This window comes from Phaenicophaeus curvirostris, unplaced genomic scaffold (genome assembly GCF_032191515.1).
Source record: "Phaenicophaeus curvirostris isolate KB17595 unplaced genomic scaffold, BPBGC_Pcur_1.0 scaffold_228, whole genome shotgun sequence".
Lineage (NCBI taxonomy): Eukaryota > Metazoa > Chordata > Aves > Cuculiformes > Cuculidae > Phaenicophaeus > Phaenicophaeus curvirostris.
In genome coordinates, this window is record NW_027206843.1 from 144,901 (window position 1) to 213,406 (window position 68,506).

At 54.7% G+C, this 68,506-nt stretch overlaps 1 long non-coding RNA gene across 1 annotated transcript; it reads left to right on the forward strand.

Annotated features, from left to right (window-relative positions):
- The first annotated feature begins 31,537 nt into the window (after positions 1–31,537).
- Positions 31,538–32,912, forward strand: LOC138734792 (uncharacterized). Its single transcript, XR_011339635.1, has 2 exons — positions 31,538–31,630; positions 32,676–32,912. It is a non-coding gene; the product is annotated as an uncharacterized lncRNA (long non-coding RNA).
- Positions 32,913–68,506: the final 35,594 nt, after the last annotated feature.

Sequence of the window (68,506 nt, forward strand, 5' to 3'; positions counted from 1 at the left end):
CGACTCTCTTTGCCCTTGTCCGCCAATCTTTGCCCTTGTCCCTTATTCTCCGCACTTGTCCGCCCCTCTTTGCCCTTGTCCGCCCCTCTTTGCCCTTGTCCGCAACTCTTTGCCCTTGTCCGCAACTCTTTGCCCTTGTCCGCCCCTCTTTGCCCTTGTCCGCCTCTCTTGGCCCTTGTCCGCCCCTCTTGGCCCTTGTCCGCCCCTCTTTGCCCTTGTCCGCCCCTCTTTGCCCTTGTCCGCCCCTCTTTGCCCTTGTCCGCCCCTCTTTGCCCTTGTCCGCCCCTCTTTGCCCTTGTCCGCCCCTCTTTGCCCTTGTCCGCCCCTCTTTGCCCTTGTCCGCCCCTCTTTGCCCTTGTCCGCCCCTCTTTGCCCTTGTCTGCCCCTCTTGGCCCTTGTCCGCCCCTCTTTGCACTTCTCCGCCCCTCTTGGCCCTTGTCCGCCCCTCTTGGCCCTTGTCCGCCCCTCTTGGCCCTTGTCCGCCCCTCTTTGCACTTGTTCCGTATTCTCCGCACTTGTCTGCCCCTCTTTGAACTTGTCTGCCCCTCTTTGACCTTGTGTGCCCCTCTTTGACCTTGTGTGCCCCTCTTTGACCTTGTGTGCCCCTCTTTGCATTTGTGCGCCCCTCTTTGCATTTGTGCGCCCCTCTTTGCCCTTGTCCTGTATTGTCCGCACTTGTCCACCCCTTTTTTCATTTGTCTGCCCCTCTTTGCCCTTGTCCGCAACTCTTTGCCCTTGTCTGCCCCTCTATGCACTTGTCCGACCCTCTTTGCCCTTGTCCCATATTCTCCACCATTCTCGAACCTCTTTGCCCTTGTCCCGTATTCTCCGAACTTGTCCAGCTCTCTTTGCTTTTGGCCAACCCTCTTTGCCCTTGTCCCGTATTCTCCGCACTTGTCCGACCCTCTTTGCCCCTGTCCGCCCCTCTTTGCCCTTGTCCGCACCTCTTTGCAATTGTCCACCCCTCTTTGCCCTTGTCCCGTATTCTCCGCATTTGTTTGCCCCTCTTTGCCATTGTCCGCTCCTCTTTGCAATTCTCCGCCCTTCTTTCCCCTTGTCCGACCCTCTTTTCCCTTCTCCTCCACTCTTTTCCCTTGTTTCGTAATCCCGCAATTGTCCGCCCAAATTTGCCCTTGTCCCCCCCTCTGTGCCCTTCTCCGCCCCTCTTTTCCCTTGTCCGCCCCTCTTTGCACTTGTCCCGTATTCTCCGCATTTCTCCGACCCTCTTTGCCCCTGTCCGACCCTCTTTGCTCTTGTCCAACACTCTTTGTCCTTGTCCGCTTTTCTCCGCATTTGTCCGCCCTCTTTGCCCTTGTCCGCACCTCTTTGCCCTTGTCCCATATTCTCCGCAATTCTCGGCCCATCTATGCCCTTGTCTGCCCCTCTTTGTAATTATCCGTAACTCTTTTCACTTGTCCCATATTCTCCGCACTTGTCCGCCCCTCTTTCCGCTTGTCCGCCCCTCTTTGCTCTTTTCCCGCATTCTCCGGAATTGTTCGCCCCTCTTTGCCCTTGTCCGCCCCTCTTTGCCGTAGTCCGACCCTCTTTACAATTGTCCGCCCCTCTTTGCAATTGTCCGCCCCTCTTTGCCCTTGTCCCTTATTCTCTGCACTTGTCCGCCCCTCTTTGCCTTGTCCGCCCCTCTTTGCCCTTGTCCCGTATTCTCCGCACTTGTCCGCCCCTCTTTGCCCTTGTCTGCTCCACTTTGAAATTTTCCGCCCCTCTTTGCCCTTGTCCCCTATTCTCCGCATTTGTCCGCTCCTCTTTGCCCTTGTCCATCCCTCTTTGCACTTGTCCACCCCTCTTTGTCCTTGTCCCGTATTCTCCGCCCTTGTCCGCCCCTCTTTGCCCTTGTCCGTCCCTCTTTGCACTTGTCCACCCCTCTTTGTCCTTGTCCCGTATTCTCGGCACTTGTCCGCCCCTCTTTGCCTTTGTCCGCCCCTCTTTGCCCTTGTCCGCCCCTCTTTGCCCTTGTCCGCCCCTCTTTGCCCTTGTTCCGAATTCTCCGCCCTTCTCCGCCCCTCTTTGCCCTTGTCCACCCCTCTTTTCTCTTGTCCGCGACTCTTTGTCCTTGACGCCCCTCTTTGCCCTTGTCTGCCCCTCTTTGCCTTTGTCCGCCCCTCTTTGCCCTTGTCCCGTTTTCTCCGCAATTCTTCGCGACTCGTTGCCCTTGTCCGCCCCTCTTTGCCCTTGTCCGCCCCTGTTTGCCCTTGTCCGCCCCTCTTTGCTCTTGTCCGCCACTCTTTGTCCTTATCCAGCCCTCGTTGCCCTTGTCCGCACCTCTTTGCCTTTCTCCCGTATTCTCCGCACTTCTCCTGCCCTCTTTGCCCTTGTCCGCCCCTCTTTGCCCTTGTCCGACTCTCTTTGCCCTCGTCCGCCACTCTTTGCCCTTGTCCCTTATTCTCCGCACTTGTCCGCCCCTCTTTGCCCTTGTCCGCCCCTCTTTGCCCTTGTCCGCCCCTCTTTGCCCTTGTCCGCCCCTCTTTGCCCTTGTCCGCCCCTCTTTGCCCTTGTCCGCCCCTCTTTGCCCTTGTCCGCCCCTCTTTGCCCTTGTCCGCCCCTCTTTGCCCTTGTCCGCCCCTCTTTGCCCTTGTCCGCCCCTCTTGGCCCTTGTCCGCCCCTCTTGGCCCTTGTCCGCCCCTCTTGGCCCTTGTCCGCCCCTCTTTGCCCTTGTCCGCCCCTCTTTGCACTTGTTCCGTATTCTCCGCACTTGTCTGCCCCTCTTTGCCCTTGTCTGCCCCTCTTTGAACTTGTCTGCCCGTCTTTGACCTTGTGTGCCCCTCTTTGACCTTGTGTGCCCCTCTTTGACCTTGTGTGCCCCTCTTTGACCTTGTCCGCCCCTCTTTGCACTTGTGCGCCCCTCTTTGCCCTTGTCCTGTATTGTCCGCACTTGTCCACCCCTTTTTGCATTTGTCTGCCCCTCTTTGCCCTTGTCCGCAAGTCTTTGCCCTTGTCTGCCCCTCTATGCACTTGTCCGAACCTCTTTGCCCTTGTCACATATTCTCCACCATTCTCGAACCTCTTTGCCCTTGTCCCGTATTCTCCGCAGTTGTCCGCACCTCTTTGTCCTTGTCCCGTATTCTCTGCACTTGTCCGCCCCTCTTTGCCCTTGTCCGCCCCTCTTTGCCCTTTTCCGCCCCTCTTTGCCCTTGTCCGCCCCTCTTTGCCCTTCTCCACAACTCTTTGCTCTTGTTCCGTATTCTCCGCACTTATCCGCCCCTCTTAGCCATTGTCTCATATTCTCCGCACTTGTCCGCCCCTCTTTGCCCTTGTCCGCCCCTCTTTGCCCTTGTCCGCCTCTCTTTCCCTTGTTCCGTATTCTCCGCACTTGTCCGTCCCTCTTTGCATTTGTCCGCCCCCCTTTGCCCTTGTGCGCCCCTCTTTGCCCTTTTCCCGTATTCACCGCACTTGTCCACCCCTCTTTGGACTTTTCCGACCCTCTTTCCACTTGTCCCATATTCTCCGCACTTGTCCGCCCCTCTTTGCCATTGTCCCGTATTCTCAGCCCTTGTCCGCCCCTCTTTGCCCTTGTCCGCCCCTCTTTGCTCTTGTCCGCCCCTCTTTGCCCCTGTCCGTCCCTCTTTGCTCTTGTCCCGTATTCTCCGCACTTGTCCGCACCTCTTTGCCCTTGTCCGCCCCTCTATTTCCTTTTCCCGTATTCTCCGCACTTATCCGCCCCTCTTAGCCATTGTCCCCTATTCTCTCCCCTTGTCCGCCCCTCTTTGCTCTTGTCCGCCCCTCTTTGCTCTTGTCCGCCCCTCTTTGCCCTTGTCCGTCCCTCTTTGCCCTTGTCCGTCCCTCTTTGCCCTTGTCCGTCCCTCTTTGCCCTTGTCCGTCCCTCTTTGCCCTTGTCCGCCCCTCTTTGACCTTGTCCGCCCCTCTTTGCCCTTGTCCGCAACTCTTTGCCCTTGTCCGCAACTCTTTGCCCTTGTCCGCAACTCTTTGCCCTTGTCCGGTATTCCCCGCACTTGTCCGCCCCTCTTTGCCCTTGTCCGCCCATCTTTGCACTTGTGCGCACCTCTTTGCCCTTTTCCCGTGTTCTCCGCACTTGTCCGACCGTCTTTCCCCTTGTGAGCCCCTCTTTGCCCTTGTCCCTTATTCTCCGCAATTGTTTGCCCCTCTTTGCACTTCTCTGCCATCTTTGCATTTGTCCGCTCTTCTTTGATCTTGTCCGCCCCTCTTTGCCATTGTCCCGTATTCTCCGCATTTCTCCTCCCCGCTTTGCCCTTGTCCGACCCTCTTTGCCCTTGTCCGCCCCTCTTGGCACTTGTCCGCCCCTCATTACCGTTGTCCGCCCCTCTTTGCCTTTGTCTGTCCCTCTATGCACTTGTCCGACCCTCTTTGCCCTGTTCCCGTTTTCTCCGCCATTCTCAGCACGTCTTTGCCCTTGTCCCGTATTCTCCGCCCTTGTAAGCCCCTCTTTGCCCGTGCCCCTTATTCTCCGCCCTTGTCAGCACCTCTTTACACTTGTCTGCCCATCTTTGGCCTTCTCCCGTATTCTTCGCATTTGTAAGCCCCTCTTTGCACTTGTCAGCATCACTTTGCTCTTTTTCCGTATTCTCCGCACTTCTCCGCCCCTCTTTGCCCTTGTCCGGTATTCTCCGCACTTGTCCGCCCCTCTTTGCTCTTGTCCGCCCCTCTTTACCCTTGTCCCCCCATCTTTGAGCTTGTCCACTCCTCTTTCACTTGTCCGCCCGTCTTTGCTCTTGTCCGGTATTCTCCGTACTTGTCCGCCCCTCTTTGCCCTTCTCTGCCCCTCTTTGCGCTTGTCCGCCCCTCTTTGCCTTTGTCCGCCCCGCTTTGCCCTTGTCCCGTTATCTCCGCACTTGTCCACCCCTTTTGCAACTGTCCGCGCCTCTTTGCCCTTGTCCCCGATTCTCCGCCCTTGTCCACCCCTCTTTCCCTCTTGTCCGCCCCTCTTTGCCCTTGTCCGCCCCTCTTTGCCCTTGTCCCGTATACTCCGCAATTGTCCGCCCCTCTTTTCTCCTGTCCGCACCTCTTAGCTCTTCTCCACCCCTCTTTGCTCTTGTCCGCCCCTCTTTGCCCTTGTCCCACATTCTCCGCACTTGTCTGACCCTCCTTGCCCTTGTCCGCCCATCTTTGCATTTGTCCGCCCATCTTTGCATTTGTCCGCCCCTCTTTGCCCTTGTCCGCCCCTCTTTGCTGTTGTCCGCCCCTCTATGCTTTTGTCTGCCCCTCTTTACCATTGTCCCTTATTCTGCGAACCTGTCCGTCCCTCTTTGCCCTTGTCCGCCCCTCTTTGAACTTGTCCGACCCCTTTGCCGTTGTCCCTTATTCTCCGCTCTTGTCCGCCTCTCTTTTCCCTTGTCCGTCCCTCTTTGCTATTGTAAGCCCCTGTTTGTCCTTGTCCACCCCTCTTTGCCCTTGTCGACCCATCTTTGCCCTTGTCCGCGCCTCTTTGCCCTTGTCGACCCATCTTGCCTTGTCCCGTATTCTCCGCAGTTCTCCGTTCCTCTTTGCCATTTTCCGCCCCTCTTTGCACTTGTCCGCACCTCTTTGTACTTTTCCGCCTCTCTTTGTCCTTGTCCCGTATTCTCCGCACTTGTCCGCCCCTCCTGGCCCTTGTCCGCCCCTCCTGGCCCTTGTCCGCCCCTCCTGGCCCTTGTCCGCCCCTCCTGGCCCTTCTCCGCCCCTCTTGGCCCTTGTCCGCCCCTCTTGGCCCTTGTCCGCCCCTCTTGGCCCTTGTCCGACCCTCTTGGCCCTTGTCCGACCCTCTTTGCCCTGGTTTGCCCCTCTTTGCCCTTGTCCCGTATTCTCCGCACTTGTCCACCCCTCTTTGCCCTTGTCCGCCCCTTCTTTGCCCTTTTCCACCCCTCTTTGCCCTTGTCCGCCCCTCTTTGCACTTTTCCGCCCCTTTATCCCCTTGTCCCATATTCTCCACACTATTCTGCCCCGCTTTGCTCTTGTCTGCCCCTCTGTGCCCTTGTCTGCCCCTCTGTGCCCTTGTCTGCCCCTCTGTGCCCTTTTCCGCCCCTCTTTGCCCTTGTACGCCCCTCTTTGCCATTGTCCCGTATTCTCCGCACTAGTCCGCCTCTCTTTGCCCTTGTCCGCCCCTCATTGCCCTTGTCCACACCATCTTTGTCCTTGTCCCGTTTTCTCCGCACTTGTCAGCCCCTCTTTGCCCTTTTCCTCCCCTCTTTGCAGTTGTCCGCCCCTCTTTGCCCTTGTCCCGTATTATCCGCACTTGTCCGCCCCTCTTTGCCCTTGTCCACCCCTCTTTGCCCTTGTCCCATATTCTCCGCACTTGTCCGCCCCTCTTAGCGCTTGTCCGCCCCTCTTTGCACTTGTCCGCCCCTCCTTGCCCTTGTCCGCCCGTCTTTGCATTTGTCCACCCCTCTTTGTCCTTGTCCGCCCCTCTTTGTCCTTGTCCGCCCCTCTTTCCCTTCTCCGCCCGTCTTTCCCCTTGTCCGCCCCTCTTTGACCTTGTCCGCCCCTCTTTGCCCTTGTCCGCCCCTCTTTGCATTTGTCCGCCCCTCTTTGCCCTTGTCCGCCCCTCTTTGTCCTTGTCCGCCCCTCTTTGTCCTTGTCCGCCCCTCTTTGTCCTTGTCCGCCCCTCTTTCTCCTTGTCCGCCCCTCTTTGTCCTTGTCCGCCCCTCTTTCCCTTCTCCGCCCCTCTTTGCCCTTGTCCGCCCCTCTTTGCCCTTGTCCGCCCCTCTTTGCCCTTGTCCGCCCCTCTTTGCCCTTGTCCGCCCCTCTTTGCCCTTGTCCGCCCCTCTTTGCCCTTGTCCGCCCCTCTTTGCCCTTGTCCGCCCCACTTTGCCCTTGTCCCGTATTCTCCGCCGTTGTCCGCCCCTCTTTGCTCTAGTCTGTCCCTCTTTGCCCTTGTCCGCCCCTCTTTGCCCTTGTCCTCCCCTCTTTGCATTTGTACGCCACTCTTTGCCATTGTCTCGTATTCTCCGCACTTCTCCGTCCCTCTTTGCCCTTGTCCGCCCCTCTTTGCCATTGTCCCATATTTTCCGCACTTCTCCGCCCCTCCTTGCCTTGTCATGTATTGTCCGCACTTGTCCGCTTCTCTTTGCCATTGTCCGCCCCTCTTTGCCTTTGTCCGAACCTCTTTGCCCTTGTCCGACCCTCTTTTCCCTTGTCTTCCCCTCTTTGCCCTTGTCCCGTGTTCTCCGGACTTGTCCGCCCCCCTTTGCACTTGTCCACCCCTCTTTGCCCTTGTCCGACCCTCTTTGCACTTGTCTTCCCCTCTTTGCCCTTATCCCGTATTCACCGCACTTGTCCGCCACTCTTTGCCCTTGTCCGCCCCTGTTTGCCCTTGTCCCGTATTCTCCGCACTTGTCCACCCCTCTTTGCCCTTTTCAGCCCCTCTTTGCCCTTGTCCGCCCATCTTTGCCCTTGTCCACCAATCTTGGCCCTTATCCAACCCTCTTTGCCCTTGTCCGGCCCTCTTTGCCCTTGTCCGCCCCTCTTTGCCCTTGTCTGCCCCACTTTGCTCATTTCCGCCCCTCTTTGCCCTTGTCCGCCCCTCTTTGCCCTTGTCCGCCCCTCTTTGCCCTTGTCCGCCCCTCTTTGCCCTTGTCCGACCCTCTTTGCCCTTGTCCGACCCTCTTCGCCCTTGTCCGACCCTCTTCGCCCTTGTCTGACCCTCTTTGGCCTTGTCCGCACCTCTTTACACTTGTCCGCTCCTCTTTGCCCTTGTCCGACCATCTTTGAACTTCTCCGCCCCTCTTTGCCCTTGTCCGCCCCTCTTTGCCCTTGTCCGCCCCTCTTTGCCCTTGTCCGCCCCTCTTTGCCCTTGTCCGCCCCTCTTTGCCCTTGTCCGCCCCTCTTTGCCCTTGTCCGCCCGTCTTTGCCCTTGTCCGCCCGTCTTTGCCCTTGTCCCGTATTCTCCACAATTCTCCGCCCCTCTTTGCCCTTTTCCCATTTTCTAAGCACCTGTCCGCCCTTCATTGCCCTTGTCGGCCCCTCTTTGATCTTGTCCGACCCTCTTTTCCTTTTGTCCGACCCTCTTGCCCTTGTCCGACCCTCTTTGAACTTATCTGCACCTCTTTGCCCTTCTCCGCCCCTCTTTGCACTTTTCCTCCCCTCTTTACCTTCTCCACCCCTTTTTGCCCTTGTCCGCCCCTCTTTGCCCTTCTCCGCCCCTCCTTGCCCTTGTCCTAACCTCTTTGCCCTTGTCCGACCCTCTTTGCACTTCTCCCGTATTTTCGGCACTTCTCCGCCCCTCTTTGCTCTTGTCCGCCCCTCTTTGCCCTGGTCCGCACCTTTTTGCCCTTGTCTGCCCCTCTTTGCCCTTGTCCGACCCTTTTTGCCCTTGTCCGATCCTCTTTGCCCTTGTCCCGTATTCTCTGCACTTCTCAGCCCCTCATTTCCCTTCTCCAGACTTCTTTGCCTTTGTCCGCCCCTCTTTGCCCTTGTCCGCCCGTCATTGTCCTTGTCCACCCATCTTTTCCCTTGTCCGCCACTTTTTGAATTGTCCGCCACTCTTTGCTCTTGTGCGACCCTCTTTGAACTTGCCCACCCCTATTTGCCCTTCTTCGCCCCTCTTTCCCCTTGTCCGCGCCTCTTTGCCCTTGTCAGCCACTCTTTGCCATTGTCCTCCCCACTTTGACCTTGTCCCATGTTTTCCACACTTGTCCGCCCCTCTTTGCCCTTGTCCGCCCCTCTTTGCCCTTGTCCGCCCCTCTTTGCACTTGTCCGCCCCTCTTTGCCCTTGTCCGCCCCTCTTTGCCCTTGTCCGCCCCTCTTTGCCCTTGTCCGCCCCTCTTTGCCCTTGTCCGCCCCTCTTTGCCCTTGTCAGCCCCTCTTTGCCCTTGTCAGCCCCTCTTTGCCCTTGTCCGACCCTCTTTGCTCTTGTCCGCCCGTCTTTGCACTTATCCGCCACCCTTTACCCTTGTCAGCCCCTCTTTGAACTTGTTCGCCCATCTTTGCGCTTGTCCCATATTCTCCGAACTTGTCCGCCCCTTTTTGCCCTTGTCCGCCGCTCTTGCCTTTGTCCGCCACTCATTGCCCTTCTCCGACCCTCTTTGCACTTATCCGCCCCTCTATGCCCTTGTCCCTTATTCTCCGCACTTCTCCATCCCTCTCTGCCTTTGTGTGACAAAATTTGCCCTTGTCCGCCCCTCTTTCCAATTGTCCTGTATTCTCCGCACTTGTCCGCCACTCTTTGCCCTTGTCCGACCCTCTTTGCCCTTGTCCGACCCTCTTTGCCCTTGTCCGCCCCTCTTTGCCCTTCTCCCGTATTCTACGCACTTCTCCGCCCCTCTTTGCCCTTGTCCACCCCTATTTGCCGTTGTCCGCCCCTCTTTTCCCTTGTCTGACCCTCCTTGCCCTTTTCGACCCGTCTTTGCCTTTGTCCACACCTCTTTGCACTTCTCCGCCCCTCTTTGCCCTTCTCCACCCATCTTTGCCCTTTTGCGCCCCTCTTTGCCCCTGTCCCGTATTCTCCGCACTTGTCCGCCACTCTTTGCCCTTTTCCACCCCTCTTTGTAATTGTCCCGTATTCTCTGCACTTCTCCGCCCCTATTTGCCCTTGTCCGGCCCTCTTTTCTACTGTCCAGCCCTCTTAGCCTTTGTCCCATATTCTCCGCACTTGTCCGTCCCTCTTTGCCCTTGGCCAACCCTCTTTGCTGTTGTCCCGTATTCTCCGCACTTGTCCGCCCCTCTTTGCACTTGTCCGCCCCTCTTTTGTCTTGCCCACCACTCTTTGCCCTTGTACGACCCTCTTTGCCCTTGTCCACCCCTCTTTGCACTTGTCCACCCCTCTTTGCCCTTGTCCGCACCTCTTTACCCTTGTCTACCCCTCTTTGCCCCTGTCCACCCGTCTTTGCCCTTGTCCCGTATTCTCCGCAATTCTCCACCCCTCCTTGCTCTTGTCCCGTACTCTCTGCACTTCTCCACCCCTCTTTGGCCTTGTCCACCCCTCTTTGCACTTGTCCGCCCCTCTCTACCCTTGTCCGCCCCTCTTTGCATTTGTCCACCCCTCTTTGCCCATGTCCGACCCTCTTTGCAATTGTCCGTCTCTCTATGCCCATGTCCGTCCCTCTTTGCCCTTATCTGCCCCTTTTTGCCATTTTCCGCACCTCTTTACGCTTGTCCGCCCCTTTTTGCCCTTGTCCCGAATTCTCCGAATTTCTCCGCCCCTCTTTACTCTTGTCCCGTATTCTCCGCACTTCTCTGCCCCTCTTTGCCCTTTTCGGCCCCTCTTTGATATTCTCCGCCCCTCTTTGCCCTTCTCTGCCCCTCTTTACACTTGTCCGCCCCAATTTGCCCTTGTCCGCACCTCTTTGACCTTGTCTGCCCCTCTTTTTTGCCCTTCTCTGCACCTCTTTGCCCTTGTCCGTCCCTCCTTGCCCTTGTCCGCCCCTCTTCCCTCTTGTCCGCCCCTCTTTTCCCTTGTCTGCCCCTCTCTGCCCTTGTCCGCTCTTTTTTGCCCTTGTCCCGAATTCTCCGCCCTTCTCCGCCCCTCTTTCCTCTGTCCCGTATTCTCTGCACTTGCCGCCCCTCTTTACCCTTGTCCGTCCCTCTTTGCCCTTGTCCACCCGTCTATGCCCTTGTCCGCCCGTCTTTGCCCTTGTCCGCCCCTCTTTGCCTTTCTCCGCCCCTCTTTCCCTTATCCGCCCCTCTTTGCCCTTGTCCCGTGTTTTCCGCCCCTCTTTGCCCTTGTCCAAACCTCTTTGCCCTTGTCCGCCCGTCTTTGAACTTGTCCTACTCTCTTTGCTCTTGTGCGCCTCTCTTTGCGCTTCTGCGCCCCTGTTTACCCTTGTGCGCCCCTCTTTGCCCTTGTCCGCCCCTCTTTGCCCTTGTCCGCCCTTCTTTGCCCTTGTCCCGTATTCTCCGCACTTCTCCGAACCTCTTTCCCCTTCTCCGCCCCTCTTTGCCCTTGTCCGCACCACTTTTTCCTTGTCCGCCCCTCTTTAACCTTGTTGCGTATTCTCTGCCCTTGTCCGCCTCTCTTTGCCCTTGTCCCGTATTCTCCACACTTGTCCGCCCCTCTTTGCAGTTGTCCCGTATACTCCGCCCTTGTGCGCCCCCTTTTTTCGCTTCTGCGCACCTCTTTGCCCTTGTGCGCACATCTTTGCCCTTCTCCGCCCCCCTATACCCTTGTCCGACCCTCTTTGCACTTACCGCCTATTCTCCGCACTTGTCAACCGCTGTTTGCCCTTGTCCGCCCATCTTTGCCCTTGTCCGCTCCTCTTTGCCTTGTCCTGTATTCTCCGAACTTATCCTCCCCTCTTTGCACTTGTCCGCCCCTCTTTGCACTTGTCCGCCCCTCTTTGCACTTGTCCGCCCCTCTTTGCCCTTGTCTGCGCATCTTTGTCCTTGTCCGCCCCTCTTTGAACTTGTCCCGTATTCTCCGCACTTGTCCATCCCTCCTTGCCCTTGTCCCGTATTCTCCGCACTTGTCCGCCACTCTTTGCCCTTGTCCGCCCCTCTTTGCCCTTGTCCCGTATTCTCCGTACTTGTCCGCCCCTCTTGGCGCTTGTCCCGTATTCTCCGCACTTGTCCGCCCGTCTTGGCCATTGTCCGCCTCTCTTTGCCCTTGTGCTCCACTCTTTGCTCTTGTCCGCCCCTCTTTGCTCTTGTCCGCCACTCTTTGTCCTTGTCCGGTGTTCTCCGCCCTTGTCCGCCCCTCTTTGCACTTGTCCCGTATTCTCCGCACTTGTACGCCCCTCTTTGCCCTTGTCCGCCCCTCTTTGCCCTTGTCCTGTATTCTCTGCACTTGTCCGCCCCTCGTTGCCCTTGTCCACCCCTCTTTTCCCTTGTCCTGTTTTCTCCGCCCTTGTCCACACCTCTTTACCCTTGTCCCGTATTCTCCGCCCTTGTCAGCCCCTCTTTGGCCTTGTCCCGTGTTCTCCGCACTTGTCCGCCACTCTTTGCACTTGTCCCGTATTCTCCGCCCTTTTCCGCCCCTCTTTGCCCTTCTCCTGTATTCTCCGCCCTTGTCCGCCCCTCTTTGCCCTTGTCCCGTATTCTCTGCCCTTGTCCGCCCCTCTTTACCCTTGTCGCGTATTCTCTGCCCTTGTCCGCCTCTCTTTGCCCTTGTCCCGTATTATCCACAGTTGTCCGCCCCTCTTTGCAGTTGTCCCGTATACTCCGCCCTTGTGCGCCCCTCTTTGCCCTTGTGCGCCCCTCTTTGCACTTGAGCGCACATCTTTGCCCTTCTCCGCCCCCCTTTACCCTTGTCCGACCCTCTTTGCACTTAACGCCTATTCTCCGCACTTGTCAACCCCTGTTTGCACTTGTCCGCCCCTCTTTGCACTTGTCCGCCCCTCTTTGCACTTGTCCGCCCCTCTTTGCACTTGTCCGCCCCTCTTTGCACTTGTCCGCCCCTCTTTGCCCTTGTCTGCCCATCTTTGTCCTTGTCCGCCCCTCTTTGAAATTGTCCGCCCCTCTTTGCCCTTGTACACCCCACTTCACCCTTGTCCCGTATTCTCCGCACTTGTCCATCCCTCCTTGCCCTTGTCCCGTATTCTCCGCACTTGTCCACCCCTCTTTGCCCTTGTCCGCCCCTCTTTGCCCTTGTCCCGTATTCTCCGTACTTGTCCGATCCTCTTGGCCCTTTTCCCGTATTCTCCGCACTTGTTCGTCCCTCTTGGCCCTTGTCCCGTATTCTCTGCTCTTCTCCGCCCGTCTTGGCCCTTGTCCGCCTCTCTTTGCCCTTGTGCTCCCCTCTTTCACTTTGCCCGCCCCTCTTTGCTCTTGTCCGCCACTCTTTGTCCTTGTCCGGTGTTCTCCGCCCTTGTCCGCCCCTCTTTGCACTTGTCCCGTATTCTCCGCAGTTGTCCCCCCCTCTTTGCCCTTGTCCCCCCCTTTTTGCCCTTGTCCCCCCCTCTTTGCCCTTGTCCGCCCCTCTTTGCCCTTGTCCGCCCCTCTTTGCCCTTGTCCGCCCCTCTTTGCCGTGGTCCGCCCCGCTTTGCCCTTGTCCCGTTATCTCCGCACTTGTCCACCCCTTTTGCAACTGTCCGCGCCTCTTTGCCCTTGTCCCCGATTCTCCGCCCTTGTCCACCCCTCTTTCCCTCTTGTCCGCCCCTCTTTGCCCTTGTCCGCCCCTCTTTGCCCTTGTCCCGTATACTCCGCCATTGTCCGCCCCTCTTTTCTCCTGTCCGCACCTCTTAGCTCTTCTCCACCCCTCTTTGCTCTTCTCCGCCCCTCTTTGCCCTTGTCCCACATTCTCCGCACTTGTCTGCCCCTCCTTGCCCTTGTCCGCCCATCTTTGCATTTGTCCGCCCCTCTTTGCCCTTGTCCGCCCCTCTTTGCTGTTGTCCGCCCCTCTTTGCTCTTGTCCGCCCCTCTTTGCCCTTGTCCTCCCCTCTTTGCCCTTGTCCTCCCCTCTTTGCCCTTGTCCTCCCCTCTTCGCCTTTGTCCGCAACTCTTTGCCATTGTCCCATATTCTCCGCACTTCTCCGCCCCTCTTTGCCCTTGTCCGCCCCTCTTTGACATTGTCCCGTATTTTCCGCACTTCTCCGCCCCTCTTTGCCTTGTCATGTATTCTCCGCACTTGTCCGCCCCTCTTTGCCCTTGTCCGCCCTCTTTGCCCTTGTCCGCCCCTCTTTGCCCTTGTCCGACCCTCTTTGCTCTTGTCTTCCCTTCTTTGCCTTTGTCCCGTGTTCTCCGGACTTGTCCGCCCCCCTTTGCCCTTGTCCGCCCCTCTTTGCCCTTGTCCGACTCTCTTTGCCCTTGTCCCGTATTCTCTGCACTTGTCCGCCCCCTTTGCCCTTTTCAGCCCCTCTTTGCCCTTTTCAGCCCCTCTTTGCCCTTGTCCGCCCCTCTTTGCCCTTGTCCGCCCCTCTTTGCCCTAGTCCGCCCCTCTTTGCCCTTTACCATGAATCTTTGCCCTTGTCCCTTATTCTCTGCACTTGTCCGCCCCTCTTTGCCCTTCTCCGCTCCTCTTTGCCCTTGTCTACCCTCTTTGCCCTTGTCCCGTATTCTCCGCATTTGTCTGAACCTCTTTGCCCTTGTGCGACCCTCCTGGCCCTTGTCCGCCTGTCTTTGCCTTTCTCCGCCCCTCTTTGCCCTTGTCCCGTATTCTCCGCACTTCTTCGTCCCTCTTTGCCCTTGTCCGCCCCTCTTTGCCCTTGTCCGACCCTCCTTGCCCTTGTCCCGTATTCTCCGCACTTGTCCGAACCTCTTTTCCCTTGTCCGCACCTCCTGGAACTTCTTCGACAGTCTTTGCCATTGTCCGCCCCTATTGGCCCTTGTCCGCCCCTATTTGCCCTTGTCCGACCCTCTTTAACCTAGTTTGCCCTCTTTGCCCTTGTCCCGTATTCTCTGCCCTTGTCCGCCCCTCTTTGCCCTTGTCCGCCCCTCTTTGCCCTTGTCCGCCCCTCTTTGCCCTTGTCCGCCCCTCTTTGCCCTTGTCCGACCCTCTTTGCCCTTGTCCGACCCTCTTTGCCCTTGTCCGCCCCTCTTTGCCCTTGTCCGCCCTTCTTTCTCCTTGTCCCATATTCTCCGCACTATTCTGCCCCGCTTTGCCCTTGTGCGCCCTTCTTTGTCCTTGTCCCGTATACTTCGCACTTGTCCGCCCCTCTTTGCCCTTGTCCGCCCCTCTTTGCCCTTGTCCGCCCCTCTTTGCCCTTGTCCGCCCCTCTTTGCCCTTGTCCGACCCTCTTTGCCCTTGTCCGCCCCTCTTTGCCCTTGTCCGCCCCTCTTTGCCCTTGTCCGCCCCTCTTTGCCCTTGTCCCGTATTCTCCGCACTTGTCCGCCCCTTTTAGCGCTTGTCTGCCCCTCTTTGCCCTTGTCCGCCCCTCCTTGCCCTTGTTCGCCTCTGTTTGCCCTTGTCCCGTATTGTCCGCCCTTGTCCGCCCCTCTTTATACTTTACCACCACTCTTTGCTCTGGTCCGCCCCTATTTGCCCTTGTCCACCCTTCTTTGCCCTTGTCCGCACCTCCTGGCCCTTGTCTGCCTATCTTTGCCCTTGTGCGCCCCTCTATGCTTTTGTCTGCCCCTCTTTACCATTGTCCCTTATTCTGCGAACCTGTCCGTCCCTCTTTGCCCTTGTCCGCCCCTCTTTGACCTTGTCCGACCCCTTTGCACTTTTCTGTCCCGCTTTCCCCTTGTTCCATATTCTCCGGCATTCCCTGCCCCTCTTTGCCTTTGTCCGCCCCTCTTTGCCCTTGTCTGCCACTCTTTGCCGTTGTCCCTTATTCTCCGCTCTTGTCCGCCTCTCTTTTCCCTTGTCCGTCCCTCTTTGCTATTGTAAGCCCCTGTTTGTCAATTATTCTCCGCACTTCTCCGCCCCTCTTTGCCCTTGTCGGCCCCTCTTTGCCCTTGTCCGCGCCTCTTTGCCCTTGTCGACCCATCTTGCCTTGTCCCGTATTCTCCGCAGTTCTCCGTTCCTCTTTGCCATTTTCCGCCCCTCTTTGCACTTGTCCGCACCTCTTTGTACTTTTCCGCCTCTCTTTGTCCTTGTCCCGTATTCTCCGCACTTGTCCGCCCCTCCTGGCCCTTGTCCGCCCCTCCTGGCCCTTGTCCGCCCCTCCTGGCCCTTGTCCGCCCCTCCTGGCCCTTGTCCGCCCCTCTTGGCCCTTGTCCGACCCTCTTTGCCCTAGTTTGCCCCTCTTTGCCCTTGTCCCGTATTCTCCGCACTTGTCCACCCCTCTTTGCCATTGTCCGCCCCTTCTTTGCCCTTTTCCACCCCTCTTTGCCCTTGTCCGCCCCTCTTTGCACTTTTCCGCCCCTTTATCCCCTTGTCCCATATTCTCCACACTATTCTGCCCCTCTGTGCCCTTGTCTGCCCCTCTGTGCCCTTTTCCGCCCCTCTTTGCCCTTGTACGCCCCTCTTTGCCATTGTCCCGTATTCTCCGCACTAGTCCGCCTCTCTTTGCCCTTGTCCGCCCCTCATTGCCCTTGTCCACACCATCTTTGTCCTTGTCCCGTTTTCTCCGCACTTGTCAGCCCCTCTTTGCCCTTTTCCTCCCCTCTTTGCAGTTGTCCGCCCCTCTTTGCCCTTGTCCCGTATTATCCGCACTTGTCCGCCCCTCTTTGCCCTTGTCCACCCCTCTTTGACCTTGTCCCATATTCTCCGCACTTGTCCGCCCCTCTTAGCGCTTGTCCGCCCCTCTTTGCACTTGTCCGCCCCTCCTTGCCCTTGTCCGCCCGTCTTTGCATTTGTCCACCCCTCTTTGTCCTTGTCCGCCCCTCTTAGTCCTTGTCCGCCCCTCTTTCCCTTCTCCGCCCCTCTTTGCCCTTGTCCGCCCCTCTTTGCCCTTGTCCGCCCCTCTTTGCCCTTGTCCGCCCCTCTTTGCCCTTGTCCGCCCCTCTTTGCATTTGTCCGCCCCTCTTTGCCCTTGTCCGCCCCTCTTTGCCCTTGTCCGCCCCTCTTTGTCCTTGTCCGCCCCTCTTTGTCCTTGTCCGCCCCTCTTTGCCCTTGTCCGCCCCTCTTTGCCCTTGTCCGCCCCTCTTTGCCCTTGTCCGCCCCTCTTTGCCCTTGTCCGCCCCTCTTTGCCCTTGTCCGCCCCTCTTTGCCCTTGTCCGCCCCTCTTTGCCCTTGTCCGCCCCTCTTTGCCCTTGTCCGCCCCTCTTTGCCCTTGTCCGCCCCTCTTTGCCCTTGTCCGCCCCTCTTTGCCCTTGTCCGCCCCTCTTTGCCCTTGTCCGCCCCTCTTTGCCCTTGTCCCGTATTCTCCGCCGTTGTCCGCCCCTCTTTGCTCTAGTCTGTCCCTCTTTGCCCTTGTCCGCCCCTCTTTGCCCTTGTTCTCCCCTCTTTGCATTTGTACGCCCCTCTTTGCCATTGTCTCGTATTCTCCGCACTTCTCCGTCCCTCTTTTCACTTGTCCGCCCCTCTTTGCCATTGTCCCATATTTTCCGCACTTCTCCGCCCCTCCTTGCCTTGTCATGTATTCTCCGCACTTGTCCGCTTCTCTTTGCCATTTTCCGCCCCTCTTTGCCTTTGTCCGAACCTCTTTGCCCTTGTCCGAGCCTCTTTTCCCTTGTCTTCCCCTCTTTGCCCTTATCCCGTATTCACCGCACTTGTCCGCCACTCTTTGCCCTTGTCCGCCCCTGTTTGCCCTTGTCCCGTATTCTCCGCACTTGTCCACCCCTCTTTGCCCTTTTCAGCCCCTCTTTGCCCTTGTCCGCCCATCTTTGCCCTTGTCCACCCATCTTGGCCCTTATCCAACCCTCTTTGCCCTTGTCCGGCCCTCTTTGCCCTTGTCCGCCCCTCTTTGCCCTTGTCTGCCCCACTTTGCTCATTTCCGCCCCTCTTTGCACTTTTCCGCCCCTCTTTGCCCTTGTCCGCCCCTCTTCGCCCTTGTCTGACCCTCTTTGGCCTTGTCCGCCCCTCTTTACACTTGTCCGCTCCTCTTTGCCCTTGTCCGACCATCTTTGAACTTCTCCGCCCCTCTTTGCCCTTGTCCGCCCATCTTTGCCCTTGTCCGCCCCTCTTTGCCCTTGTCCGCCCCTCTTTGCCCTTGTCCGCCCCTCTTTGCCCTTGTCCGCCCCTCTTTGCCCTTGTCCGCCCGTCTTTGCCCTTGTCCCGTATTCTCCACAATTCTCCGCCCCTCTTTGCCCTTTTCCCATTTTCTAAGCACCTGTCCGCCCTTCATTGCCCTTGTCGGCCCCTCTTTGATCTTGTCCGACCCTCTTTTCCTTTTGTCCGACCCTCTTGCCCTTGTCTGACCCTCTTTGAACTTATCTGCACCTCTTTGCCCTTCTCCGCCCCTCTTTGCACTTTTCCTCCCCTCTTTACCTTCTCCACCCCTTTTTGCCCTTGTCCGCCCCTCTTTGCCCTTCTCCGCCCCTCCTTGCCCTTGTCCTAACCTCTTTGCCCTTGTCCGACCCTCTTTGCACTTCTCCCGTATTTTCGGCACTTCTCCGCCCCTCTTTGCTCTTGTCCGCCCCTCTTTGCCCTGGTCCGCACCTTTTTGCCCTTGTCTGCCCCTCTTTGCCCTTGTCCGACCCTTTTTGCCCTTGTCCGATCCTCTTTGCCCTTGTCCCGTATTCTCTGCACTTCTCAGCCCCTCATTTCCCTTCTCCAGACCTCTTTGCCTTTGTCCGCCCCTCTTTGCCCTTGTCCGCCCGTCATTGTCCTTGTCCACCCATCTTTTCCCTTGTCCGCCACTTTTTGAATTGTCCGCCACTCTTTGCTCTTGTGCGACCCTCTTTGAACTTGCCCACCCCTATTTGCCCTTCTTCGCCCCTCTTTGCCCTTGTCCGCGCCTCTTTGCCCTTGTCAGCCACTCTTTGCCATTGTCCTCCCCACTTTGACCTTGTCCCTTTTTTTCCACACTTGTCCGCCCCTCTTTGCCCTTGTCCGCCCCTCTTTGCCCTTGTCCGCCCCTCTTTGCCCTTGTCCGCCCCTCTTTGCCCTTGTCCGCCCCTCTTTGCCCTTGTCCGCCCCTCTTTGCCCTTGTCCGCCCCTCTTTGCCCTTGTCCGCCCCTCTTTGCTCTTGTCCGCCCGTCTTTGCACTTATCCGCCACCCTTTGCCCTTGTCAGCCCCTCTTTGAACTTGTTCGCCCATCTTTGCGCTTGTCCCATATTCTCCGAACTTGTCTGCCCCTTTTTGCCCTTGTCCGCCGCTCTTGCCTTTGTCCGCCACTCATTGCCCTTCTCCGACCCTCTTTGCACTTATCCGCCCCTCTATGCCCTTGTCCCTTATTCTCCGCACTTCTCCATCCCTCTCTGCCTTTGTGTGACAAAATTTGCCCTTGTCCGCCCCTCTTTCCACTTGTCCTGTATTCTCCGCACTTGTCCGCCACTCTTTGCCCTTGTCTGCCCCTCTTTGCCCTTGTCCGACCCTCTTTGCCCTTGTCCGCCCCTCTTTGCCCTTCTCCCGTATTCTCCGCACTTCTCCGCCCCTCTTTGCCCTTGTCCACCCCTATTTGCCGTTGTCCGCCCCTCTTTTCCCTTGTCTGACCCTCCTTGCCCTTTTCGACCCGTCTTTGCCTTTGTCCACACCTCTTTGCACTTCTCCGCCCCTCTTTGCCCTTCTCCACCCATCTTTGCCCTTTTGCGCCCCTCTTTGCCCCTGTCCCGTATTCTCCGCACTTGTCCGCCACTCTTTGCCCTTTTCCACCCCTCTTTGTAATTGTCCCGTATTCTCCGCACTTCTCCGCCCCTATTTGCCCTTGTCCGGCCCTCTTTTCTACTGTCCAGCCCTCTTAGCCTTTGTCCCATATTCTCCGCACTTGTCCGTCCCTCTTTGCCCTTGGCCAACCCTCTTTGCTGTTGTCCCATATTCTCCGCACTTGTCCGCCCCTCTTTGCACTTGTCCGCCCCTCTTTGGTCTTGCCCACCACTCTTTGCCCTTGTACGACCCTCTTTGCCCTTGTCCACCCCTCTTTGCACTTGTCCACCCCTCTTTGCCCTTGTCCGCACCTCTTTACCCTTGTCTACCCCTCTTTGCCCCTGTCCACCCGTCTTTGCCCTTGTCCCGTATTCTCCGCAATTCTCCACCCCTCCTTGCTCTTGTCCCATACTCTCTGCACTTCTCCACCCCTCTTTGGACTTGGCCACCCCTCTTTGCACTTGTCCGCCCCTCTTTGCATTTGTCCGCCCCTCTTTGCATTTGTCCGCCCCTCTTTGCCCATGTCCGACCCTCTTCGCAATTGTCCGTCTCTCTATGCCCATGTCCGTCCCTCTTTGCCCTTATCTGCCCCTGTTTGCCATTTTCCGCACCTCTTTACGCTTGTCCGCCCCTTTTTGCCCTTGTCCCGAATTCTCCGAATTTCTCCGCCCCTCTTTACTCTTGTCCCGTATTCTCCGCACTTCTCTGCCCCTCTTTGCCCTTTTCGGCCCCTCTTTGATATTCTCCGCCCCTCTTTGCCCTTCTCTGCCCCTCTTTACACTTGTCCGCCCCAATTTGCCCTTGTCCGCCCCTCTTTGACCTTGTCTGCCCCTCTTTTTTGCCCTTCTCTGCACCTCTTTGCCCTTGTCCGTCCCTCCTTGCCCTTGTCCGCCCCTCTTCGCTCTTGTCCGCCCCTCTTTTCCCTTGTCTGCCCCTCTCTGCCCTTGTCCGCTCTTTTTTGCCCTTGTCCCGAATTCTCCGCCCTTCTCCGCCCCTCTTTCCTCTGTCCCGTATTCTCTGCACTTGCCGCCCCTCTTTACCCTTGTCCGGCCCTCTTTGCCCTTGTCCGCCCGTCTCTGCCCTTGTCCGCCCGTCTTTGCCCTTGTCCGCCCCTCTTTGCCTTTCTCCGCCCCTCTTTCCCTTATCCGCCCCTCTTTGCCCTTGTCCCGTGTTTTCCGCCCCTCTTTGCCCTTGTCCGCCCGTCTTTGAACTTGTCCTACTCTCTTTGCTCTTGTGCGCCTCTCTTTGCGCTTCTGCGCCCCTGTTTACCCTTGTGCGCCCCTCTTTGCCCTTGTCCGCCCCTCTTTGCCCTTGTCCGCCCCTCTTTGCCCTCGTCCGCCCTTCTTTGCCCTTGTCCGCCCCTCTTTGTCTTAATCCGCCCCGCTTTGCACTTGTCCCGTATTCTCCGCAATTCTCCGTCCCTCTTTTCCCTTGTCCCATATTATCCGCAATTCTCCACCCGTCTTTGCCCTTGTCCGCCCCTCTTTGCCCTTGTCCCTTATACTCCACAATTCTCCGACCCTTTTTGCCTGTCCGCCCCTCTTTGCCATTGTCCGCACCTCTTTGCCCTTGTCCGCACGTCTTTGCCCTTGACCAGTATTCTCGGCACTTCTCCGCCCCTTCTTTGCCCTTGTCCGACCCTCTTTGAAGTTGTCCGCCCCTGTTTCCACTTGTCCGCACCTCTTTGCTCTTGTCCGACCCTCTTTGCCCTTGTCAGCCCTTCTTTGCCCTTCCCCGCCCCTATTTGCCCTTCCCCGCCCCTATTTGCCCTTGTCCGCCCCTCTTTGCCCTTGTCCGCCCCTCTTTGCACTTGTGCCGTATTCTCCGCACTTGTCCGCCTCTCTTTGCACTTGTCCGCCCTTCTTTGCACTTGTCCGCCCGTCTTTGCCCTGCTACGCTCCTCTTTGCAACTGTCCGCCTCTCTTTCCACTTCTCCGCCCCTCTTTGCCCTTGTCCGCCCCTCTTTGCCCTTGTCTGCCACTCTTTGCCCTTGTCCGCACCTATTTGCCCTTGTCCGCCCCTCTTTGCACTTGCCCTGTATTCTCCGCATTTCTCCACCCCTGTTTGCCCTTGTCCCGTATTCTCCGCACTTCTCCGCCCCTCTTTGCACTTGTCCGCCCCTCTTTGCCCTTGTCTGCCCCTTTTTGCCCTTGTCCGCACCTCTTTACTCTTGTCTACCCCTCTTTGCCCCTGTCCGCCCGTGTTTGCCCTTGTCCCGTATTCTCCGCAATTCTCCACCCCTCCTTGCTCCTGTCCCGTACTCTCTGCACTTCTCCACCCCTCTTTGGCCTTGTCCGCCCCTCTTTGCATTTGTCCGCCCCTCTTTGCCCATGTCCGACCCTCTTTGCACTTGACCACCCCTCTCTTTCCTTGTCCGACCCTCTTTGCTCTTGTCCACCCTCCTTTGCTCTTGTCCGCACCTCTTTTCCTTGTCCCATGTTCTCCGCTATTCTCCGCACCTCTTTGCCCTTGCCCGCCCCTCTTTTCCCTTGTCCCGTATTCTCCGCAATTGTCCGCCCCTCTGTGCCCTTGTCCGCCCCTCTTTGCCCTTGTCCGCCCCTCTTTGCCCTTGTCCGCCGGTTTTTTCCCTTATCCGCCCCTTTTTGCACTAGTCCGCCCCTCTTTCTCTTGTCCGCCCCTCTTTGCCCTTGTCCCGTATTCTCCGCACTTCTCCGACTCTTTTTGCCTGTCCGCCCCTCTTTGCCCTTGTCCACCCCTCTTTGCCCTTCTCCGCCCCTCTTTGTCCTGGTCCGCCTCTCTTTGCCCTTGTCTGCCCCTCTTGGCATTTTTCCACCCCTCTTTGCCCTTGTCCGACCCTCTTTGCCCTTGTCCGACCCTCTTTGCCCCTGTCCGACCCTCTTTGAACTTGTCCAACCCCCTACGCCCATGTCCGTCCCTCTTTGCCCTTGTCCACCCCTGTTTGCCCTTTCCGCCCCTCTTTGCGCTTGTCCGCCCCTTTTTGCCCTAGTCCCGAATTCTCCGAATTTCTCCGCCCCTCTTTGCCCTTGACCGCCCCTCTTTGTACTTGTCCGCCCGTCTTTCCCCTTGTCCGCCCGTCTTTGCCCTTGTTCGCCCCTCTTTGCCGTTGTCCGCCCTTGTTTGCCCTTGTCCGCCCCTTTTTGCCCGTGTCCCTTATTCTCGGCACTTCTCCGCACCTCTTTGCCCTTGTCCGCCCCTCTTTGCTCTTGTCCGCCCGTCTTTGCCCTTGTCCAACCCTCTTTCCCCTTGTCCGCCTCTCTTTGCCCTTGTCCCGTATTCTCCGCACTACTCCGCCCCTCTTTGCTCTTGTCCCGTATTCTCCGCACTTCTCCGCCCCTCTTTACCCTTGTACGCCCCTCTTTGCACTTGTCCGAACCTCTTTCCCTTGTCCGCCCCTCTTTCCTCTTGTCCGCCCCTCTTTGCCCTTGTCTGCCCCTCTGTGCCCTTGTCCCGTATTCTCCGCACTTCTCCGCCCCTTCTTTGCCCTTGTCCGCCCCTCTTTGCCCTTGTCCGCCCCCTTTGCTCTTGTCCGCACCTCTTTGCCCTTGTCCGCACCTCTTTGCCCTTGTCCGCACCTCTTTGCCCTTGTCCCGTATTCTCCGACCCTCTTTGCCCTTGTCCCGTATTCTCCGCACTTCTCCGCCCGTCTTTGCCACTGTCCGCCAGTCTTTGCCCTTCTCCGCCCCTCTTTGCCCTTGTTCGTCCTTCTTTGCACTTTTCCGCCCGTCTTTGCCCTTGTCCTCCCGTCCCTGCCCTTCTCCGCCCGTCTTTGCACTTCTCCGCCCGTCTTTGACCTTGTCCGCCCCTCTTTGCCCTTGTCCGCCCCTCTTTGCCCTTGTCCGCCCCTCTTTGTCCTTGTCCGCCCCTCTTTGCCCTTGTCCGCCCCTCTTTGCCTTTGTCCGCCCCTCTTTGCCCTTGTCTGCACCTCTTTGCCCTTGTCCGACCCTCTTTGCACTTGTCCCGTATTCTCCACACTTGTCTGAACCTCTTTGTCCTTGTCCGCCCCTCTTTGTCCTTGTCCGCCCCTCTTTGTCCTTGTCCGTCCCTCTTTGTCCTTGTCCGCCCCTCTTTGCCCTTGTCCGCCCCTCTTTGCCCTTGTCCCGTATTCTCCGTAATTTTCCGCCCCTATTTGACCTTGTCCGCCCCTCTTTGCCCTTGTCCCGTATTCTCCGTACTTGTCCGCCACTCTTTGCCTTGTCCCGTATTCTCCTCACTTGTCCGCCCCTCTTTGTCCTTGTCCCGAGTTCTCCGCACTTGTCCGCGCCTCTTTGCCCTTGTCCAGCCCTCTTTGCCCTTGTCCCGTATTCTCCACACTTCTCTGTCCCTCTTTGCCCTTGTCCTGTATTCTCCGCAATTCTAAGACACTCTTTGACCTTGTCCCATATTCTCCGCACTTCTCCGCCCCTCTTTGCCCTTGTCCCCCCCTCTTTGCCCTTATCTGCCCTTCTTTGAACTTGTCCGCCCCTCTTTGCACATGGCACGTATTCTCCGCACTTCTCCGCACTCTTTGCCCTTGTCCGCCCCTCTTTGCCCGTCTCCGCCACTTTTTGACCTGGTCCGACCCTCTTTGCCCTCGTCCCGTGTTCTCCGCCCCACTTTGCTCTTTTCCTCACCACTTTGCCCTTTTCCGCCCCACTTTGCCCTTTTCCGCCCCACTTTACAGTTGTCCGCCCCACTTTGCACTTGTCCGCCACTCTTTGCCCTTGTCCCGTATTCGCCGCACTTGTCTGCCCCTCTTTTCCCTTGTCCGCACCTCTTAGCCCTTGTCCGCCCCTCTTTGCACTTGTCCGTCCCTCTTTGCCCTTCTCCTGTACTCTCCACACTAGTCCGCCCCTCTTTGCCCTTGTCCGCCCCTCTTTGTCCTTGTCCCTTATTCTACGCACTTCTCCGCACCTCTTTGCCCTTGTCCGCCCCTCTTTTCCCTTGTCCCGTATTCTCAGCCCCTCTTTGCACTTCTCCGCCCCTCTTTTCCCTTGTCCACCATTCTTTGCCCTTGTCCGCCCCTCTTTGCCCTTGTCCCGTATTCTAAGCAATTCTCTGCCCCTCTTTGCACTTATCCGCCACTACTTGCCCTTGTCCGCCCCTCTTTGCCCTTGTCCGCCCCTCTTTGCCCTTGTCCGCCCCTCTTTGCCCTTGTCCGCCCCTCTTTGCCCTTGTCCGCCCCTCTTTGCCCTTGTCCGCCCCTCTTTGCCCTTGTCCGCCCCTCTTAGCCCTTGTCCGCCCCTCTTTGCCCTTCTCCGCCCCTCTTTGCCATTGTCCGCACCTCTTTGCCCTTGTCCCGTGTTCTCCGCCCTTGTCAACCCCTCTTTTCCCTTGTCCCGTATTCTCCGACCTTGTCTGGCCCTTTTTGCCCTTGTCCCGTGTTCTCCAATCTTGTCCGCACCTCTTTGTACTTTTCCCGTATTCTCCACAACTATCCGCCCCTCTTTGCCCTTGTCCCGTATTCTCCGCACTTTTCCGCCCCTCTTTGCCCTTGTCCGACCCTCTTTGCCCTTGTCCGACCCTCTTTGCCCTTGTCCGACCCTCTTTGCCCTTGTCTGACCCTCTTTGCCCTTGTCCGCCCCTCTTTACACTTGTCCGCTCCTCTTTGCCCCTTTCCGACCCTCTTTGCACTTCTCCGCCCCTCTTTGCCCTTGTCCGCCCCTCTTTGCACTTATCCGCCACTTTTTGCCCTTGTCTCGTATTCTCAGCAATTCTCCGCCTCTCTATGCACTTGTCCGTCCCTCTTTGCTCTTATCCGCACACCTTTGCCCTTGTCCGACACTCTTTGCCCTTGTCTGCCCCTATTTGCTCTTGTCCGCCCCTCTTTGTCCTGGTCCGCCTCTCTTTGCCCTTGTCTGACCCTCTTTGACCTTGTCCGCCCCTCTTTGCACTTGTCCCGTATTTTCCGCACTTCTCCACCCCTCTTTGCCCTTGTCCGCCCCTCTTTGCCCTTGTCCGCCCCTCTTTGCCATTGTCCGCCACTCTTTGCAATTTTGCGACCCTCTTTGTCATTGTCCGCCACTCTTTGCCCTTGTCCGCCCCTCTTTGCCCTTGTCCGCAACTCCATGACATTTGTCCAACTCTCTTTGCCCTTCTCCGCCCCTCTTTGCCCTTGTCCTGTATTTTCTGCACTTCTCCGCCCCTCTTTGCTTTTGTCCGCCCCTCTTTGTCGTGGTCCGCCCCTCTTTGCTTTTTCAGCCCCTCTTTGCCCTTTTCCGCCCCTCTTTGCCCTTGTCCACTCCTCTTTGCACTTCTCCGCCACTCCTTGCCCTTCTCCGCCCCTCTTTTCCCTTTTCCCGTATTCTCCTAAATTCTCCGCCCCTCTTTGCCCTTGTACGCCCGTCTTTGCCTTTATCAGCCCTTCTTTGCCCTTGTCCCGCATTCTCTGCACTTCTCCGTCACTCTTTGCCCTTGTCCGCCCATCTTTGCCCTTGTCCACCCATCTTAGCCCTTATCCAACCCTCTTTGCCCTTGTCCGGCCCTCTTTGCCTTTGTCCGCCCCTCTTTGCCCTTGTCTGCCCCACTTTGCTCATTTCCGCCCCTCTTTGCACTTTTCCGCCCCTCTTTGCCCTTGTCCGACCCTCTTCGCCCTTGTCCGACCCTCTTCGCCCTTGTCCGACCCCCTTCGCCCTTGTCTGACCCTCTTTGGCCTTGTCCGCCCCTCTTTACACTTGTCCGCTCCTCTTTGCCCTTGTCCGCCCCTCTTTGCCCTTGTCCGCCCCTCTTTGCCCTTGTCCGCCCCTCTTTTCCATTTTCCGCCCGTCTTTGACCTTATCCCGTATTCTCCGCAATTCTCCGCCCCTCTTTGCCCTTGTCCCGTATTCTCCGCACTTCTCCGCCCGTCTTTGCCATTGTCCACACATTTTTTCCCCTTGTCCGCCCCTCTTTGCGTTTGTCCGCCTGTCTTTTCAATTGTCAGCCCCTCTTTGCCCTTGTCCGCCCCTCTTTACCCTTGTCCCGTATTCTCCGCCCTTGTCCGCCCCTCTTTGCCCTTGTCCGCCCCTCTTTGCCCTTGTCCGCCCCTCTTTGATCTTGTCCCGTATTCTCCGCACTTCTCCGCCCGTCTTTACCCTTGTCCGCCCCTCTTTGCCTTTGTCCCGTAGTCTCCGCACTTCTCCTCCCCATCTTTACCCTTGTCCGCCCTTCTTTGCCCTTGTCCTCCCCATCTTTACCCTTGTCCGCCCCTCCTTGCCCTTGTCCACCCCTCTTTGCCCTTCTCCGCACCTCTTTGCACTTGTCCGCCACTCTTTGCGCTTTTGCGCCCCTCTTTGCGCTTTTGCGCCCCTCTTTGCCCTTGTGCGCCCCTTCTTTGCCCTTGTCCGCACCTCTTTGCCCTTGTCCACACCTCTTTGCACTTGTCCCGTATTCTCCACACTTCTCCGAAACTCTTTGCCCTTCTCCGCCCCTCTTTGACCTTGTCTGCCCCTCTTTGCCCTTGTCCCGTATTCTCCGTCCCTCTTTGCACTTGTCTGCCCCCCTTTGCCCTTGTCCGCCCCTCTTTCCCCTTGTCCGCCCCACTTTGACCTTGTCCCATGTTCTCTGCAATTCTCTGCCCCTCTTTGCCCTTGTCCGCTCCTCTTTGCCCTTGTCCCGTATTCTGCACACTTCTCCGCCCCTCTTTTCCCTTGTCTGCCCCCTTTGCCCTTGTCAGCCTCTCTTTGCCGTTGTCCGATCCTCTTTGCCCTTGTCCGACCCTCTTTACACTTGTCCGCCCCTCTTTGCCCTTTTCTGCCCCTCTTTGCCCTTGTCCGCCCCTCTTTGCCCTTTTCTGCCCCTCTTTGCCCTTGTCCGCCCCTCTTTGCCCTTCTCCGCCCCTCTTTGCCCGTCTCCGCCACTTTTTGACCTGGTCTGACCCTCTTTGCCCTCGTCCCGTGTTCTCCGCCCCACTTTGCCTTTTTCCGCCCCACTTTACAGTTGTCCGCCCCACTTTGCACTTGTGCGCCACTCTTTGCCCTTGTCCCATATTCGCCGCACTTGTCCGCCCCTCTTTTCCCTTGTCCGCACCTCTTGGCCCTTGTCCGGCCCTCTTTGCACTTGTCCGTCCCTCTTTGCCCTTCTCCTGTACTCTGCACACTAGTCCGCCCTTCTTTGACCTTGTCTGCCCCTCTTTGCCCTTGTCCGTCCCTCTTTGCCATTGTCCGCCACTCTTTCCCCTTGTCCCATGTTCTCTGCACTTCTCCAACCCTTTTTGCCCTTGTCCGCCTCTCTTTTCCCTTGTCCCGTATTCTGCGCACTTCTCCGCCCCTCTTATCCCTTGTCCACACCTCTTTACCCTTCTCCGCCCCTCTTTGCCTTTGTCCAGTATTCTCCGCACTTCTCCTCCCCATCTTTGCCCTTATCCGCCCCTCTTTGCCCTTGTATGCCCCTCTATGAACTTGTCTGCCACTCTTTGCCCTTGTGCGCCACTCTTTGCCCTTGTGCGCCCCTCTTTGCGCTTCTGCGCCCCTCTTTGCCCTTGTGCGCCCCTTCTTTGCCCTTGTCTACCCCTCTTTGCCCTTGTCCGCCCCTCTTTGCACTTGTCCCTTATTCTCCACAATTCTCCGAACCTCTTTGCCCTTGTCCGCCCCTCTTTACACTTGTCCTGTATTCTCCGTCCCTCTTTGCACTTGTCCGCCCCTCTTTGCCCTTGTCCACACCTCTTTGTTCTTGTCCCGTGTTCTCCGCACTTCTCCCCTCCTCTTTGCACTTGTCCCGTATTCTCCGCACTTCTCCAAACCTCTTTGCCCTTGTCCGCCCCTCTTTGCCCTTGTCCCGTATTCTCCGCAATTGTCCACCCCTCTGTGCCCTTGTCCGCCCCTATTTGCTCTTGTCCGCCCCTCTTTCCCCTTGTCCGTCCCTCTTTGCCCTTGTCCGCCCCTCTTTGCCCTTGTCCGCCCCTCTTTGCCCTTGTCCGCCCCTCTTTGCCCTTGTCCCGTATTCTCCGCACTTCTCCGCCCCTCTTTGCCCTTGTCCGCCCTCTTTGCCCTTCTCCGCCCCTCTTTGCCCTTGTCCGCCCGTCTTTTCCTTGTCCGCCCCTTTTTGCACTAGTCCACCCCTCTTTGCCCTTTGTCCGCCCCTCTTTGCCCTTGTTCGCCCCTCTTTGCCATTGTCCCCTATTCTCCGCACTCCTCCGCCACTCTTTGTCTTCTCCGCCCCTCTTTGCCCTTCTCCGCCCCTCTTTGCCCTTCTCCGCCCCTCTTGTCCCTTCTCCGCAACTCTTTGCCCTTGTCCAGTATTCTCCACACTTCTCCACCCCTTCTTTGCCCTTATCCGCCCCTCTTTAACCTTGTCCGCCCCTCTATGCACCTGTCCGCCCCTGTTTGCACTTGTCCGCACCTCTTTCCTTTGTCCGACCCTCTTTGCCCTTGTCAGCCCCTCTTTGCCCTTATCCGCCCCTCTTTGCCCTTGTCCGCCCCTCTTAGCCCTTTTCCACCCCCTCGGCCCTTGTCCGCCCCTCTTTGCCATTATCCGCCCCTCTTTGCCCTTCTCCGCACCTCTTTGCCCTTCTCTGCCCCTCCTTTCCCTTGTCCGAGCCTCTTTGCCTTTGTCCGACCCTCTTTGCACTTGTCCGACCCTCTTTGCCCTTGTCCCGTATTCTCCGCAATTCTCCACCCCTCCTTGCTCCTGTCCCGTACTCTCTGCACTTCTCCACCCCTCTTTGGCCTTGTCCGCCCCTCTTTGCATTTGTCCGCCCCTCTTTGCCCATGTCCGACCCTCTTTGCACTTGACCACCCCTCTCTTTCCTTGTCCGACCCTCTTTGCTCTTGTCCACCCTCCTTTGCTCTTGTCCGCACCTCTTTTCCTTGTCCCATATTCTCCGCTATTCTCCGCACCTCTTTGCCCTTGCCCGCCCCTCTTTTCCCTTGTCCCGTATTCTCCGCAATTGTCCGCCCCTCTGTGCCCTTGTCCGCCCCTCTTTGCCCTTGTCCGCCCCTCTTTGCCCTTGTCCGCCCCTCTTTGCCCTTGTCCATCCCTCTTTGCCCTTGTCCGTCCCTCTTTGCCGTTGTACGTCCCTCTTTGCCCTTGTCCGCCCCTCTTTGTCCTTGTCCCGTATTCTCCGCACTTCTCCGCCCCTCTTTTCACTTGTCCCCCCCTCTTTGCCCTTGTCCGCCCCTCTTTCCCTTGTCCACCCCTCTTTGCCCTTGTCCACCCCTCTTTGCCCTTGTCCACCCCTCTTTGCCCTTGTCCGCCCCTCTTTGCCCTTGTCCGCCGGTTTTTTCCCTTATCCGCCCCTTTTTGCACTAGTCCGCCCCTCTTTCTCTTGTCCGCCCCTCTTTGCCCTTGTCCCGTATTCTCCGCACTTCTCCGACTCTTTTTGCCTGTCCGCCCCTCTTTGCCCTTGTCCACCCCTCTTTGCCCTTCTCCGCCCCTCTTTGTCCTGGTCCGCCTCTCTTTGCCCTTGTCTGCCCCTCTTGGCATTTTTCCACCCCTCTTTGCCCTTGTCCGACCCTCTTTGCCCTTGTCCGACCCTCTTTGCCCCTGTCCGACCCTCTTTGAACTTGTCCAACCCCCTACGCCCATGTCCGTCCCTCTTTGCCCTTGTCCACCCCTGTTTGCCCTTTCCGCCCCTCTTTGCGCTTGTCCGCCCCTTTTTGCCCTAGTCCCGAATTCTCGGCCCTTGTCCGCCCCTCTTTGCCATTATCCGCCCCTCTTTGCCCTTCTCCGCACCTCTTTGCCCTTCTCTGCCCCTCCTTTCCCTTGTCCGAGCCTCTTTGCCTTTGTCCGACCCTCTTTGCACTTGTCCGACCCTCTTTGCCCTTGTCCCTTATTCTACGCACTTCTCCGCACCTCTTTGCCCTTTTCCACCCCTCTTTGCCCTTGTCCACCCCTCTTTGCCCTTGTCCGCCCCTCTTTGCCCTTGTCCCTTATTCTACGCACTTCTCCGCACCTCTTTGCCCTTTTCCACCCCTCTTTGCCCTTGTCCGCCCCTCTTTGCCCTTCTCCGCACCTCTTTGCCCTTCTCTGCCCCTCCTTTCCCTTGTCCGAGCCTCTTTGCCTTTGTCCGACCCTCTTTGCACTTGTCCGACCCTCTTTGCCCTTGTCCCTTATTCTACGCACTTCTCCGCACCTCTTTGCCCTTTTCCACACCTCTTTACCCTTGTCCGCCCCTCTTTGCCCTTGTCCACCCCCTCTTTGTCCTGGTCTGCCCCTCTTTGCCCTTGTCCGCCCCTCTTTGCCCTTATCCACCCTTCTTTGCCCTTGTCCGCCCCTCTTTGCCCTTGTCCGCCCCTCTTTGCCCTTGTCCGCCCCTCTTTGCACTTGTCCCGTATTCTCCGCACTTCTCCGCCCCTCTTTGCCCTTGTCCCGTATTCTCCGCACTTCTCTGCCCCTGTTTGCCCTAGTGCGTAGAATAAGGGACAAGGGCAAAGAGGGTCGGACAAGTGCAAAGAGGGTCGGACAAAGGCAAAGAGTGTCGGACAAGGTCAAAGTGGGGCGGAGAAGGGCAAACAGGGGCAGAGAAGTGCGGAGAATACGGGACAAGGGCAAAGAGGGGCGGAGAAGTGCGGAGAATACGTGCCATGTGCAAAGAGGGGCGGACAAGGGCAAAGAGGGGCGGACAAGGGCGAAGATGGGGAGGAGAAGTGTGGAGAATACGGGACAAAGGCAAAGAGGGGCAGACAAGGGTAAAGAGGTGTGGACAAGGGCAAAGAGGGGCGGAGAAGTGCGCAGAATACGGGACAAGGGAGAATAGGGGCGGACAAGGGCAAAGAGGGTTGGAGAAGTGCAGAGAACATGGGAGAAGGGGAAAGAGGGGCGGACAAGGGCAAAGAGGGGCGGACTAGGGCAAAGAGGTGCGGACAAGGTCAAAGAGGGGCGGACTAGTGTGGAGAATACAGGAGAAGGGAAAGAGGGGCGGACAAGTGCAAAGAGGTGCTGACAAGGGCAAAGGGGGCAGACAAGGGAAAAGAGGGGCGGAGAAGTGCGCAGAATACGGGACAAGGGCAAAGAGGAGCGGACAAGGGCAAAGAGGGGCAGAGAATTGCAGAGAACATGGGACAAGGGCAAAGAGGTGCGGACAAGGGCAAAGAGGGGCGGACAAGGGCAAAGGGGTGCGGACAAGTGCAAAGAGGGACGGAGAATACGGGAAAAGGGCAAAGAGGGACTGAGAAGTTCAAAGAGGGGCAGAGGAGGGCAAAGAGGTGCGGAGAAGGGCCAAGAGGCGCGGACAAGGTCAAAGAGGGGCGGATAAGGGCAAAGACGGGCGGACAAGTGCAAAGAGGGTCGCACAATGGGAAAGAGTTCCTCTGTTTGGAAAACTCAGTCGCTTGTCCTCCGTCCGGCTGCATCGGTGTGGCAGGAAGAGCTAGAGCAGCGTCGTGGGCTCGGGCCCATCTGGCACAGCTCAGAGGATACCGGGTGCTGGGATGTCGTGTGTGGTGGCAAGATCTGCAGGGGTAGGAGGTGGTTCATTTCAAACACGCTTACTTGGAGTACTTTGCTGTAACAGCTCCTTCCTTTTGCTCTTCCTGGTGGCTCGCTCCAGTGTCCGAGGCAGCGAGCACACTTACAGACAGGCGCCTCCTTCCTTCTTCGCACTGATGATCCCCCCCCACTGCCAGTTTCACCCTCGTCAAAACTGCAAGCGTTTGCTTCCTTTTGGCTTTGATTGCTGTTTTCACGGGTTCACGAGGCAAACCCGGTGCGCGAATAAATACCGCAGCGTAGGAGTGAAGCCGGCGACCGGCCACTGACCGTGCCGAAGTCTCCCGACGTCTCAGGTAGTTGCTGGCGTGGATGGGCTTGCATGTGATCATAGGAGGGAGATCTCATTGTTCTCCGCTCTCTTGACAGGCGGAGAGGAGTGGGAGCGGTTGCTTTTGTGTGGCTGCTCAGCCTCAAACCTACACTCGGTTCCGTTCTTGTTATGCTTGATGTGCGGGTGAGGGTGAGCTCCGTCTGAGGCACGGCACGCGGGCAGTGCCATGTGGTCTCCGTGGCCTCGCTTCGCATCCAGGCATCTCGTTCTTTGGAGGACAAACCAGGCTTTGTTCCTTCCTACCAATATCGCGTGCCTGAACTAAACCAAAATGCCTCAGCCGATCGCTGCCCCTCTCTGCCAGGCTGAGTCCCTCTCCTGCAGAGGCTTTGGTGACAGGTGCTTGCTGAACGGGCGCCGACGCGTGTGTCTGGAAGAGCTGCCTCGCCGTCGCACCTCTCGCTTATACACGTGTGTTTCTCAGGCCTGTAGTCTGGGCCAAGCTCGAGTTGCGTGCAGTGACGTGGTTCCTGCCAGCCGGCGCGTTGCAGGTCTGACCCCGGCAAGAGAAGAGGCGTGCTGGGGGGAGCCTTTTGTGCCTCTGGAGGAGGATAAATAGCAGGGTGCCTGGGCTGCTTTTCTACGCTGGGCTGTCATGCAGGTGTGATTTAGAACATCTTAGCGTAACGAGTTTACACGGGGTAAGGCTCGGTTTGGTTTTGTTTCTCTTTTTGACCAAGTTCGTCTAACAGAATAACTGTTAAAATGAATCACGTTCTCTATCGACTTCCCTGCAACTTGGTCCGGTGACACTGCTTTCTGTCTGGCGAGTCCTCCCGTTCCTTGCGGTTTCCTTTTGGGGGGAATGAGTGAAACCCTTGGCCGTTCTTTTGAAGGAGATTCTCTTCTCGGCTTGCTTTGTGGGGGCTGTAGAGCAGGGGCTGTGGGAGTTGGAAGGTCAGAGAAGGAAACATGGGTGAAGGAGGAAAGCGTTTTTGTCCTGGGGCCGAGGGCCGCCTCATCTCATCGGCCTGCTAACGATCCTTTCTGTGCGTTCCCTCCCGCAGGTCTCTCTCCTCTGTGCGGCGTAGGAAGTGGATTCCTCTCCTCCTGCCCATGCCCAGCTGGAAGACGCGGCCTCGTCCAGACCCTCTGTCCCGGTCGCTCTGCCGCCACCTTTGCTGCGTGACTGGGAAGAGCGTGTCTGTCTCCAAGGATCCTTTGGCCTCTTCTGCCCAGGTGTGGGGAAGCCAGAGGACCCCCGTGGAAACCAGTGTTGTCCACATTAAAGCTTTTGATTGGTCGCCGACTGCCGTACGCGTTTTGCTTTTTCAGTGTTGGAAACGAAGAAAGAAGGTGGCAGCGGAGGCCATTCGGGGCGCCTGGCGATGGCGCCGCGAGCCACAGTCCGGCACGGGGAGCGCTGTGCTGCACAGGCTCCGAGTTGGCAGCCGGCTGCACGCTGTACGGGCGGCCGATGGGCTCAGACGGGCTCGCTGGCAGCCGGGGGCACGTGCCGGATCGCGATGGCATGCGGATGTTCGGCAGGGAAGTGTTCTCGCTGTCGATGCGTCTGCTGCTTCCAAAGTCCCCTCGTGTCGGACTGGAATTCCGTGTCCTTTCCTGCAGCGGGTCAGTTGTTCCTTTCCAGCCTGCCCGTATGGCACAGCCGCAGGGCCTCCCGTCGGAACGGCGTCCGTTGTCCAGAGACGGCGTGCGGGAGCGGGGAAAGCCGCGGCCTTTCCCCTGGAGGCGCCACCTCTCCCTTTCAGCCGCCACTCGGAGGTTTCCCGGCCGCAGAGGGCTCGGAGAGCGGCCCCTCGGCACGGAGAGCGGAGCCCGCGGCCGCCGCGGTGCCCGTGAGCGCAGCCCTGCTTGCCGCGGGACCGGAGTGAAGGGGCGGCCTGGGGGAAGGCAGGCGCGGTCTGCGCTGCTGCGGAGCCCGGCAGCGGGGGAGGGTGTGTGGGCAGCGCCGCGGGAGCTGCTGCTCCGGGCGGTTCGGCGCCCGTCGGGATCGAACCCGCGACGGGAGAAAACGGTGAAAACGGGAACGACGGCAAAAAGAGCAGCCCGGGGCCGTGTGGCGACTCAGTGCTGCTGTGCCGTGGCCGCTGACGGTACTGCAGCCCCGGGCATTGGGGGCGCCCAGGTGCCCGATCATTGACCATATAAGGGCAAACCGGGCCAAGTGCCATAAAAACGAAAATTGCCATAAAGGGGCAAATTGAGTATATGAGGGCGAACTTGGCCAACTGCCGTAAAAGAGCAAATTGACCATATAGGGGCAAATTGCCATAAGAGAGAAAATTGACCATGTAAGGGAAATCTGGGCCAATTGCCATAAAAGGTCAAATTACCATATAAGGGCAAATTGAGCACATAAGTGCAAACTGGCCAAATTAACAATAAGAGGGCAAATCGTCCATCAAACGGGCACAGGACACGGCACGGGCAAAGCGGGATCCAGAGGCGACCAATCAGAGTGTGGAGACACAGCCAATTGGAACACAGAGCTGGCAAAGTGGGATTGAGAATCGACAAATCAGAGCGCAGAGGCCCAGCCAATCAGAAGGCAGCGCTGTCAAGGTGGGATCGAGAAGGGACCAATCAGAGCACAGAACGCACAGCCCTGTGATGCCCAAGGCAATGAATGGGGGGTGCCAAGTGCTGCCGCGTCGTGGCCGCAGAATGGTACTGCAGCCCAGGGCTGAGGGGGACGGGACGACCCACAGGGGTGGGGCGGGGCGCGGGGAGGGGAGCGGTGCAGAACGGAGAGGGACAACATCCCGCGTCCCTCTTTGAAGCTCCCCGCCCCTGTCCGCGGTGCACGAGTCCCCTCGGCTCGGCCCCGCGCGGCTCGCTCAGGCTGCGTTGGGTTCCGCTCGGTGCCTGCAGGCTGCCGTTGAAACGGCCCCGCGGGCTCCATGAGGTGCGCCGCCATGTTGTACGGCACGCATGCGCAGTGAGTCCAAAGGGACGTCGCCATGTTGCATGACACGCATGCGCAGTGACTGCTTATGGGCGCCGCCATGTTGGACTTCACGCATGCGCATTGACTGCTTATGGGCGTCGCCATGTTACATTGCACGCATGCGCAGTGACTGCTTAAGGACGCCGCCATGTTGGACTTCACGCATGTGCAGTGACTGCTCATGGGCGCCGCCATGTTGTACGGCACGCATGCGCAGTGACTGCTTATGGGCGCCGCCATGTTGTACGGCACGCATGCGCAGTGACCGCTTATGGGCGCCACCATGTTACATTGCACGCATGCGCAGTAAGTGCAAATGGATGCCGCCATGTTGCATGACACGCATGCGCAGTGACTGTAGATAGGCGCCGCCATGTTGTACACTACGCATGCGCATTGGCTACATTGTAGGTGTCGCCATGTTGTACGGTACGCATGCGCAGTGGCTACATTATAGGCATCACCACGTCGTATGGCACGCATGCGCAGTGGATCCTCCGCTCAGACACCGCCAGCCAATCAACGCCCGTAGAGCGGTTGTAGGGCGGGCCCTGCAGCGAGCGCTCCCATTGGCTGGAATCCCTGTGCTCGGGATGAATGGGGCGGGGACTCAGTGCTGCCGCGCCGTGGCTGCAGAGCGGTACTGCAGCCCGGGGCGGGGGAACGGGACGGCCCACAGGGGCGGGCGAGCCGTGAGGGGCGGGGCGGGGAGAGAGGCGAAGAGCGGCTTGCAGCTGCGCGGTGCCGTTCAGGACGGCTCGGCTCTGCTCTCCGCTGCCCTTCCGCCCGCCGCCACTGCGGCCAACGGGGTGCGGGCTGGGGCTGGGAGAGGGACAGCGCCCCCAGGGCCCCCGTGTCCCCCCCAGGTCGTGAACGGCTCGAATGGGGCCGGGCTCGGGTGAGTCAGAGGCGCGGGGGAGCGCTCTGTGGTCGGCGGTGCCGCTCCGGGCTCGCTGTCTGTGAGCCGCGGCCCTCCCGGGGCCGGCTCGGGCTCAGGGGCGGTCGGGGCCTTCGGGGCTGCGTCTGCGCTCGGCGTGGGGCCCCGCGGGGGAGATCCCCGCTCGGGAGGGGGAGGAGGGAGCGGGGGAAGGGAAGGAGGGGAGAGAGGGGGAAAGCAGGGGGGGAGTATGGGGCCAAATGGGAGGAGAAGGGGGGAGAGAAGGACGTGGGGAGGAGGGGAAGAGGGGAAGGAGCGGAAAGGGAGGTTTGGAAAGCGCTTTTGTGTTGTCGGTCTAGAGAGAGCGGGGGGGTGTCGCTTTTTTGGGGTGTCGTGCGCGGTGGCGAGAGCTGCAGGGGCAGGGGGGGTTCATTTCAACCACGGTTACTTGGAGTCTTTTGCCCTAACACCTCGTTCCTTTTGCTTCGATACTGGATTATGGGGAGGAGGGGACTGAGTGCCCGTGGGTTGAAATCAGGGGAGCCCACAAGAAGGCTGATGTTGTGATGGAGTCTGTTACAGACCAGCCAGCCGAGAAGAAGCAGCTGATGAGCTCTTCTATAAACAACTGGGGATAGTCTCAAGATTGCTCCCGCTGGTCCTCGTGGGAGACTTCAATCTTCCAGATATCTGCTGGAAGTACAATACAGCGGAGAGGAAGCAGTCTAGGAGGTTCCTGGAGTGCGTGGGAGACAACTTCCTCACACAGCTGGTGAGTGAACTGACAGGGGAAGGTGCCCTCGTGGACCTGCTGTTCATGAACAGAGAAGGCCTGTGGGGGATGTGGTAGGAGGACGCCTGGGACAAAGCGATCACGAGATGATGGGGTTTTCAGTTCTAGGTGAGGTGAAGAGGGAGATTAGCACAACAGTCACATTAAACTTCTAGAGGGCAGACTTTCGACTCTTCAGGGGGCTGGGAGCTCTTCAAAAAGGAAATCCTAGCAGCTCAGCAGCAAGCCATCGCCATGCTCCAGAAAAGGAGCCGGCAGGGGAGAAAACCAGCTTGGTTGACTAGGGAGATAGTTGATAGGGAGACTTGAGAGACATCAAAAAAAAGAGGAGGGTCTGTGAGCTTTGGAAGAAGGGACAGGCATCTTGGGTGGACTACAGGGAGGAAGTGAGATCATGCAGAGGGAAAACGAGGGGGGCTTAGGCCCAACTAGAAATCAAATTGGCTAAGTCTGTGAAAGATAACAGAAAATCTTTCTATAAATACATTAACAATAAAAGGAGGACTAGGGAGAGTGTTCAGTTCCTATTGGGTGCAGAAGGGACAACAGTGACAGGGTACGAGGGCAAGGCTGAGGTACTTAATGCCTTCTTTGCCTCAGTCTTTAATAGTAAGGAAGGTTGTTCCCTCTGTGTACAAACCCAGGAATTAAAGGAGCAGAATGAGGCTCCCGTGATCCAAGAGGAGGTGGTCAGAGCCTTGCTTGCCCAGCTAGACACCACAGGTCTATGGGGCCGGATGGGATCCACCCAAGAGTATTAAAGGAGCCGTGGATGTGCTGGCCAAACCCCTTTCCATCATCTTCCAACAGTCCTGGCTGACTGGGGGAGTTCCACTGGACTGGAGGCTGATGTTGTGCCCATCTACAGGAAGGGTTGCAGGGAGGATCCAGGGAACTCCTGGCCTTGTCAGTCTGACCTCAGTGCTGGGAAAAGTCACGGAACAGGTGATCTTGAGTGCTATCATGAAGCACATGCAAGAAAACTGGGTGATCAGGCCCAGTCAACACGGGTTCATGAAAGGCAGGTCTTGCCAAACTAACCTGATCGCCTTCTATGACAAAGTGACTCGGCTGCTGGACGAGGGAAAGGCTGTGGATGTGGTCTTCCTGGACTTCAGTAAAGCCTTTGACACACTTTCTCACAGAATTCTGCTTGAGAAACTGTCACCTCTGGCCCAGACAGGCGCACACTCTCCTGGGTGGAAAACTGGTTGGATGGCCGGGCCCAGAGAGTGGTGGGAAATGGAGTTAACTCCAGCTGGAGGCCAGAGACAAGTGGGGTTCCCCAGGGCTCAGTGCTGGGTCCAGCCCTGTTCAATGTCTTTATCAATGACCTGGATGAAGGGGTTGAGTGCACCTTTAGCAAGTTTGTGGATGACACTAAGCTGAGGTTGTTTAGCCTGGAGAAGAGGAGGCTGAGGGGAGACCTTATTGCTCTCTACAACTACCTGAAGGGAGATTGTGGAGAGGAGGGAGCTGGGCTCTTCTCCCAAGTGACAGGGGACAGGATGAGAGGGAATGGCCTCAAGCTCCACCAGGGGAAGTTCCGGCTGAACATCAGGATAAAATATTACACAGAAAGGGTCATTGGTCCCTGGCAGAGGCTGCCCAGGGCGGGGGTTGAGTCATCTTCCCTGCAGGTGTTTAAAGGACGGGTGGATGAGGTGCTGAGGGGCATCGTTTAGTGGTTGATGGGAATGGTTGGACTCAATGATCCAGTGGGTCCTTTCCAACCTATGGATTCTATGATTCTATGATTCTTTTTGCTTTGTCAGCAGAGACAATCTGACAGAAGTATTGATGATGAGAGAGCTCCTGTGGGATCCCGACGCCTCCTCAGGGAGAGAGGAAGAAGCGACGTGCTGGTGCCCTCCAAGCCAGCAGGATTTGGGTATGTGGCTTCCTCAGGACTCATTATTCTTTCTTAATCACTGTTGATCGTGTTGACGGCGCGAGCCGAAGCATTCTACGCTTTGGGTTAGCATGTGACGGCATCGCGTTTAGTGAACGCTGGATCGAGACAACAATACTAGGGTGGCAGGGGCTTCGCCAGCCGACCCTGTGCACGCCACGCAGCATGAACATGGCACACACATGCCAGGCCCACGCCCCACACATGCAATTCACCCCCCATGCACATTGTGCTGCCCCCATGCACACGCCACGCACGTGCCAGGCTAGCGCCACAACCACCCCATGCACATGCTTCGAACATGCAAGCGGTATGCCACACACCAGCCAGGCACACGCCATGCACACACCTTGCACACACAAGCAGCATACCACGTACCACACACATGTATTGCACACGCAGGCAACATGCCACGCATGCCATGCATGTGTTGTGTACATGCCACACACTCCACGCACACGCTACTGCTTCCGTGCACATTCCAGGCTCATGCCACAACAGTCAAGCACATGTCACGCACACGCCTTCCACACGCAGGCAACATGCCACGCATGCCACACACTCCATGCGTATGTTATGTACGGGCCATGTACATACCATACACACGCCATGCACACGCTAGCACATACCATGAAGATGACGCGCCAGCCAGGCACACACCGCGCACACGCCAGACACACTGCAAGCACGCTGCACACACACAAAGAGGGAAAGGAGGAGAAGGGGAGCTTTGGAAAGCGCTTTTATGTTGTTAGTGTAGAGAGTGCCAGGAGGGAGGTCGCTTCTTTGATTCTCTTCTACAACCAGGCTTCTTTGCATTTAAAACCCTTCCGTGTCACAGGGTTTATAATGGTGCAACATCCGTTACGCTTGCTGCAGATCCTCTTGGTTCAGACGTTTCTCTGTTTCCAGTTACACAGAATACCTTTTCAGCCTTCTCATCTATTTTGAGGTTTAGCATCTTTTTAGACTTCTTTTTAGTGTTTGTGTTAAACTATGTCCCGTAACAGTGGTACGGAAGGGGAGTTGTTGCGTTTTTAACGGTAACTGTAGAGTTAAGGTACCTCAAGTACCTTGGGGAAATGCAGACGCACCTCTTAGAGGTCCCTCATCTTTGCAGAGCACTGTGGAGCCTTCCCATCCCTCATACACTCGCGGGGGAAGAAGACGAGGGCGCCCATGGGTGAAACGGAAGCAGTTGCCATTCAGGTGAGAGGAGAAACGTCCGCTTTGCAGCTCTGAGTGAGGGTGACGTTTGTGATACTGACTCCTGGTTTGGGAAGCAGCTTCTGGCTCCTCCGTTTGTTTCTCTGTGGATGAGGGCTCGGTGTATTGGCCCGGCTTCTGTGCCAGTGGCGTGGTCCTGTCATTGACCACATCGTTGTTCATCGTGCGTGGGGGTGGGGGGCTTTTTCTGTTTTCTTACTTAAGCTCCGATTGTCACCTGTAACTGGACAAATGACTCTGTTAGCATCGTGATGGTATTCCGAGGTGGCGTTAAAAATTCCTTAACGTATCGTGCACATCTCTCTCTCCTCACAGCCCAAAAAGCCAGTCTGGAGAATGTCCTTACTGCAGAAAACCTGGCAAAAGTCTCGCAGAACTTCCCTGCTTTTTCAAAGCCCGATATTCTTCCACCTTCCATCCCGTCGTGAGGAGTAACGGTGAGTGAGCTGGCACGGCACGGGGGGAGGAGGAGGATGAACTTTATCTGCTCTCCGCTGGCTAAACGAAAGGGCTGTGGGACCATCTTCATGGCATTGTTGCCGAGCGAGGCCTCGTGTTGTTGCCCTTTAGCGTTCCTTTGCACGTGTGTACGTGTGCGCTTACGCACAAGTTGATGTTGCGTCACGGCTGTTGGGTGAAAGCCCTGGGGAAGGCGATGGCCGAGCAGAATGCGCGCAGGCCGTCCGACGCTGTTCAGAAGGCGGTTGGATCCCTGACGAGCCTGCAGAGGCACCTCAGGGCCCCGCAAGGGTGGAACGTTCATGTTCACTTGGCGTGGAGATGGATGGTGGTGTAACTAAGCGGGTAGCTTCGCTGTTGGGATCTGCAGCTGGAAGCTGTTGTGGGGTCATCCCATGGGTCTGAATTTTTCCAGTGCGGAGGCCGTGTGCTGAGACCGCCGATCTGCTTGCTAAGCCAGAGGGTCCAGCTCTAGGGGTGGAAAGGTGACGCGGTGTTGGCCGTCCTCACCACACGAGAGCCGGCAGCACCGGGAGCCTCCTTAGCATGAGGGTGTCTGCAGCTGAAGTGGCTTCTTTTGCCTCTCTCTGCCCGAATTGGGCAGATCTCATCCTTCAAGCGAACGCAGAAGGCTCCGTATGCTCCCAGGTCCCGTAGAAAGGGAAGTTTGGGGATTCCCCAACTGCAGTAACCCCTGCTGCTGCCTGTGGATTGTTGTGCCAAAGACACCCTTTGTGCAGGGAGCGGGCACATGGGAGATGGGTGACGCGCTTACGGTGTGTCTCCTCGGAGCCGTGTGAAAGCCGACCTCCGCTTTCTCTTCCCCTCTAGAGCAGGCAGAGGATGGGCTGCAAGGCTGAGAAAACCAGAGCGAGGCAAGCGGCCAGCTAGATTCAAAGTGGGGAGAAACACTGATGCCTGGTTAACAAAGGAGTTTCCACTGCTGAAACGGATGAGAACGGACGTCACAAGCGTCCTTCTGTTGGGGGCCAGCAAGGGAACCGCTTCTCTGGGGAGAACTTGCACACGGCCGGGGGGTTCTGTCATGGGAGGTGACTGAAACCTGATTCCCGATCCTGGTTTTGTGAAGGAGAAGAAAGGGCCGTGAGACCTGAAGGCAGGGCTCTGCTTCGAGGCAAAGGTGAGTGCCCCATGCACACGCCATACGCATTCTAGGCTCACACTATGCTCACCCTATGCATACGCCATGCACAAGCCTTGCGTACGCCACTGCGCCCATGCACACGCTGTGCACATGCCAGGCTCATGCCACAACCACCCCATCCACATGACACACACATGCCTTGCACACACAAGCAACATGTCACTCACACCACACATACCATGTGCTTGTTATGTTTATGCCTCGTACATGCTTACACGCACCACAGACACAGCAGCACGCTGCCCTCCCGCTGGCTGCGGCCAATGGGATGCAGGCTGGGACTGGGAGAGGGACAGCGCCCCGTGTCCCTCCCGTCCCCCCGAAACCCTCCTGTCCCTGCCCAGGGTGCCGCATGGGGCCGGGGGGAGTGCGGGGATACACAGCCTTTCCTCTTATGTCTGCTTTCTTTTTTAGTTTCTCTAAGACAGCTTTATTGGACTTGAGTTTTAGCCTCATGATTACGCATAAGACGTGGCTGAATGTGACGGGAAGACTGCTGGGAAAATGGCAAGAAGAGGATTGACAAGAAACAGTGGAACACGCCCTTTAGAGTTTGCTGCTCGTCCCGCTGCTGAGAAATGGGAGTGTCCCTGAATTTGCTACTGCATGAGACAGACTGAAGAAGTTTAATAGAAGTTCAGTTCTATCTAAATGGTAGATGGGACTGTGCTTATGTAAAGCATATTGTATGTAACTGTAACCAATACGCTTCCAGGCACTGTATCTCAGCAGCCAGAACATGGAAGGAATCTTTTAATCTGTACATTTTTTTAACAATGATAATTGATGTTTGGTGGCTTAATAACATCTATAATTTTATATAATTTCAATCAAGCCTGGCTGTCATACATTGAACTTCCAGTAAACCACCAACATTTTATACTTAGGAGTAATTTCTTATTACCCATCCTAAGTGGGATGCTATAGTTTTGCTGTTAAAAGGGTGGGTCTTGTTCAAAAACCTCTGAAGGTCATAGTTGGGTTGGTTAAGTCTGTGCCACACCTGTGGTCAGCAATTAGGTACAGGTGAAGAGTTTGCCCCTTAAAAGGCCTCTTGATTTAGAGCTGGCTCTCCCCTGCAGCTAGAGCATTCAGTGAAGGAAGGGGCTACAGAAGCCTGCCTTTCTTCCTTTCTTTGCTGGGTTTTGAACAGTTGAGTGGTTTTCTTCATGGTGCATTTGAGCCTACAGTCATTGTTTCTTCTGTGAGTTTCAGGTAATGCTTTTGCTTGTGGATTTGCTTTTTAGTCTTAGAGTAAAACTGGTTTGCCATGTGGCAGCTTCAGAGAAATGTCACCACAAATGTTTGTAGTCAATGTCATCTTTCTTTGTTCTTGTTTTATTAGTAGAAGTAGGGATTATTTTTTTTTAGCTTTTTTTTTTTTTTTAATCTATTGGGGCCCTAAGGATTTAGGCTCAGCCTAAATAAGATTTCCAGATTTCCAGTGTAGTTTTAGTGATAGCTGTTACTGTTTTTCCCAGAGGTGGTTTGTTTAATTTGGGGTTTGTGTCGTAAGCAGTTGAAAATTATGTTTGCCCAGAACTTTTTGACAAAATGCCCAAGAAAAGTGTTAGCTTGCCTCTTCCTAGCCAAGCTGGGTTTTTTTTTCATATTTTATGTATTTTATTTCAGACTGTTATGCCGAACAAAACTGCTACAATTTTACTGTAAATAGAGCTCAGCCCTAACTCGGTCTCTGCCGTTTCTAGAAGTTGTTCCAAAACCATCACGTGGCTTGGCACAGTTAAATACAATTGGCAGTCTCTGCTCCGTAAAGGTACTTAATGGAGTCACTGTGCAGGGTGAACTGGTTTTCACATTGGGATGCAGTGAGGTTTATGCGAGTTAGCGCAGAGGGCACTGCCAGCCCTGCCCGCGTTGTGTCTCTCTCAGCTGGAGTTGCTGTGTGTTGCTTGGAAAACGCCCTTGGTTTGGTTCTGGCTTCTGCAGTACATCCTCACATAGAATTTCACACAGTGAGTAACCGAAACAATTGTATAACTGGAGGGAAAGGATAATGCAAGCACCTTCCCATGGAGCTAGGGAACTCCCTCTGTTAAACAGGCTCTGTTTTCCTCCCCCCCATAGTGGGGAGGCCTTGCTGCCGTGCCTGACTCCTTTATTGATGTGAGGCCAGAGATTATCATGAGATCAGAAAGTGACTGTCTGCAAAAGCAAGAATGATAATTAGGACCCGATATTGATCATCTGCCCATGTCTTGTGTCTTTAGTCACTGAGGAAATGCCAATCCAAAAATTCCTACTTGCCAGTCCATAGGAAGAAGAATATTTTCTCCGTAATGATGACAAATTGTGAAGTCTGGAGTTCAGTGGCTGTATTAATATCAAGTGCATCTTTTTTTCTTCATTGAATTTTAAGGCAAAGCTTCTGGAATCCATACAAACAGTTGGGAGGGGAAGGAGCCCTCTGTCTGACCAAATATATGCATCTGCTTGATCTAGGTGTGTTTCAAACTCCTTTTCCACCCAAAGTGCATAAAGGCTCTGTGCATTTCATAACATTTCTCAATATCCCTTTTATGGGTACAGCTTTTTACTGTTTGATTATTCATCAGTTTGGCTTAAATTGCAGGCATTAAAGGGCTTAAGCCAGAAGTTCTCTTCTGGAAGCTTAGTGTAGGGCATCCCCTAGTCCTGTAAGTGCAGTGCAACTTAAAGTAATAGTTATCTGAGTGATGAATGCTGTATAAGGCAGTTATTCTGATGGTGCTTCCCCGTCCCTGGAATGCCATCAGCTTCTGGCTTAGGTAAGCAAATCCCCAACCGTGACTTGCTTTTGTCTTTCTCACTAAGTGCTGTCTTGAAAACGAATCAAAAAAATAATCTTGAGGGGAAAAACCATCTACTGCTATTGATGTTGTTTATGAAATGCTTATGATGCTGAAAAGGCAGCACACGTGAGCGTTAGGCATACCTGAATACTCTAAGCAGTCACTACAGAAGCTTAAAATACTTGAATGTATAAAAGTAGTAGGAGCCACTGGGAAATGTCTATTTTTTAATTGTCTATTTAGATTTGTGAAACTTGTTTTATGGATTTAATGATTCTGTACAGTTCAGTAGATCTTACTCTTATAATGACTTTTGAATGGTGCAAGGTATAGCCCATGTGATTTAAAGAAAGAAGAGGGGAGGGAGAATACATCCACAAAACCCCTAGCACTGAAACATGAACCCATTAAAACTATTTTTGTGAATTAGTCCTTTCTGCAGTGCTTTCTGCGACGGTACTTCTCTAAGGAATGTAATTAATATTATTCCACAGAGAATTAAAGGTCCATCTGATTATTTCTGACCTGATGAACTGTTTTCTGAAGCAATGCTCGCTCAGGGGTCGAGGTTCACAACTTGCAATATGTTAGTAACTCCAGTAAAAAGACAGACTTTATGGTTGTGCACTTCTAGCTGTATAGCATGTTTTATAAACAAAATACTTGCAAATACTGTGGCCTTAACTCTAGTGTGACTAAGTGCAGTGAAGAATATGACTTTGCAATTTCAGTCATGGTATTTCTTGTTTAAAAAACCCAATTATGTCACCATAAAATAAATATTTTCTGTCTGTATTTTCAATGTCTTTTTACTTTTTACTTTATACTCTAACTTACTTCAACATACACAGAAAAAAAACACTTAAGCACTTAGGAAAAGCAAATAAAAATCTTATTTCAAAAGAAAGTCTCAACTGACTTGCAAACTTCAAAGTTCATTACTGTTTTTTTCTCATCATTACTGACATAATGAAAATAAAATAATTGAATTCATATCATAGAATCATTTGGTTGGAAAAAAACCTTTGAGATCAGAGTCCAAATGTACCCATCCACCACTAAACCATATCCCTCAGCACCTCATTTTCCCTGAGTGACTTCTTCTGGTGCCTGATAACCCTTTCCGTGAAAGAAGTTTTCCCGATATCTAATCGGAAACTCCCCTGGTGTGACTCGAGGCCATTTCCTCCTGTCCTGTCTCTAGGTACATCTGCCTTGCTCCAACCTCCTTTCAGGGAACTGCAGAGCAGGATGAGGTCTCCCCTCAGCCCTCTTTTCTCTAAGCTAAAGAAGTTCCCTTAGCCACCTCTCCTAAGACGGGTTCTCCAGCCCCTTCACCAGCCTCATTGCCCTGCTCTGGACACGCTCCAGCTCCTCAATGCCTGTCTTGTAGCGAGAGGGCCAACACCGACTCTAAGCCCAAGCGTGCCCAAGAAGGCCAATGGCTTCCTGACCTCTATCAGAAACTGCTTGACCAGCAGGACCAGGGAAGCGATTATGCCCCTCTACTCAGCACTGGTGAGGTTGCACCTCAAACACTTTGTTCAGTTTTGGGGCCCAGGAGGGCTGAAGAACCTTAAACAGGAACCACATGATACAAAAACTTAATGTGTAACTTCTATTTTTCTTTAAAAACTTCTGCAGGCTCTATAAATTACAGAGCGCCTTCTCACTACTACTTAGCAATTCAGAGGTGTGGACGTAGTAAGATGTATGAGGTAGGAGCTCATCAGTGACACTGAGATCGGGGGCAGCCTGGACTGTGGTGATAGCTCATTGGTGCAGTTCAAAGTGCTGAGGGTTATGGGGCAGGTAATGAGTATAGTCAGGACCCTAAATTTTGGGAAAGCAAACTACCAGCCCTTCAAGGAGTTAGTCAGTAGGACCCCCTGAGATACTGCCCTCAGGAACAAGAAAGAAGAACAGAGCTGGCAAATATTTAAGGATGCTTTCCATAAAGTGCAAGAGTGCTCGTTCCACATTGTAGGAAATTGGGCAGGGAAGGGAAGAGACCAGCATCACTGGGTTGGGACCTGCTGGTCAAACTGAAGAACAAGAGGCATCTGCACTGGCAGTGCAAGCAGGATCGGGGAACTTGGGAAGAGTAGAGGGTTGCTGCCCGTTTGTGTGGGGATGGGGTCAGGAAGGACAAGGCACAGCCGGAGCAGAACGTGGCAAGGGAAGGGGTTCTACAGGTATGTCAAGCAGAAAAGGAAGGTTAAAAGAAGCATAACCCCCCGACAGATGGATGAAAATTGTGACTTCATATCAAAAGATGAGGAGAAGGCTGAGGTACTCAACAACTACCCCTCCCACTGTAGGGGATGATGAGATTTGTGACCACCTGAGGAACCTGAACATATCTAAGTCTATGGGACCTGATGAGATGCATCTATATTTAAGATATTGAGCCAGCAGACCCACAACAGTTGTCATCTGTGTAGCTCTGCTATAGTTAATGAAGCTTTCCTGAGATGGCTGACATGTCAATATGTGTGTGCATCTGAGCTGGTATGATGTTTCACTCCTTCCCCAAGTGCAGCTCACGTTCTTCCCTGTCTGCTTGGTTAAGACTAAAAATGTTTTAATAATTGTAAGTTGCAACATGGTTGGGTGTTTTAGGTTCATGAAATAATTACTATACCTTGAGATAAATGAGCTCAAATGCCAAAGGTCAAGGAGTCCATTATCCCAGGATAAAGGTATTACCATATTTAAGAGAACACTGGTAGTTTTTTTCCAAAAGATTATACTTGCGCTCGCCATCTTCCTCTGTTAGCTACTAAAACTTTTCTACTCTGCGTGTGGACAGGTTTTAAAAAACTGCTTATCCATATTTCTTCAAATATGGCTTTACCTAAGTTCACCTTGTCTTTCTGCTTTGTCAGTTCAGCTAATATATATACTTATTTCCTTACCTTTAAATCCTTTTTTTCACGGAGTAAAAAAAAATGCCGTTTCTTCACTTTGAGAACTTAAATTCAATGAAGATTTCAATTGCTTTTGTATCTCAAGAAAGATAATTTCCATATGCTCGCAATATGGGTAGGATGCCCCCTTATTTGTTAGCTTTGACAGATTGACTGCTTGTATGAAGCTTTAGTGCAACTGTTCGGACTTAGACTAACTTCTGGATGCTTTTCAGGTAATGTGATTTTTATCCCTTGGGAATATAGCAGAGTTAACTGAAAGAAGTGACTCAATAGCTTAGCAGAAGAGAAAATAAAAAGCCTTATCTTGCTGTAAGCTGTAAGCAGCCTCTGACAGCAGAGGAAAACTTTTTCTGCAATAGCTAAGTAACTAATTGGGCAATAACATAGTCTCTCAAATACACACAGAGAAATGTTTTCTTCAGTCAATTCATGCCAAAAGATTTTTCTTTCGAAGCTTATGATTTTGATCTAAGCAAAAAGATTTGGATCTAAACAAAAAGATGAACAAAACCCCTCCAGCTGCTCTGAATTCTCTTGTAATGGTAGATATCCTGCCTAGAAATCCACTCTCGAGCCTTGCAGTATATGGCACTTGGTTTCCCATCAGTCTCAAAGTTTTCTGAAATCTCTAGAACATTTCAGGCAGCTGCTGTAGGCCTGGAGCAGTGAAGGTAATCATACCAAGTCACAGCTTGCAGTTTTCAATTCCTTCTTAGTCTGTTTTCCCAGCAGGAAAGATCTCATTGGCTGCTCTTTTTCTTCTCTTTTTTTTTTTTTTTCCCTTTAGCTGTTAACTGATGCACTACTTGAACAATCTTTTGCTGCTCGTAGCCCTACAATGTGGATGTATTATTGAATTATTTGTATGTGGCATCAAGATTCAGTCTGCACTCTAAAATAAATAATCTATTTTGTTAGTATGGTATTAAGTCCACGTACTGAGGGACCCGTACTTTTCCACTTGGCCAATTGCAAATAGCTGTAGCGTTAGACCAGTCCTCGGTACTGGTACTTTGGTTCTTGGCCCAAAGACATATCAGTTGCAATTCTGGAGCTCAACTGATTCTGGAACGGGTCCTAGTAACTTGGATGCAAGGACCCAGTCTGTGAAGCCACGTGGATTCAGCAGCAGTACGTGTGACTGTACCAGTCGACTACTGGAACCATTTTGTTTACTACTACAGATGTCAACTAGTGAAGGTTTACTCCAAGTTGGGGCTAAAGCCCATTTCTTTCTCACTCTTAGCAGAGACAACTTCAGCTCCGTCTCCGTTGCTAGACTTCAGAAATCACCTAATCGTTAGATTCACAGCCAAGCAGTTGCATGAAGGGGGAAGTTCAGGCAACATATTAGTAATGTTGGGGTAAGAATTCCTCCAGATTGCTGGGAGATGATACAAAGAGGTTTGGCAAGCACCTCCGCCAGCTCTCATTACCCTTGGGCTGAATCCTAAAGACTGAGGCAAAGGTGGTCTTAAGCACCTTACCCATCCTCATCCTTGGTCACTATTTTTACCCTTGCATCCGGTGAAGGATGGAGATTCTCTTTGGTTCCTTCCTTCATTATCAATATATTTTAAGGATTTTTTATTATCATTCAGAGAATGGGCCAATCTGAATTCTAATTGGTCTTTAATCCTTCAGATTCTTTTCTCTACACGATCCCACTTTGTCTTTGTAGTCCTCAGGAGTTACCTGCCCCTTCTACCAGAGTTTGTATATTTTTCTCTTTTTTTTTCCCTGATTTCCAGCCAGAGCTCTTTACTCAGCCAGGCCTACGATTAATACAGCATGTGGGGGGACACCTGCACAGAGAGCACAAAAATAGGAGTAGAGACACAAAGAAAGAGCACAGACACCCATGAAACAAGGCCAGAGACAACAAAAATGGGCACAGAAATGCCAAAAAAAAGTCTGGAGACCCAAACCCCAAACTTAAGACCCCCCAAAATGGGCTCAGAGATCCAAAAAACAAGTCCCCCAAATAGGCACAGACTCAAACAATGGGCACAGAGACTCCCAAGAGAAGCCTCAGGATCCCAAAAATGGGACCACAGCCCCTCCAAATGCACAAAGATGTTGACAGGAGCATGGAATCAAAATGCAGAGATCAATGTGATCAGTGAATGTTCACTTTATTGAGCTTAGCTGTTTCTTTATAAACCTTTTTCGGTTACATAACTGGGTGTCCAGCCCCTTCACCAGCTTTGTTCAGTTCTGGGCCCCTCACCACAAGAAGGATGTTGAGGCTCTGGAGCGAGTCCAGAGAGGAGCAACGAAGCTGGTGAGGGGGCTGGAGAACAGGCCTTATGAGGAGCGGCTGAGAGAGCTGGGTGTGTTTAGCCTGGAGAAGAGGAGGCTGAGGGGAGACCTCATTGCTCTCTACAACTACCTGAAAGGAGGTTGTAGAGAGGAGGGTGCTGGCCTCTTCTCCCAAGTGACAGGGGACAGGACAAGAGGGAATGGCCTCAAGCTCCGCCAGGGGAGGTTTAGGCTGGACATTAGGAAAAAATTTTTCACAGAAAGGGTCATTGGGCACTGGAACAGGCTGCCCAGGGAGGGGGTTGATTCACCTTCGCTGGGGGTGTTTAAGGCACGGGTGGACAAGGTGCTAAGGGGCATGGTTTAGTGTTTGATAGGAATGGTTGGACTCGATGATCCGGTGGGTCTCTTCCAACCTGGTTATTCTATGATTCTATGGTTCCATGACTTTCCCTGGCACTGAGGTCAGACTGACAGGCCTGTAGTTCCCTGGGTCCTCCCTGCGACCCTTCTTGTAGATGGGCACAACATCAGCCAGCCTCCAGTCCAGTGGGACTTCCCCAGTCTTCCAGGACTGTTGGAAGATTATGGAAAGGGTTTGGCCAGCACATCTGCCAGCTCTTTCAATATCCTTGGGTGGATCCCATCCGGCCGCAGAGACTTGTGGGTGTCTAGTCGAGCTAGCAAGGCTCTGACCACCTCCTCTTGGATCACGGGAGCCTCATTATGCTCCTCTAGCTCCTGGGTTTGTACACAGATGGAACGACCCTCCTTACAACTAAAGACTGAGGCAAAGAAGGCACTAAGTACCTCAGCCTTTTCCTCATCCCCTGTCACTGTTGTTCCTTCTGCGTCCAATAGGGACTGTATGGTCTCCCTAGTCCTCCTTTTATTATTTATGTATTTGTAGAAAGATTTTTTGTTATCTTTCACAGACTTGGCCAATCTGATTTCTAGCTGAGCCTTAGCCCTTCTGATTTTTTCCCTACGCGATCTCACTTCCCTCCTGTAGTCCACCCAAGAGGCCTGTCCCCTCTTCCAGAGCCCATAAACATTTCTCCTCTTCTTGATATCACTCACGATCTCTCTATTCAACCAAGCTGGCTTTCTCCCCTGCTGGCTTTTTTTCCGGAACACAGGGATGGCTTTCTGCTGAGCTGCTAGGACTTCCTTTTTGAAGAGCTTATTGAGCTCATAGAGCTCATCATTATTGATTAAGTATCAATAATCCTTGTTAAAAACTTGTCCAGAGTACAGTGAATATTTTACTCTCTGAGATACGATTTTAAGAAGCATATCAACAAGTTCCATACAACACGGGTTTACGAAAAGCACGTCTTGCCAAACAAACCTGATCGCCTTCTATGTGACCCGCATACTGGACGAGGGAAAGTCTGTGGATGTATCTTCTTGGACTTTGGTAAAGCCTTTGACACAGTTTCTGACAGCATCCTGCTTGAGAAACTGTCAGCCTCTGGCCTGGACAGGCGAACGCTCTCCTAGGTGGAAAACTGGTTGGATGGAGGGCCCAGGGAGTGGTGGGAAATGGTGTGAAATCCAGCTGGAGGCCAGGGACAAGTGGTGTCCCCAGGGCTCAGTGCTGGGTCCAGCCCTGGTCAATGTCTTTATCAATGACCTGGATGAAGGCATTGAGTGCACCCTTAGCAAGTTTGCGGACGACACTAAGCTGGGTGGAAGTGTCGATCTGCTGGAGGGCAGGGAGGCTCTGCAAAGGGATCTGAACAGGCTGGACTGCTGGGCTGAGTCCAACGGCATGAGGTTTATCAAGGCCAAATGGTGGGTCCTGCACTTGGGGCACAACAACCCTATGCAGTGCTACAGACTAGGAGAAGTCTGGCTAGAAAGCTGCCTGGAGGAGAGGGACCTGGGGGTGTTGGTTGACAGCGACTGAACATGAGCCAGCAGTGTGCCCAGGTGGCCAAGAAGGCCAATGGCATCTTGGCTTGGATCAGAAACGGCGTGACCAGCAGATCCAGGGAGGTTATTCTCCCTCTGTAGTCAGCACTGGTGAGACTGCTCCTCGAATCCTGTGTTCAGTTCTGGGCCCCCACCACAAGGATGTTGAGGCTCTGGACTGAGGCCAGAGAAGAGCAACAAAGCTGGTGAGGGGGCTGGAGAACAGGCCTTATGAGGAACGGCTGAGAGAGCTGGGGTTGTTTAGCCTGGAGAAGAGAAGGCTGAGAGGAGACCTTATTGCTCTCTACAACTACCTGAAAGGAAGTTGTGGAGGGGAGGGAGCTGGGGTCTTCTCCTAAGTGACAGGGGACAGGACAAGAGGGAATGGCCTCAAGGTCCACCACGGAATGTTTAGGCTGAACATTAGAAAAAAATATTTCACAGAAAGGGTCACTGGGCACTGGCAGAGGCTGCCCAGGGAGGTAGTTGGGTCACATTCCCTGGAGGTGTTTAAAGGATGGGTGGATGAGGTGCTGAGGGACATGGTTTAGTATTTGATAGGAATAGTTGGACTCAATGATCCAATGGGTCTTTCCCAACCTGGTGATTCTATGCATTACATAATCATATTCTCATGCACCATTTAGATAGAATTGAGCATTGATTAAGCATCTTTGATCTGTCTCATACAGTAGCAAAATCACAGAGACTGTGCTATTTCTCAGCAGCCAACGAAGCAACAAACTCTAAAGGGCCTTTTCAACTCTTTGTTATTGATCCTCTTCTTGCCCTTCTCCCAACAGCCTTACCATTGCATACAGCCACATCTTTTGTGTAGTCATCAGGCTAAAATGTCCAGGCCGAGAAGAACAATAAAGCTGTCACAGAGACGCTAACTGTAATAACAGACCCTAGACATAAGAGGAAAGGCTGTGAAACTCCTATATTTACATCAAGGACAGAGACAGCCTGTGCTTTTATCAGCTGAGTTGTGGCCCTTCCTCTCACAGAACTAAGTCAATACGGTCACTGCTGCAACACCATTAGTCAGGCTCCAGTTGCAGGGGTCTGTGAATCCCAGGCACGTACAAAAAGCAAGTCAGCTAGGGTCCCATGCCTCTAAGTTACGCAGCGCTGGGGTGGGGAGAGGGAGAGGGGAAGAAAATGTCCTAAAGCTCTACTACTTCAGACATCTTGAAGATATCAACACACGAATCTTTTCAGCAGCAGTTCTCTGAGCAGGAGCTTAGAGGAACATTTCAGCCTAGGGGTCTTGTAAAGCCACGTGTGTACATAAAGAAGAGCTGACGTGTTTGAGAGGAACTAGGAGCCCTACAGACAGAGGACTATAAAAAAAGGCAGGGACTAGCACAAAGATTCAGAAACAGCAAGAGGAACAAAGAGGAGTGTCAAGATACAGAGTGAATTTAAAAACTGGAACAGCAACAGTGAACAATACGAAGGGATAGAGAAAGAAAGAGAGAGATGAAAAGAGAAAAAAAGAGAGAAAGAAAAACAAGGCATTTGTAGGTGCAGAGAAAGAACAAACTGCAAGGATCAAGCCAGTCAAATTGTGGAGGAAAAGACTGAGGAATGCAAATTAGGACAAAGATGGAAAAGGAGAAAAATGTATGGGCACAGAACAGATGCTGAAGACTGGGGAAAAAAAAAAGAAAGAGAAAACAGCACAGAAAGATAAAAGAGTAGGTGTACAAGGATACCAGAAAACAAAAATTATAGTAGCACAATAAACAAAAGGAACCAAAAAGTCCAGTTCTAAAGTATTTGCTAATTAGTCCCATTGCTGTCACAACAAGCAATGTCACAGTGAAAACGCGCATACCATTATTTCTTGTAAAAATACTTTCAAGCATGTAGTAGTGTTGTTCTAGCTGAGAATGTAAAGCAGAGTTAATAAGACACAGCTGCTCCCCAGGACCTATTTATACCTGTGAGGGGGTTTACCACACCCCATTCACAGGTGGTGCGTGGGAAGCCCAGAGTGTATATAAGCCACAGGCCTTGCCTCAGGAGGTCTCTTAGGGTCTGGTTTTCCTTGAGGTTAGAGCTTTGCTGCTGTTTCAATTCATTATAGCTTTTGAGCCGATTAAGCTAGCTTGATAAGCTTTTTTTTTTTTTGTCTTGTAAAGAAGCAGAGGCATCTGCTGGCAGTATGAGTTTTGGAAGAGTCCGGGCTAAACAGCACATGCAGCTGCAACTATGGGTTTTTTTGTCAGTAATTTTTGATTGGGTGTTGGAGGGAGCAAAATGTTTTAACAGTTTGATTTCCTTCTTTGTTTTTTTTTTTTTTCTGTGTGTTTTGCTTACAGTTTCTGGTTATGGAATGATCTGTTTTTGTTCCTCATTCTGTGTGGGATGATGCATTGGTCCTAGGGACTTTGCAGTTTGTAACAGGCACCTTGTGGGTGATAATAATCTGGAGTTAAGTTTGTCGGCTTACGGTAGGAAGTTGAGTTTGTGGGCTGGTGGAAGATAGAAGGGGTCAGGGGAACCTTGGGAAGGGCTCAGAAGCACAGCTCTCAAGGAACAGCAACACAGAAGGGTCAGGAGGGTTAAAATATAGGGCAGGTCCTGTTAGGAAGGGGTAGGGTTCCTTCTTTGATACTTGAGGGGTGGAAAAGGGCTTGAATGATTTGGGGAAAGGCAGATAGGTTCATTAGTCTTTCTTGGGTCAGTTTTGCAGTCAGATGCAAGTGCCATTCAGGTTTCTGTTGTTCTAGTCTCTCTGCAGCAGATGGGAGGTAACGATGAGGTTGAGACACAAGTTGAAAAGTCGTAGTTACCCTAAAAAACGTAGTCTCTAGGGCTCTGAGATCTCTGCTCCCTTATACCTTCCACTTATTGTGTTCCTCAGCTAACTTCTTTGTGTCCATCCTGTCTCCATCCATCTGAATGTCCAGAGAAGAGTAATGTAGCTGGTGAGGGGGCTGGCGAACAAGCCTTATGAGGAGTGGCTGAGAGAGCTGGGGGTGTTTAGAGTGAGAGGGAATGGCCTCAAGCTCTGCCAGGAGAGGTTCAGGCTAGACATCAGAAAAAAGTATTTCACTGAAAGGGTTACTGGGGACTGGCAAAGGCTGCCCAAGGAGGTGGTTGAGTCACCTTCCCTGGAGGTGTTTAAAGGATGGATGGGCAAGGTGCTGAGGGGCATTGCTTAGTGATCGATAGAAATGGTGGGACTTAATGATCCAGGGGGTCTTTTCCAATCTGATGAATCTATGAATATCAGAGACCTTGCTACTTAAAGGTATGGACTTGCTGCCTATCTACAGTGCAGGATTCTGCCCTTCGTTTCCCTTGAATTTCTCAGGGAAGAGATTAGATATTATTTTGGCTTGTAACAGTTAGCAGCTGAGCAACTCTTCTTCATCTGGTCTGTGTGTATGACAAGCCTCCCTTATTTAGTAGTTTTGGATTTTTCCTGAACTTGCCAGTGAGGTTTGCTCTATGATTGCTCACAGCAGTTGTTACCTTGTCCATGTTATCCACTGTGTTTTTTTTACTGTCACTGAGTTTCCAATTTAGGTCTTAGAGTAGTCAAATCCCACTGTTGCAAGTTTTTCATTGGCTGACCGCCTCTGTAATTCCAGTCTCCATTGCTGTGTGGTGAGTGTCCTGTGTTTTTAGGTCTTCTGTGTTAATTATCTTTACTGGTTTTCGATAAGAATATTTTTTCAAGTTCTTTTTGTTCACTCCTGTGACTAAAGTCTGGTAACTTCCTAGAATTTCGACCTCCATGGCTCGTCTTTCTTTTGTCCTGGGTATCACCACTACCGGTCCTACAACCTAAGTGGTGAGGAGGAGAGGAAAGCAGACGGCACAGAATTTTGGGGCACCAGTGCGGTAGTCAGGCTTATTCTCATCACTGTGGGGCTGAAGGTGAGCAGGAAGTTAAGTATGTCTAGAAGAGCAAAGTATTATTTGGCAACTTAGTATTTACTTTTGGTTTGGCAGGCACTGTAAGGGCCACTTTGGGAATGGGAAGAGCACTTGAGATCAGCTGGGTAGTAGGGAGAAGGAGCATGGGACAGATGTCTCACAGATGTGACAGTAATTCTCTTAATTTAATTACCCTGCGTGATAACAGCTGCAGCATCTGACATTGGAACTGCTGTGGAGCAAGTGAGTGGAAGAACATGCCAGTTAGGCAGAGCAAGTTGTCATGTAAGATGCTGACATTGATCAGTGCAATGCTGGCTGTTGGCACTATTTTAGTTTTATCTTTGGTTTTCTTGCAGATGGCAAAGCGGAACCTGGCAACCGTAGGATCATCCCAGGGAGCTGATGTTCTTGGAGTTCTTTTTCTGCTGAGGATGTCTCCTGGTGGTCTGAAAGTTAAGTTGAGGGATGGGGGCAGGGGTGGGGTGTGACAGAGGGGAGAAGGCTGGGAATAGCAGGGAGGGATTTTAAAAGTAGCTTAGTGGAGTGGGCTGTGCGGGAAGTGTCCCCTTTGGGCAGGGAGAGCTGGAGGGTGTTACTTCTCAGCCCAAAGCTAGCATGTTCCAGGCAGGGCCGTTCCAGCTTGTCTGTGCCGTGTACTTTATATTCTGTTTCTCTTACGTGTTTCTTAAGCCTTGATGTCCCCTTTGCTTTAAAGGAATGCAGCATATGACTTGAGCAGCATCTCGAGGGTCTTGAATGTGTGCACTCATGGGTAAAATACCAATTAGGCACCGTTCTTCTTGCATCATAACCTAAGTGTGGATTGGCTTCACATTTTCAAAGCTTCTAGTCAGCCATCATTTCCTGTGCCCTTGCAGACTGTGTTGGAAGCCACAATTGCTAGTCGTAAATTTTCAAGGATCCCAGTTAATCAGAGACTTCTTCCATGCATCTTCTGTCTTTAGGCATTTAAAATGTGATTCCTTCATGTACAACGTCCCAGTTATGGCCACATACCATTGTAATGTGGAATATGTTATAGCATGACAGACATGCCTCGAGTGCCATATCTACGGTCCTGAAATCTTGTACTCATAAATGCAGTGTTGATCAGGCACTGCTTTTCTTGCATCATGATCCTAAAGCCAGGAACGGTCTTGTGTTTTGGCACTGATTTTCTGTTGGTTTTCTCTTGCAGATGCTAACGAGGAACAACGTGACTGCAGGATTATTACCGTTAGCCGCTGTGATTTGAGCGGCTTTGGCCCAGGACAGCTTGAGTCGTGGCCCTCTGAAAGCTAAGTTGAGGGAACAGAGCTGGGAAGCGGGAGGCGGGTTGGGGCTAGCAGGGAGGGCTTTTGAAGGTAGCCTAGGCTGTGCAGGGAGAGTCGTCTTTGGGCCGGTGAAGGCAGAGGGGCGTACTTCTGAGACCAAACCCTGCATGGGCAGGGCAGTTCCAGCCTGTATCTGTTGGGGTCTAGTCTGTCTAATCACCGTGCCGCGTCTGAAATTTTCTGCAGGTCTTGATGTCCTCTTTTGTGGTCAAGGCACGCCGGGCTTTTGCTGCGGCCTTGCAGCCCGCCTCGCCATCCGGAAGAGGTACTCTTCCGTTTTCTTGGATCCCTGTTGTGGGACTCGTTCCGCGCATCCTCTGCATCTTTAGGCCTTTAAAAGGGGCTTCTTGCCCGTCCATCTAGCCAGTTGCGGCCACATCTCTTGGGAACCCTGCACGGTTCATGGCTTTTCCAGGGCTGCCGTAGGTTCTCCCTCGGAGCCCTGTCCATTGCCTTGCCCATTGGCAGGGGTGGTCCCGGAGTCCTCTTTGTCGCTGTGAGTCTTCTTTTGTCCCCGGTTCGCGACGTTGGTCTTATGTGCTGGTGTTCTGTGTGTATTTGTGTCTGGTTGGAGCTGCTCTGCCTGGTGCGTAGAGGAATTGCTAAGAGTCAGCCGAGGTAGAGTGGCCTGATTGCGTGCTTAAGGTTTTGACGAGACTAGACATTGCAGTCTAGGGGCGTCCATTACTTTGCAGTCTTGGGGTGTCCATTACTTTGCAGAAGTAGCAGCCCTTGGTGTGGCGGGTGAGGAGGGTAGTTTCTGCTACTCTCTGGAGCCACGGAAGGGACGACCAAAACTGCGTGGGAGAAGGCAGTGGGAGCGGTGGCGAAGGGGTTTGTACGTGAAGGGAGCGGCAATTCATGTTTGGGTTTGGTTGTGGACTAGCTTTGCTTGGCTGTAAGGCCCAGTAGAGGCGGCCTCAGTAAAAGCAAGCGAGAGGCTTGGATTTCTTAGGGCGTTGCTGAGCGTCAGGGTGATGTCTTTGCTGTTGTGTTTTTCAGATGTAGAGGCCGGACCTGTGCGCCGAGAGGCATGGACGGAGATGCGTGCGGGTCGAGTGCCATAGCGAGGTGGGTCTGCTGCGCTGTCGGTGGGAAGATGTGGCCGGGGGCTGTGCGACTAGATAATGGGTTTTGGTTTTGCTTTGAAGGTACGGGGCCGTGGGCAAAGCAGTAGAGTGGCAGAGGAGCTGGCTTGGCTGAAGAGAGCAACGGTGAGTTGCGTGAAGCAGCAGTTGTTGTTCTTGTGTCCTCGCGTCCGTGAAGGTACAGCCGTCTTTGACTGCTCGTGGATTCCAGGTGGAGCGCGTCCTCGACGTGTCAGCCCAAGGTGATGGAGGTTCGTGGCAGAGCGGTGAAGGTAACGTAGCGGGAGATGGGATTCGCTGGGAGCTGCCTGTCTATTTGGGTTGTGTCTAAGCAGGTCTCTTCTTGCAGGTTCAGCCTGCGGCGTCAGAGGGGCCCAGCTTGGTGTCAGCAAACGGCGTGAGAAGGTGAGGTGGTTGTCCGAGGTGGTGTCTAAGAGCCAAGTGCTATGTAGCAACTCAGCTGAGCGTTTTTGGTTTTGGCAGGTGCTGTTCGGGGAGCGTCTGGAAGAGGGTGAGCGCCTGAGGGGAGACTGGGTCTTCGTGAGGAGGAGCGTGGGAGTGTAGATTTCTCATGGTCACAAAAGGAGATTTTGGTCTTGGAACTGCAGGTGCCCCAGGCCGTGTCAGCTGCCGGTTCTGACGTTTGAGCGAGCAAGGGGCAGGTGAGCAGAATGCCCGTGTGGTTTTGCGATGGGTGATGGGGCGTAGTAGAAGATGTTGGCGGCGTGGTGCCGACGGCTGGCACTGTGTTTTCCTCTTTGTTTTTTTCTTGCAGATGCTGAAGAGGAACCCCGTGACTGCAGGATTATTTCCGTTAGCCGCTGTGATTTGAGCTGCTTTGGCCCAGGACAGCTTGAGTCGTGGCCCTCTGAAAGCTAAGTTGAGGGAACAGAGCTGGGAAGCGGGAGGCGGGTTGGGGCTAGCAGGGAGGGCTTTTGAAGGTAGCCTAGGCTGTGCAGGGAGAGTGGTCTTTGGGCCGGTGAAGGCAGAGGGGGCGTACTTCTGAGCCCAAACCCTGCATGGGCAGGGCAGTTCCAGCCTGTATCTGTTGGGGTCTAGTCTGTCTAGTCACCGTGCCGCGTCTGAAATTTTCTGCAGGTCTTGATGTCCTCTTTTGTGGTCAAGGCACGCCGGGCTTTTGCTGCGGCCTTGCAGCCTGCCTCGCCATCCGGAAGAGGTACTCTTCCGTTTTCTTGGATCCCTGTTGTGGGACTCGTTCCGCACATCCTCTGCATCTTTAGGCCTTTAAAAGGGGCTTCTTGCCCGTCCATCTAGCCAGTTGCGGCCACATCTCTTGGGAACCCTGCACGGTTCATGGCTTTTCCAGGGCTGCCGTAGGTTCTCCCTCGGAGCCCTGTCCATTGCCTTGCCCATTGGCAGGGGTGGTCCCGGAGTCCTCTTTGTCGCTGTGAGTCTTCTTTTGTCCCGGTTCCCGACGTTGGTCTTGTGTGCTGGTGTTCTGTGTGTATTTGTGTCTGGTTGGAGCTGCTCTGCCTGGTGCGTAGAGGAATTGCTAAGAGTCAGCCGAGGTAGAGTGGCCTGATTGCATGCTTAAGGTTTTGACGAGACTAGACGTTGCAGTCTAGGGGCGTCCATTACTTTGCAGTCTTGGGGTGTCCATTACGTTGCAGAAGTAGCAGCCCTTGGTGTGGCGGGTGAGGAAGGTAGTTTCCGCTACTCTCTGGAGCCACGGAAGGGACGACCAAAACTGCGTGGGAGAAGGCAGTGGGAGCGGTGGCGAAGGGGTTTGTACGTGAAGGGAGCGGCAATTCATGTTTGGGTTTGGTTGTGGACTAGCTTTGCTTGGCTGTAAGGCCCAGTAGAGGCGGCCTCAGTAAAAGCAAGCGAGAGGCTTGGATTTCTTAGGGCGTTGCTGAGCGTCAGGATGATGTCTTTGCTGTTGTGTTTTTCAGATGTAGAGGCCGGACCTGTGCGCCGAGAGGCATGGACGGAGATGCGTGCGGGTCGAGTGCCATAGCGAGGTGGGTCTGCTGCGGTGTCGGTGGGAAGATGTGGCCGGGGGCTGTGCGACTAGATAATGGGTTTTGGTTTTGCTTTGAAGGTACGGGGCTGTGGGCAAAGCAGTAGAGTGGCAGAGGAGCTGGCTTGGCTGAAGAGAGCAACGGTGAGTTGCGTGAAGCAGCAGTTGTTGTTCTTGTGTCCTCGCGTCCGTGAAGGTACAGCCGTCTTTGACTGCTTGTGGATTCCAGGTGGAGCGCGTCCTCGACGTGTCAGCCCAAGGTGATGGAGGTTCGTGGCAGAGCGGTGAAGGTAACGTAGCGGGAGATGGGATTCGCTGGGAGCTGCCTGTCTATTTGGGTTGTGTCTAAGCAGGTCTCTTCTTGCAGGTTCAGCCTGCGGCGTCAGAGGGGCCCAGCTTGGTGTCAGCAAACGGCGTGAGAAGGTGAGGTGGTTGTCCGAGGTGGTGTCTAAGAGCCAAGTGCTATGTAGCAACTCAGCTGAGCGTTTTTGGTTTTGGCAGGTGCTGTTCGGGGAGCGTCTGGAAGAGGGTGAGCGCCTGAGGGGAGACTGGGTCTTCGTGAGGAGGAGCGTGGGAGTGTAGATTTCTCATGGTCACAAAAGGAGATTTTGATCTTGGAACTGCAGGTGCCCCAGGCCGTGTCAGCTGCCGGTTCTGACGTTTGAGCGAGCAAGGGGCAGGTGAGCAGAATGCCCGTGTGGTTTTGCGATGGGTGACGGGGCGTAGTAGAAGATGTTGGCGGTGTGGTGCCGACGGCTGGCACTGTGTTTTCCTCTTTGTTTTTTTCTTGCAGATGCAGAAGAGGATCCCCGTGACTGCAGGATTATTTCCGTTAGCCGCTGTGATTTGAGCGGCTTTGGCCCAGGACAGCTTGAGTCGTGGCCCTCTGAAAGCTAAGTTGAGGGAGCAGAGGTGGGAAGCGGGAGGCGGGTTGGGGCTAGCAGGGAGGGGTTTTGAAGGTAGCCTAGGCTGTGCAGGGAGAGTCGTCTTTGGGCCGGTGAAGGCAGAGGGGCGTACTTCTGAGCCCAAACCCTGCATGGGCAGGGCAGTTCCAGCCTGTATCTGTTGGGGTCTAGTCTGTCTAGTCACCGTGCCGCGTCTGAAATTTTCTGCAGGTCTTGATGTCCTCTTTTGTGGTCAAGGCACGCCGGGCTTTTGCTGCGGCCTTGCAGCCCGCCTCGCCATCCGGAAGAGGTACTCTTCCGTTTTCTTGGATCCCTGTTGTGGGACTCGTTCCACGCGTCCTCTGCATCTTTAGGCCTTTAAAAGGGGCTTCTTGCCCGTCCGTCTAGCCAGTTGCGGCCACATCTCTTGGGAACCCTGCACGGTTCATGGCTTTTCCAGGGCTGCCGTAGGTTCTCCCTCGGAGCCCTGTCCATTGCGTTGCCCATTGGCATGCGTGGTCCCGGAGTCCTCTTTGTCGCTGTGAGTCTTCTTTTGTCCCCAGTTCGCGATGTTGGTCTTATGTGCTGGTGTTCTGTGTGTATTTGTGTCTGGTTGGAGCTGCTCTGCCTGGTGCGTAGAGGAATTGCTAAGAGTCAGCCGAGGTAGAGTGGCCTGATTGCGTGCTTAAGGTTTTGACGAGACTAGACGTTGCAGTCTTGGGGCGTCCATTACTTTGCAGTCTTGGGGTGTCCATTACGTTGCAGAAGTAGCAGCCCTTGGTGTGGCGGGTGAGGAAGGTAGTTTCCGCTACTCTCTGGAGCCACGGAAGGGACGACCAAAACTGCGTGGGAGAAGGCAGTGGGAGCGGTGGCGAAGGGGTTTGTACGTGAAGGGAGCGGCAATTCATGTTTGGGTTTGGTTGTGGACTAGCTTTGCTTGGCTGTAAGGCCCAGTAGAGGCGGCCTCAGTAAAAGCAAGCGAGAGGCTTGGATTTCTTAGGGCGTTGCTGAGCGTCAGGGTGATGTCTTTGCTGTTGTGTTTTTCAGATGTAGAGGCCGGACCTGTGCGCCGAGAGGCACGGACGGAGATGCGTGCGGGTCGAGTGCCATAGCGAGGTGGGTCTGCTGCGCTGTCGGTGGGAAGATGTGGCCGGGGGCTGTGCGACTAGATAATGGGTTTTGGTTTTGCTTTGAAGGTACGGGGCCGTGGGCAAAGCAGTAGAGTGGCAGAGGAGCTGGCTTGGCTGAAGAGAGCAACGGTGAGTTGCGTGAAGCAGCAGTTGTTGTTCTTGTGTCCTCGCGTCCGTGAAGGTACAGCCGTCTTTGACTGCTCGTGGATTCCAGGTGGAGCGCGTCCTCGACGTGTCAGCCCAAGGTGATGGAGGTTCGTGGCAGAGCGGTGAAGGTAACGTAGCGGGAGATGGGATTCGCTGGGAGCTGCCTGTCTATTTGGGTTGTGTCTAAGCAGGTCTCTTCTTGCAGGTTCAGCCTGCGGCGTCAGAGGGGCCCAGCTTGGTGTCAGCAAACGGCGTGAGAAGGTGAGGTGGTTGTCCGAGGTGGTGTCTAAGAGCCAAGTGCTATGTAGCAACTCAGCTGAGCGTTTTTGGTTTTGGCAGGTGCTGTTCGGGGAGCGTCTGGAAGAGGGTGAGCGCCTGAGGGGAGACTGGGTCTTCGTGAGGAGGAGCGTGGGAGTGTAGATTTCTCATGGTCACAAAAGGAGATTTTGGTCTTGGAACTGCAGGTGCCCCAGGCCGTGTCAGCTGCCGGTTCTGACGTTTGAGCGAGCAAGGGGCAGGTGAGCAGAATGCCCGTGTGGTTTTGCGATGGGTGATGGGGCGTAGTAGAAGATGTTGGCGGCGTGGTGCCGACGGCTGGCACTGTGTTTTCCTCTTTGTTTTTTTCTTGCAGATGCTGAAGAGGAACCCCGTGACTGCAGGATTATTTCCGTTAGCCGCTGTGATTTGAGCTGCTTTGGCCCAGGACAGCTTGAGTCGTGGCCCTCTGAAAGCTAAGTTGAGGGAACAGAGCTGGGAAGCGGGAGGCGGGTTGGGGCTAGCAGGGAGGGCTTTTGAAGGTAGCCTAGGCTGTGCAGGGAGAGTGGTCTTTGGGCCGGTGAAGGCAGAGGGGGCGTACTTCTGAGCCCAAACCCTGCATGGGCAGGGCAGTTCCAGCCTGTATCTGTTGGGGTCTAGTCTGTCTAGTCACCGTGCCGCGTCTGAAATTTTCTGCAGGTCTTGATGTCCTCTTTTGTGGTCAAGGCACGCCGGGCTTTTGCTGCGGCCTTGCAGCCTGCCTCGCCATCCGGAAGAGGTACTCTTCCGTTTTCTTGGATCCCTGTTGTGGGACTCGTTCCGCGCATCCTCTGCATCTTTAGGCCTTTAAAAGGGGCTTCTTGCCCGTCCATCTAGCCAGTTGCGGCCACATCTCTTGGGAACCCTGCACGGTTCATGGCTTTTCCAGGGCTGCTGTAGGTTCTCCCTCGGAGCCCTGTCCATTGCCTTGCCCATTGGCAGGGGTGGTCCCGGAGTCCTCTTTGTCGCTGTGAGTCTTCTTTTGTCCCGGTTCCCGACGTTGGTCTTGTGTGCTGGTGTTCTGTGTGTATTTGTGTCTGGTTGGAGCTGCTCTGCCTGGTGCGTAGAGGAATTGCTAAGAGTCAGCCGAGGTAGAGTGGCCTGATTGCATGCTTAAGGTTTTGATGAGACTAGACGTTGCAGTCTTGGGGCGTCCATTACGTTGCAGAAGTATCAGCCCTTGGTGTGGCGGGTGAGGAGGGTAGTTTCTGCTACTCTCTGGAGCCACGGAAGGGACGACCAAAACTGCGTGGGAGAAGGCAGTGGGAGCGGTGGCGAAGGGGTTTGTACGTGAAGGGAGCGGCAATTCATGTTTGGGTTTGGTTGTGGACTAGCTTTGCTTGGCTGTAAGGCCCAGTAGAGGCGGCCTCAGTAAAAGCAAGCGAGAGGCTTGGATTTCTTAGGGCGTTGCTGAGCGTCAGGGTGATGTCTTTGCTGTTGTGTTTTTCAGATGTAGAGGCCGGACCTGTGCGCCGAGAGGCACGGACGGAGATGCGTGCGGGTCGAGTGCCATAGCGAGGTGGGTCTGCTGCGCTGTCGGTGGGAAGATGTGGCCGGGGGCTGTGCGACTAGATAATGGGTTTTGGTTTTGCTTTGAAGGTACGGGGCCGTGGGCAAAGCAGTAGAGTGGCAGAGGAGCTGGCTTGGCTGAAGAGAGCAACGGTGAGTTGCGTGAAGCAGCAGTTGTTGTTCTTGTGTCCTCGCGTCCGTGAAGGTACAGCCGTCTTTGACTGCTCGTGGATTCCAGGTGGAGCGCGTCCTCGACGTGTCAGCCCAAGGTGATGGAGGTTCGTGGCAGAGCGGTGAAGGTAACGTAGCGGGAGATGGGATTCGCTGGGAGCTGCCTGTCTATTTGGGTTGTGTCTAAGCAGGTCTCTTCTTGCAGGTTCAGCCTGCGGCGTCAGAGGGGCCCAGCTTGGTGTCAGCAAACGGCGTGAGAAGGTGAGGTGGTTGTCCGAGGTGGTGTCTAAGAGCCAAGTGCTATGTAGCAACTCAGCTGAGCGTTTTTGGTTTTGGCAGGTGCTGTTTGGGGAGCGTCTGGAAGAGGGTGAGCGCCTGAGGGGAGACTGGGTTGTCGTGAGGAGGAGCGTGGGATTGTAGATTTCTCATGGTCACAAAAGGAGATTTTGGTCTTGGAACTGCAGGTGCCCCAGGCCGTGTCAGCTGCCGGTTCTGACGTTTGAGCGAGCAAGGGGCAGGTGAGCAGAATGCCCGTGTGGTTTTGCGATGGGTGATGGGGCGTAGTAGAAGATGTTGGCGGCGTGATGCCGATGGCTGGCACTGTGTTTTCCTCTTTGTTTTTTTCTTGCAGATGCTGAAGAGGAACCCCGTGACTGCAGGATTATTTCCGTTAGCCGCTGTGATTTGAGCTGCTTTGGCCCAGGACAGCTTGAGTCGTGGCCCTCTGAAAGCTAAGTTGAGGGAACAGAGCTGGGAAGCGGTAGGCGGGTTGGGGCTAGCAGGGAGGGGTTTTGAAGGTAGCCTAGGCTGTGCATGGACAGTCGTCTTTGGGCCGGTGAAGGCAGAGGGGCGTACTTCTGAGCCCAAACCCTGCATGGGCAGGGCAGTTCCAGCCTGTATCTGTTGGGGTCTAGTCTGTCTAGTCACCGTGCCGCGTCTGAAATTTTCTGCAGGTCTTGATGTCCTCTTTTGTGGTCAAGGCACGCCGGGCTTTTGCTGCGGCCTTGCAGCCCGCCTCGCCATCCGGAAGAGGTACTCTTCCGTTTTCTTGGATCCCTGTTGTGGGACTCGTTCCGCGCATCCTCTGCATCTTTAGGCCTTTAAAAGGGGCTTCTTGCCCGTCCATCTAGCCAGTTGCGGCCACATCTCTTGGGAACCCTGCACGGTTCATGGCTTTTCCAGGGCTGCCGTAGGTTCTCCCTCGGAGCCCTGTCCATTGCCTTGCCCATTGGCAGGGGTGGTCCCGGAGTCCTCTTTGTCGCTGTGAGTCTTCTTTTGTCCCGGTTCCCGACGTTGGTCTTGTGTGCTGGTGTTCTGTGTGTATTTGTGTCTGGTTGGAGCTGCTCTGCCTGGTGCGTAGAGGAATTGCTAAGAGTCAGCCGAGGTAGAGTGGCCTGATTGCGTGCTTAAGGTTTTGATGAGACTAGACGTTGCAGTCTTGGGGCGTCCATTACTTTGCAGAAGTAGCAGCCCTTGGTGTGGCGGGTGAGGAGGGTAGTTTCTGCTACTCTCTGGAGCCACGGAAGGGACGACCAAAACTGCGTGGGAGAAGGCAGTGGGAGCGGTGGCGAAGGGGTTTGTACGTGAAGGGAGCGGCAATTCATGTTTGGGTTTGGTTGTGGACTAGCTTTGCTTGGCTGTAAGGCCCAGTAGAGGCGGCCTCAGTAAAAGCAAGCGAGAGGCTTGGATTTCTTAGGGCGTTGCTGAGCGTCAGGGTGATGTCTTTGCTGTTGTGTTTTTCAGATGTAGAGGCCGGACCTGTGCGCCGAGAGGCACGGACGGAGATGCGTGCGGGTCGAGTGCCATAGCGAGGTGGGTCTGCTGCGGTGTCGGTGGGAAGATGTGGCCGGGGGCTGTGCGACTAGATAATGGGTTTTGGTTTTGCTTTGAAGGTACGGGGCCGTGGGCAAAGCAGTAGAGTGGCAGAGGAGCTGGCTTGGCTGAAGAGAGCAACGGTGAGTTGCGTGAAGCAGCAGTTGTTGTTCTTGTGTCCTCGCGTCCGTGAAGGTACAGCCGTCTTTGACTGCTTGTGGATTCCAGGTGGAGCGCGTCCTCGACGTGTCAGCCCAAGGTGATGGAGGTTCGTGGCAGAGCGGTGAAGGTAACGTAGCGGGAGATGGGATTCGCTGGGAGCTGCCTGTCTATTTGGGTTGTGTCTAAGCAGGTCTCTTCTTGCAGGTTCAGCCTGCGGCGTCAGAGGGGCCCAGCTTGGTGTCAGCAAACGGCGTGAGAAGGTGAGGTGGTTGTCCGAGGTGGTGTCTAAGAGCCAAGTGCTATGTAGCAACTCAGCTGAGCGTTTTTGGTTTTGGCAGGTGCTGTTCGGGGAGCGTCTGGAAGAGGGTGAGCGCCTGAGGGGAGACTGGGTTGTCGTGAGGAGGAGCGTGGGAGTGTAGATTTCTCATGGTCACAAAAGGAGATTTTGGTCTTGGAACTGCAGGTGCCCCAGGCCGTGTCAGCTGCCGGTTCTGACGTTTGAGCGAGCAAGGGGCAGGTGAGCAGAATGCCCGTGTGGTTTTGCGATGGGTGATGGGGCGTAGTAGAAGATGTTGGCGGCGTGGTGCCGATGGCTGGCACTGTGTTTTCCTCTTTGTTTTTTTCTTGCAGATGCTGAAGAGGAACCCCGTGACTGCAGGATTATTTCCATTAGCCGCTGTGATTTGAGCTGCTTTGGCCCAGGACAGCTTGAGTCGTGGCCCTCTGAAAGCTAAGTTGAGGGAGCAGAGCTGGGAAGCGGTAGGCGGGTTGGGGCTAGCAGGGAGGGGTTTTGAAGGTAGCCTAGGCTGTGCATGGACAGTCGTCTTTGGGCCGGTGAAGGCAGAGGGGCGTACTTCTGAGCCCAAACCCTGCATGGGCAGGGCAGTTCCAGCCTGTATCTGTTGGGGTCTAGTCTGTCTAGTCACCGTGCCGCGTCTGAAATTTTCTGCAGGTCTTGATGTCCTCTTTTGTGGTCAAGGCACGCCGGGCTTTTGCTGCGGCCTTGCAGCCCGCCTCGCCATCCGGAAGAGGTACTCTTCCGTTTTCTTGGATCCCTGCTGTGGGACTCGTTCCGCGCATCCTCTGCATCTTTAGGCCTTTAAAAGGGGCTTCTTGCCCGTCCATCTAGCCAGTTGCGGCCACATCTCTTGGGAACCCTGCACGGTTCATGGCTTTTCCAGGGCTGCTGTAGGTTCTCCCTCGGAGCCCTGTCCATTGCCTTGCCCATTGGCAGGGGTGGTCCCGGAGTCCTCTTTGTCGCTGAGAGTCTTCTTTTGTCCCGGTTCCCGACGTTGGTCTTGTGTGCTGGTGTTCTGTGTGTATTTGTGTCTGGTTGGAGCTGCTCTGCCTGGTGCGTAGAGGAATTGCTAAGAGTCAGCCGAGGTAGAGTGGCCTGATTGCATGCTTAAGGTTTTGATGAGACTAGACGTTGCAGTCTTGGGGCGTCCATTACTTTGCAGAAGTAGCAGCCCTTGGTGTGGCGGGTGAGGAGGGTAGTTTCTGCTACTCTCTGGAGCCACGGAAGGGACGACCAAAACTGCGTGGGGGAAGGCAGTGGGAGCGGTGGCGAAGGGGTTTGTACGTGAAGGGAGCGGCAATTCATGTTTGGGTTTGGTTGTGGACTAGCTTTGCTTGGCTGTAAGGCCCAGTAGAGGCGGCCTCAGTAAAAGCAAGCGAGAGGCTTGGATTTCTTAGGGCGTTGCTGAGCGTCAGGGTGATGTCTTTGCTGTTGTGTTTTTCAGATGTAGAGGCCGGACCTGTGCGCCGAGAGGCATGGACGGAGATGCGTGCGGGTCGAGTGCCATAGCGAGGTGGGTCTGCTGCGGTGTCGGTGGGAAGATGTGGCCGGGGGCTGTGCGACTAGATAATGGGTTTTGGTTTTGCTTTGAAGGTACGGGGCCGTGGGCAAAGCAGTAGAGTGGCAGAGGAGCTGGCTTGGCTGAAGAGAGCAACGGTGAGTTGCGTGAAGCAGCAGTTGTTGTTCTTGTGTCCTCGCGTCCGTGAAGGTACAGCCGTCTTTGACTGCTTGTGGATTCCAGGTGGAGCGCGTCCTCGACGTGTCAGCCCAAGGTGATGGAGGTTCGTGGCAGAGCGGTGAAGGTAACGTAGCGGGAGATGGGATTCGCTGGGAGCTGCCTGTCTATTTGGGTTGTGTCTAAGCAGGTCTCTTCTTGCAGGTTCAGCCTGCGGCGTCAGAGGGGCCCAGCTTGGTGTCAGCAAACGGCGTGAGAAGGTGAGGTGGTTGTCCGAGGTGGTGTCTAAGAGCCAAGTGCTATGTAGCAACTCAGCTGAGCGTTTTTGGTTTTGGCAGGTGCTGTTCGGGGAGCGTCTGGAAGAGGGTGAGCGCCTGAGGGGAGACTGGGTTGTCGTGAGGAGGAGCGTGGGAGTGTAGATTTCTCATGGTCACAAAAGGAGATTTTGGTCTTGGAACTGCAGGTGCCCCAGGCCGTGTCAGCTGCCGGTTCTGACGTTTGAGTGAGCAAGGGGCAGGTGAGCAGAATGCCCGTGTGGTTTTGCGATGGGTGATGGGGCGTAGTAGAAGATGTTGGCGGCGTGGTGCCGACGGCTGGCACTGTGTTTTCCTCTTTGTTTTTTTCTTGCAGATGCTGAAGAGGAACCCCGTGACTGCAGGATTATTTCCGTTAGCCGCTGTGATTTGAGCTGCTTTGGCCCAGGACAGCTTGAGTCGTGGCCCTCTGAAAGCTAAGTTGAGGGAACAGAGCTGGGAAGCGGGAGGCGGGTTGGGGCTAGCAGGGAGGGCTTTTGAAGGTAGCCTAGGCTGTGCAGGGAGAGTCGTCTTTGGGCCGGTGAAGGCAGAGGGGCGTACTTCTGAGCCCAAACCCTGCATGGGCAGGGCAGTTCCAGCCTGTATCTGTTGGGGTCTAGTCTGTCTAGTCACCGTGCCGCGTCTGAAATTTTCTGCAGGTCTTGATGTCCTCTTTTGTGGTCAAGGCACGCCGGGCTTTTGCTGCGGCCTTGCAGCCCGCCTCGCCATCCGGAAGAGGTACTCTTCCGTTTTCTTGGATCCCTGTTGTGGGACTCGTTCCGCGCATCCTCTGCATCTTTAGGCCTTTAAAAGGGGCTTCTTGCCCGTCCATCTAGCCAGTTGCGGCCACATCTCTTGGGAACCCTGCACGGTTCATGGCTTTTCCAGGGCTGCTGTAGGTTCTCCCTCGGA